The 72,089-nt window shown below is 49.8% G+C and overlaps 1 long non-coding RNA gene across 1 annotated transcript; it reads left to right on the top strand.

Annotated features, from left to right (window-relative positions):
* Positions 1–40,603: 40,603 nt before the first annotated feature.
* On the top strand, positions 40,604–50,526 carry LOC137426521 (uncharacterized). Its single transcript, XR_013623683.1, has 4 exons — positions 40,604–40,678; positions 44,258–44,440; positions 47,239–47,360; positions 50,017–50,526. It is a non-coding gene; the product is annotated as an uncharacterized LOC137426521 (long non-coding RNA).
* Positions 50,527–72,089: the final 21,563 nt, after the last annotated feature.

The following is a 72,089-nucleotide window of genomic DNA, read 5'->3' as shown; positions in this document are numbered from 1 at the left end:
GTCGTTGGAGGTATTGACTTCTATAGGGTTGGTTTTCTAAGGCTTATATCAAAATATTAACTTATATCAAATGTCTTTTAAGATGAAAGCGCGATGACGTCACCACGTCACGCGGCACGAATGGGTCCATTGTGCACGCTTTCGTTTTATTTCCAAATTAAAATCTGTTTTCACTTTTGCCGTAAAAATGACATCAGTGCATCGAATGTGGTATCTTATTTGGTGAAATTCGGTCGATTTGAAGTGGTGAAAATAAAATGTGATCGTGGAAAATCGTAGCGAGGGGCCATTTTGAATCGGTTTTCGATTATTGCACCGGATTATTGCACCCTCCCATCACCCTCCCTCATCACCCTCCCCCATCACCCTCCCATCACCCTCCCATCACCCTCATCACCCTGCCCCATCACCCTGCCATCACCCTCCCATCACCCTGCCATCACCCTCCCATCACCCTCCCATCACCCTCCCATCACCCTCCCATCACCCTGCCATCACACTCCCACCACCCTCTCGTTGGAGGTATTGACTTATATAGGGTTAGTTTTCTAAGGCTGTAGGCCGCACCTCATTTTGTCGAATAAAGTGGTATTCGGGTGGTTCCGGTATTTGGGACCGCAGGGACGGAAAGTGCAGGTACGGGGTGCTTGGCACTCCCCAGCCGGCCCGCTCTGAAGGTTCGGATCGGGACACCGGGATTCATTCCGGTCGCCCGGTCGGCCCGGAGGTGGGGGTGCGGGGCCTGTCACGGAACGTCAAAACAAACGGCCTGCCGGGGCCGCCCAAAAGTCGGGCGTGAGGGGCGCGTCCACTAATGGAACGCCTCTCGCTTCCCAGATCGAGGGCCACGTGGTCAGGAGAACCTCGTCCCTTCTGGTTGCCCTGCCGTCCCACCGGGAGTGCTGGCAGGGTGTACTTCAAAGTAAGCTTAAGTGTCAAGTGTTAAGTTCCTCCTTGCCCTCGCAAGGGAAAGGCTAGGGTCAAGCTCTTCCAAATTTCCAAACACTACAAATCGGACGTCTCAAATTAATTAACTAATTTGTAAATACATCTCAGTCGCCCGCGACCTCTCTAGCGCGGGCGTCGAACCAGTTCATTTCCGGGCGACCGGGCCGAGTATCGGCTTGGCCGTGGCCGAAGCCGTTGATTCCGCCGTAGCACGCTAACGCGTAGGCTCGCGCGTCCCCGGTCCGCCGGGGCTCCGCGGGTGTCCTACCATGCCCACGTCGCCATGCTCCCTGAATAAGAGAGTCAGACGTGGTGCCCGGGGACGGAGGTCGCTGTCTAAACATGGTAGCGCTAGGCCAGTGGGACCGCCAGGACCCACGTGCACTCACAAGTTGTTCTGCGCGTGGGCGGCAGTATCAGACTGGGGCGCCCAAACGCTCCCCGGCTAAAGTTCATCCTGAAAGCGCCCACATTGTGCGGACAAACCAAGTCAAGGGCCACGTGGTCAGGAGAACCTCGTCCCTTCCGGTCACACTGTGCCTATCGGCCGGCCTCGAAGACCGAAATTGTCACGGTGTCACCCGAAGGGTGGTTTTCTAAGGTTTTCTAAGGTTTTCTAAGTGGTTTCTAAGGTTTTCTAAGGTAGTGGTTTTCTAAGGCTGTAGGCCGCACCTCATTTTGTCAAAATAAAGTGGTGTTCGGGTGGTTCCGGTATTTGGGACCGCAGGGATGGAAAGTGCAGGTACGGGGTGCTTGGCACTCCCCAGCCGGCCCGCTCTGAAGGTTCGGATCGGGACACCGGGATTCATTCCGGTCGCCCGGTCGGCCCGGAGGTGGGGGTGCGGGGCCTGTCACGGAACGTCAAAACAAACGGCCTGCCGGGGCCGCCCAAAAGTCGGGCGTGAGGGGCGCGTCCACTAATGGAACGCCTCTCGCTTCCCAGATCGAGGGCCACGTGGTCAGGAGAACCTCGTCCCTTCTGGTTGCCCTGCCGTCCCACCGGGAGTGCTGGCAGGGTGTACTTCAAAGTAAGCTTAAGTGTCAAGTGTTAAGTTCCTCCTTGCCCTCGCAAGGGAAAGGCTAGGGTCAAGCTCTTCCAAATTTCCAAACACTACAAATCGGACGTCTCAAATTAATTAACTAATTTGTAAATACATCTCAGTCGCCCGCGACCTCTCTAGCGCGGGCGTCGAACCAGTTCATTTCCGGGCGACCGGGCCGAGTATCGGCTTGGCCGTGGCCGAAGCCGTTGATTCCGCCGTAGCACGCTAACGCGTAGGCTCGCGCGTCCCCGGTCCGCCGGGGCTCCGCGGGTGTCCTACCATGCCCACGTCGCCATGCTCCCTGAATAAGAGAGTCAGACGTGGTGCCCGGGGACGGAGGTCGCTGTCTAAACATGGTAGCGCTAGGCCAGTGGGACCGCCAGGACCCACGTGCACTCACAAGTTGTTCTGCGCGTGGGCGGCAGTATCAGACTGGGGCGCCCAAACGCTCCCCGGCTAAAGTTCATCCTGAAAGCGCCCACATTGTGCGGACAAACCAAGTCAAGGGCCACGTGGTCAGGAGAACCTCGTCCCTTCCGGTCACACTGTGCCTATCGGCCGGCCTCGAAGACCGAAATTGTCACGGTGTCACCCGAAGGGTGGTTTTCTAAGGTTTTCTAAGGTTTTCTAAGTGGTTTCTAAGGTTTTCTAAGGTAGTGGTTTTCTAAGGCTGTAGGCCGCACCTCATTTTGTCAAAATAAAGTGGTGTTCGGGTGGTTCCGGTATTTGGGACCGCAGGGATGGAAAGTGCAGGTACGGGGTGCTTGGCACTCCCCAGCCGGCCCGTTCTGAAGGTTCGGATCGGGACACCGGGATTCATTCCGGTCGCCCGGTCGGCCCGGAGGTGGGGGTGCGGGGCCTGTCACGGAACGTCAAAACAAACGGCCTGCCGGGGCCACCCAAAAGTCGGGCGTGAGGGGCGCGTCCACTAATGGAACGCCTCTCGCTTCCCAGATCGAGGGCCACGTGGTCAGGAGAACCTCGTCCCTTCTGGTTGCCCTGCCGTCCCACCGGGAGCGCTGGCAGGGTGTACTTCAAACTAAGCTTAAGTGTCAAGTGTTAAGTTCCTCCTTGCCCTCGCAAGGGAAAGGCTAGGGTCAAGCTCTTCCAAATTTCCAAACACTAGAAATCGGACGTCTCAAATTAATTAACTAATTTGTTAATACATCTCAGTCGCCCGCGACCTCTCTAGCGCGGGCGTCGAACCAGTTCATTTCCGGGCGACCGGGCCGAGTATCGGCTCGGCCGTGGCCGAAGCCGTTGATTCCGCCGTAGCACGCTAACGCGTAGGCTCGCGCGTCCCCGGTCCACCGGGGCTCCGCGGGTGTCCTACCGTGCCCACGTCGCCATGCTCCCTGAATAAGAGAGTCAGACGTGGTGCCCGGGGACGGAGGTCGCTGTCTAAACATGGTAGCGCTAGGCCAGTGGGACCGCCGGGACCCACGTGCACTCACAAGTTGTTCTGCGCGTGGGCGGCAGTATCAGACCGGGGCGCCCAAACGCTCCCCGGCTAAAGTTCATCCTGAAAGCGCCCACATTGTGCGGACGAACCAAGTCAAGGGCCACGTGGTCAGGAGAACCTCGTCCCTTCCGGTCACACTGTGCCTATCGGCCGGCCTCGAAGACCGAAATTGTGACGGTGTCACCCGAAAAATCATGCAGCGAAAATGAATGAACTCATTCATTTCGTCATCTAAACAGTGACGCGCATGAATGGATGAACGAGATCCTCACTGTCCCTATCTACTATCCAGCGAACCCACAGCCAAGGGAACGGGCTTGGCGGAATCAGTGGGGAAAGAAAACCCTTTTGAGCTTGACTCTAGCCCGACTCTGTGAAGGGACTTGAGAGGCCGCAGGCACTCAATAGGGCTGGACCCGTGAAATTTCGGGGATTTTTGGTAAAATTACCTCAGGGTAAAGTTACATAGGAAAACACCGTGTTAAATTTCCGTCGCCGAAGGACTCTATTTCTTATTGCGAAATTCTCTAAGACTTCGCCTCTAGGAGTTATTGAAAATATTAACTTATATAAAAATTAGTTTTCTAAGACTGAAGCGCAGTGATGTCATCACGCCCTTAGTTTTCTAAGACTGAAGCGCAGTGACGTCATCACGCCCCCGCCATGAGTGTCGAAGGTCTTTCGAAGAAGAAGAGCTCGGAGTTGGACTGGACACGAGGCGGAGCGGACGCCATTTGGAAGAGCTGAGAGGACTCAGTCGTGATAGGGTGAGCCTGAGTGAGTATATCAAGACAAGAACAAGATCTAGAAGGAGGTATGTACGGTGGGATTCATATAATATATTGTTTAGTTATCGTCGATGAGGAATTTGGGGTCGGAATGGGTGGTCGGCCTGGGTGACTTGGTCTCGACTAGATGCTAGGCCGCACCTCATTTTGTTAAATAAAGTGGTCACAAAATATTTTTTGATGGTTTTAATGCTTATCATTAGATGCATAACGTTCGTAGTGAGGTATAGATATATGGATTGACATCGGATGGCATGGGATTTGGGATTTAGGAACTCCGGGGTTTTTTCATTAGGAATATATGCGATTTGCTCTTGGAGGCCCTCGAGAGTGAACGGGGACTCGGATCTTAATTCTGTTTTCAGATTTTGCAGTCGCTAGATTAGCTTAACACTCAATAGAACGGGACCCGCGGAATTTCGGGGATTTTTGGTGGAATTACCTCGGGGTAAAGTTACATAGGAAAGCCCCATGTTAAATTTTCGTTGCCGAAGGACTTTATTTTTTGCGAAATTCATCCTGACTTCGCCTCTAGGAGGATACAGGGGTATCTGTGGATAACGGGAACCTTTATTTGGCGAAATTCGGACTGATATTGACCGAGTTATTCAAAATATTAACTTATATCAAATAAATCTTTTGAGGTGAAAGCGCGATGACGTCACCACGTCACGCGGCACGAATGCGCGCCTGTATCGTTGGAGGTATTGACTTATATAGGGTTGGTTTTCTAAGGCTTATATCAGAATATTAACTTATATCAAATGGGTCTTTTGAGGTGAAAGTGTGATGACGTCACCACGTCACGCGGCACGAATGCGCGCCTGTGTCGTTGGAGGTACTGACTTCTATAGGGTTGGTTTTCTAAGGCTTATATCAAAAGATTAACTTATATCAAATAAGTCTTTTAAGGTGGAAATGCGATGACGTCACCGTGTCACGAGGCACGAATGATTCCATTGTGCACGCTTTCGTTTTATTTCCAAATTAAAATCTGTTTTCACTTTTGCCGTAAAAATGACATCAGTGCAGCGAGTGTGGTATCTTATTTGGTGAAATTCGGTCGATTTGAAGTGGTGAAAATAAAATGCCATCACCCTGCCAGCACCCTCCCATCACCCTGCCATCACCCTGCCATCACCCTCCCATCACCCTGCCATCACCCTCCCATCACCCTGCCATCACCCTCCCATCACCCTCCCATCACCATTTATTGGACCATTTGACTTCTTTAGGGTTGGTTTTCTAAGGCTTATATCAAAATATCAAGTTATATCAAATAAATCTTTTAAGGTGAAAGCGTGATGACGTCACCACGTCACGCGGCACGAATGCGCGCCTGTGTCGTTGGAGGTATTGACTTATATAGGGTTGGTTTTCTAAGGCTGTAGGCCGCACCTCATTTTGTCGAATAAAGTGGTATTCGGGTGGTTCCGGTATTTGGGACCGCAGGGACGGAAAGTGCAGGTACGGGGTGCTTGGCACTCCCCAGCCGGCCCGCTCTGAAGGTTCAGATCGGGACACCGGGATTCATTCCGGTCGCCCGGTCGGCCCGGAGGTGGGGGCGCGGGGCCTGTCACGGAACGTCAAAACAAACGGCCTGCCGGGGCTGCCCAAAAGTCGGGCGTGAGGGGCGCGTCCACTAATGGAACGCCTCTCGATTCCCAGATCGAGGGCCACGTGGTCAGGAGAACCTCGTCCCTTCTGGTTGCCCTGCCATCCCACCGGGAGCGCTGGCAGGGTGTACTTCAAACTAAGCTTAAGTGTTAAGTGTTAAGTTCCTCCTTGCCCTCGCAAGGGAAAGGCTAGGGTCAAGCTCTTCCAAATTTCCAAACACTAGAAATCGGACGTCTCAAATTAATTAACGAATTTGTTAATACATCTCAGTCGCCCGCGACCTCTCTAGCGCGGGCGTCGAACCAGTTCATTTCCGGGCGACCGGGCCGAGTATCGGCTCGGCCGTGGCCGAAGCCGTTGATTCCGCCGTAGCACGCTAACGCGTAGGCTCGCGCGTCCCCGGTCCGCCGGGGCTCCGCGGGTGTCCTACCGTGCCCACGTCGCCATGCTCCCTGAATAAGAGAGTCAGACGTGGTGCCCGGGGACGGAGGTCGCTGTCTAAACATGGTAGCTCTAGGCCAGTGGGACCGCCGGGACCCACGTGCACTCACAAGTTGTTCTGCGCGTGGGCGGCAGTATCAGACCGGGGCGCCCAAACGCTACCCGGCTAAAGTTCATCCTGAAAGCGCCCACATTGTGCGGACGAACCAAGTCAAGGGCCACGTGGTCAGGAGAACCTCGTCCCTTCCGGTCACACTGTGCCTATCGGCCGGCCTCGAAGACCGAAATTGTGACGGTGTCACCCGAAAAATCATGCAGCGAAAATGAATGAACTCATTCATTTCGTCATCTAAACAGTGACGCGCATGAATGGATGAACGAGATCCTCACTGTCCCTATCTACTATCCAGCGAACCCACAGCCAAGGGAACGGGCTTGGCGGAATCAGTGGGGAAAGAAAACCCTTTTGAGCTTGACTCTAGCCCGACTCTGTGAAGGGACTTGAGAGGCCGCAGGCACTCAATAGGGCTGGACCCGTGAAATTTCGGGGATTTTTGGTAAAATTACCTCAGGGTAAAGTTACATAGGAAAACACCGTGTTAAATTTCCGTCGCCGAAGGACTCTATTTCTTATTGCGAAATTCTCTAAGACTTCGCCTCTAAGAGTTATTGAAAATATTAACTTATATAAAAATTAGTTTTCTAAGACTGAAGCGCAGTGACGTCACCACGCCCTTAGTTTTCTAAGACTGAAGCGCAGTGACGTCATCACGCCCCCGCCATGAGTGTCGAAGGTCTTTCGAAGAAGAAGAGCTCGGAGTTGGACTGGACACGAGGCGGAGCGGACGCCATTTGGAAGAGCTGAGAGGACTCAGTCGTGATAGGGTGAGCCTGAGTGAGTATATCAAGACAAGAACAAGATTTAGAAGGAGGTATGTACGGTGCGATTCATATAATATATTGTTTAGTTATCGTCGATGAGGAATTTGGGGTCGGAATGGGTGGTCGGCCTGGGTGACTTGGTCTCGACTAGATGCTAGGCCGCACCTCATTTTGTTAAATAAAGTGGTCACAAAATATTTTTTGATGGTTGTAATGCTTATCATTAGATGCATAACGTTCGTAGTGAGGTATAGATATATGGATTGACATCGGATGGCATGGGATTTGGGATTTAGGAACTCCGGGGTTTTTTCATTAGGAATATATGCGATTTGCTCTTGGAGGCCCTCGAGAGTGAACGGGGACTCGGATCTTAATTCTGTTTTCAGATTTTGCAGTCGCTAGATTAGCTTAACACTCAATAGAATGGGACCCGCGAATTTTCGGGGATTTTTGGTGGAATTACCTCGGGGTAAAGTTACATAGGAAAGCCCCATGTTAAATTTTCGTTGCCGAAGGACTTTATTTTTTGCGAAATTCATCCTGACTTCGCCTCTAGGAGGATACAGGGGTATCTGTGGATAACGGGAACCTTTATTTGGCGAAATTCGGACTGATATTGACCGAGTTATTCAAAATATTAACTTATATCAAATAAATCTTTTGAGGTGAAAGCGCGATGACGTCACCACGTCACGCGGCACGAATGCGCGCCTGTATCGTTGGAGGTATTGACTTATATAGGGTTGGTTTTCTAAGGCTTATATCAGAATATTAACTTATATCAAATGGGTATTTTGAGGTGAAAGTGTGATGACGTCACCACGTCACGCGGCACGAATGCGCGCCTGTGTCGATGGAGGTACTGACTTCTATAGGGAGGCCCCATCACCCTCCCCCATCACCCTCCCCCATCACCCTGCCATCACCCTCCCATCACCCTGCCATCACCCTCCCATCACCCTCCCATCACCCTCCCATCACCCTTTATTGGACCATTTGACTTCTATAGGGTTGGTTTTCTAAGGCTTATATCAAGATATTAACTTATATCAAATAAGTCTTTTAAGGTGAAAGCGCGATGACGTCACGCGGCACGAATGCGCGCCTGTATCGTTGGAGGTATTGACTTATATAGGGCTGGTTTTCTAAGGCTGTAGGCCGCACCTCATTTTGTCAAAATAAAGTGGTATTCGGGTGGTTCCGGTATTTGGGACCGCAGGGACGGAAAGTGCAGGTACGGGGTGCTTGGCACTCCCCAGCCGGCCCGCTCTGAAGGTTCGGATCGGGACACCGGGATTCATTCCGGTCGCCCGGTCGGCCCGGAGGTGGGGGTGCGGGGCCTGTCACGGAACGTCAAAACAAACGGCCTGCCGGGGCCGCCCAAAAGTCGGGCGTGATGGGTGCGTCCACTAATGGAACGCCTCTCGCTTCCCAGATCGAGGGCCACGTGGTCAGGAGAACCTCGTCCCTTCTGGTTGCCCTGCCGTCCCACCGGGAGCGCTGGCAGGGTGTACTTCAAACTAAGCTTAAGTGTCAAGTGTTAAGTTCCTCCTTGCCCTCGCAAGGGAAAGGCTAGGGTCAAGCTCTTCCAAATTTCCAAACACTAGAAATCGGACGTCTCAAATTAATTAACTAATTTGTTAATACATCTCAGTCGCCCGCGACCTCTCTAGCGCGGGCGTCGAACCAGTTCATTTCCGGGCGACCGGGCCGAGTATCGGCTCGGCCGTGGCCGAAGCCGTTGATTCCGCCGTAGCACGCTAACGCGTAGGCTCGCGCGTCCCCGGTCCGCCGGGGCTCCGCGGGTGTCCTACCGTGCCCACGTCGCCATGCTCCCTGAATAAGAGAGTCAGACGTGGTGCCCGGGGACGGCGGTCGCTGTCTAAACATGGTAGCGCTAGGCCAGTGGGACCGCCGGGACCCACGTGCACTCACAAGTTGTTCTGCGCGTGGGCGGCAGTATCAGACTTGGGAGCCCAAACGCTCCCCGGCTAAAGTTCATCCTGAAAGCGCCCACATTGTGCGGACAAACCAAGTCAAGGGCCACGTGGTCAGGAGAACCTCGTCCCTTCCGGTCACACTGTGCCTATCGGCCGGCCTCGAAGACCGAAATTGTGACGGTGTCACCCGAAAAATCATGCAGCGAAAATGAATGAACTCATTCATTTCGTCATCTAAACAGTGATGTGCATGAATGGATGAACGAGATCCTCACTGTCCCTATCTACTATCCAGCGAACCCACAGCCAAGGGAACGGGCTTGGCGGAATCAGTGGGGAAAGAAAACCCTTTTGAGCTTGACTCTAGCCCGACTCTGTGGGGGGACTTGAGTGGCCGCAGGCACTCAATAGCGCTGGACCTGTGAAATTTCGGGGATTTTTGGTAAAATTACCTCAGGGTAAAGTTACATAGGAAAACGCCGGGTTAAATTTCCGTCGCCGAAGGACTTTATTTTTATTACGAATTTCATCCCGACTTCGCCTCTAGGAGTTATTGAAAATATTAACTTAGATAAAAATTAGTTTTCTAAGACTGAAGCACAGTGATGTCATCACGCCCTTAGTTTTCTAAGACTGAAGCGCAGTGACATCATCACGCCCCCGCCATGAGTGTCGAAGGTCTTTCGAAGAAGAAGAGCTCGGAGTTGGACTCGACACGAGGCGGAGCGGACGCCACTTGGAAGAGCTGAGAGGACTCAGCCGTGATAGGGTGAGCCTGAGTGAGTATATCAAGACAAGAACAAGATCTAGAAGGAGGTATGTACGGTGCGATTCATTTAATATATTGTTTAGTTATCGTCGATGAGGAATTTGGGGTCGGAATGGGTGGTCGGCCTGGGTGACTTGGTCTCGACTAGATGCTAGGCCGCACCTCATTTTGTTAAATAAAGTGGTCACAAAATATTTTTTTATGGTTTTAATGCTTATCATTAGATGCATAACGTTCGTAGTGAGGTATAGATATATGGATTGACATCGGATGGCATGGGATTTGGGATTTAGGAAGTCCGGGGGTTTTTTTTTTTTTTTTTTTTTTTCATTAGGAATATATGCGATTTGCTCTTGGAGGCCCTCGAGAGTGAACGGGGACTCGGATCTTAATTCTGTTTTCAGATTTTGCAGTCGCTAGATTAGCTTAACACTCAATAGAACGGGACCCGCGAAATTTCGGGGATTTTTGGTGGAATTACCTCAGGGTAAAGTTACATAGGAAAGCCCCATGTTAAATTTTCGTTGCCGAAGGACTTTATTTTTTGCGAAATTCATCCTGACTTCGCCTCTAGGAGGATACAGGGGTATCTATGGATAACGGGAACCTTTATTTGGCGAAATTCGGACTGATATTGACCGAGTTATTCAAAATATTAACTTATATCAAACTAGAACGGGCACTCGGTAGAGCGCATACCTTCGCCGCAGCTACTGTTCTGTACTTGGCATGGGAGTGTAGGGAACAGAACAGTGAACAGTTTGGTGCTGATTTCATGCAAATCGGATAAGAATTGACCGAGTTATGACAAAAAAAAAATACGATTTTGACCTTTTCGTGACCTTGACCTTGACCTTTGACCCGATTGCTCCCAAAATCTAATCAAATGTGTCCCGTATAATAACCAATCATCCCACCAAATTTCATGCAATTCGGTTGAATACTTTTTGAGTTATGCGAATAACATACACACACACACACACACACACACACACACACAGACATACAAATAAATACACAGCGATCAAAACATAACCTTCCGCTTTTGCGAAGGTAATAAATCTTTTGAGGTGAAAGCGCGATGACGTCACCACGTCACGCGGCACGAATGCGTACCTGTATCGTTGGAGGTATTGACTTATATAGGGTTGGTTTTCTAAGGCTTATATCAGAATATTAACTTATATCAAATGGGTCTTTTGAGGTGAAAGTGTGATGACGTCATCACGTCACGCGGCACGAATGCGCGCCTGTGTCGTTGGAGGTACTGACTTCTATAGGGAGGCCCCATCACCCTCCCCCATCACCCTCCCCCATCACCCTGCCATCACCCTCCCATCACCCTCCCATCACCCTCCCATCACCCTCCCATCACCCTTTATTGGACCATTTGACTTCTATAGGGTTGGTTTTCTAAGGCTTATATCAAGATATTAACTTATATCAAATAAGTCTTTTAAGGTGAAAGCGCGATGACGTCACGCGGCATGAATGCGCGCCTGTATCGTTGGAGGTATTGACTTATATAGGGCTGGTTTTCTAAGGCTGTAGGCCGCACCTCATTTTGTCAAAATAAAGTGGTATTCGGGTGGTTCCGGTATTTGGGACCGCAGGGACGGAAAGTGCAGGTACGGCGTGCTTGGCACTCCCCAGCCGGCCCGCTCTGAAGGTTCGGATCGGGACACCGGGATTCATTCCGGTCGCCCGGTTGGCCCGGAGGTGGGGGTGCGGGGCCTGTCACGGAACGTCAAAACAAACGGCCTGCCGGGGCCGCCCAAAAGTCGGGCGTGAGGGGCGCGTCCACTAATGGAACGCCTCTCGCTTCCCAGATTGAGGGCCACGTGGTCAGGAGAACCTTGTCCCTTCTGGTTGCCCTGCCATCCCACCGGGAGCGCTGGCAGGGTGTACTTCAAACTAAGCTTAAGTGTCAAGTGTTAAGTTCCTCCTTGCCCTCGCAAGGGAAAGGCTAGGGTCAAGCTCTTCCAAATTTCCAAACACTAGAAATCGGACGTCTCAAATTAATTAACTAATTTGTTAATACATCTCAGTCGCCCGCGACCTCTCTAGCGCTGGCGTCGAACCAGTTCATTTCCGGGCGACAGGGCCGAGTATCGGCTCGGCCGTGGCCGAGGCCGTTGATTCCGCCGTAGCACGCTAACGCGTAGGCTCGCGCGTCCCCGGTCCGCCGGGGCTCCGCGGGTGTCCTAACGTGCCCACGTCGCCATGCTCCCTGAATAAGAGAGTCAGACGTGGTGCCCGGGGACGAAGGTCGCTGTCTAAACATGGTAGCGCTAGGCCAGTGGGACCGCCGGGACCCACGTGCACTCACAGGTTGTTCTGCGCGTGGGCGGCAGTATCAGACTGGGGCGCCCAAACGCTCCCCGGCTAAAGTTCATCCTGAAAGCGCCCACATTGTGCGGACAAACCAAGTCAAGGGCCACATGGTCAGGAGAACCTCGTCCCTTCCGGTCACACTGTGCCTATCGGCCGGCCTCGAAGACCGAAATTGTGACGGTGTCACCCAAAGGGTGGTTTTCTAAGGTTTTCTAAGGTTTTCTAAGTGGTTTGTAAGGTTTTCTAAGGTAGTGGTTTTCTAAGGCTGTAGGCCGCACCTCATTTTGTCAAAATAAAGTGGTATTCGGGTGGTTCCGGTATTTGGGACCGCAGGGACGGAAAGTGCAGGTACGGGGTGCTTGGCACTCCCCAGCCGGCCCGCTCTGAAGGTTCGGATCGGGACACCGGGATTCATTCCGGTCGCCCGGTCGGCCCGGAGGTGGGGGTGCGGGGCCTGTCACGGAACGTCAAAACAAACGGCCTGCCAGGGCCGCCCAAAAGTCGGGCGTGAGGGGCGCGTCCACTAATGGAACGCCTCTCGCTTCCCAGATCGAGGGCCACGTGGTCAGGAGAACCTCGTCCCTTCTGGTTGCCCTGCCATCCCACCGGGAGCGCTGGCAGGGTGTACTTCCAACTAAGCTTAAGTGTCAAGTGTTACGTTCCTCCTTGCCCTCGCAAGGGAAAGGCTAGGGTCAAGCTCTTCCAAATTTCCAAACACTAGAAATGGGACGTCTCAAATTAATTAACTAATTTGTTAATACATCTCAGTCGCCCGCGACCTCTCTAGCGCGGGCGTCGAACCAGTTCATTTCCGGGCGACCGGGCCGAGTATCGGCTCGGCCGTGGCCGAAGCCGTTGATTCCGCCGTAGCACGCTAACGCGTAGGCTCGCGCGTCCCCGGTCCGCCGGGGCTCCGCGGGTGTCCTACCATGCCCACGTCGCCATGCTCCCCGAATAAGAGAGTCAGACGTGGTGCCCGGGGACGGAGGTCGCTGTCTAAACATGGTAGCGCTAGGCCAGTGGGACCGCCGGGACCCACGTGCACTCACAAGTTGTTCTGCGCGTGGGCGGCAGTATCAGACCGGGGCGCCCAAATGCTCCCCGGCTAAAGTTCATCCTGAAAGCGCCTACATTGTGCGGACAAACCAAGTCAAGGGCCACGTGGTCAGGAGAACCTCGTCCCCTCCGGTCACACTTTGCCTATCGGCCGGCCTCGAAGACCGAAATTGTGACGGTGTCACCCGCCGTGGGCACTGGCAGAGTGTACTTCAAACTAAGCTTAAGTGTCAAGTGTTAAGTTCCTCCTTGCCCTCACAAGGGAAAGGCTAGGGTCAAGCTCTTCCAAATTTCCAAACACTAGAAATCAGACGTCTCAAATTAATTAACTAATTTGTTAATACATCTCAGTCGCCCGCGACCTCTCTAGCGCGGGCGTCGAACCAGTTCATTTCCGGGTGACCGGGCCGATTATAGGCCCGGCCGTGGCCGAAGCCGTTGATTCCGCCGTAGCACGCTAACGCGTAGGCTCGCGCGTCCCCGGTCCGCCGGGGCTCCGCGGGTGTCCTACCGTGCCCGGCACTGCTGATCTCTCAAACTTCCGGGAGTAGGTGCCGGTGCCCGGGGACGGAGTTCGCTGTCTAAACATGGTAGCGTTTCCCTTAGCGTACAAATCGGGGCCCTTATGGACAAAATGAGGGACGAAGCAAAGGCTAATAGTGAGCGATTGGGGGAAAAAATGGGAGAAATGGGGGAACGGCTAGAAGCTAAATTTGAGGGGTTAGACAACGGGATAAAAGAGGTAAAGAAGGGGTTAACGGGGGTGGAAAATAGAATGGCTGCCCAGGAGAATCAGTTACAGGGGGTGAAAAATGGGTTAATGGGGTTAGAAAATAGGATGGAAGACAAATTGCGGGAGATAGGGGAGCAATCCGCCCGGGAAATCGAACAGATGGGGAACCAAATAGAGGAGGTGAAAATCGGGTTAGAAAGTAAACTGGATGCTCAGAGGGATGAATTGGGACAGATGAGGGTAGCATCTACAAAAGAGAGGGAGGAGATGAAAGAGGAGATACGACGAGGTGTAGGTGATGAGGTTTCGGGGCTACGCGAGGAGGTAAAGCGAGGTGAGAAGCGTATAGAGAAAGAGGTGAGAAATGGAACGGCGAGGTTACAAGGGGGAATAGAAGATCTGACGGAGGAGGTGGAACAGCTGACAGAGGGACAGACGGAGTTAGTGGAGCAGGTTCAAAGGAACACTGCAGTACTAGGAGGGTTAAAGGCGACACAAAAAGAAATTAAAAATGACTTAATAGCGACACAGAGACAATGTCAGATAGTACGTGAGGGACTGACAATGAGGTTGGACGAGGTGACAGAGGTAATGGAGACAAAGGACCGGCAGGTGAGGATGCACATAGAGACGGTCACGGTAGACTTAGAGGACGAACTTGAGGAGACGCACCGGGAAATAAAAGAGGTGAAGCAAAAATTAGAGGAAGTGGAAGAAGAGGTGAGTGAAATTAAGAAGGGACGGGCAGAAACTAAGAGGGAGATAAAGGAGGAAGTAATGGAATATGTACAAGGTCGGTGCTCAACTCATGATGTGCTGCTCACTAACCAAATAAAAAGTTTGCAGGTGGCAGAAGAGGTGCGACGACGAGGTACCAAGGTGAGTGGCGATATAATCGGAAATGTACATGATGTGAGGAAAGCTTCAGTCGGCTTGGGGGTTGATGTGGACCCGGGTGTTCGTGAGAGGCCGTTGGTGAAGTGTGCGACAGGTCTGGTGTGCGAAAAACGAGGTGTGCGAGAATGTCCGACCATGGGGTGTGTGAGGGAAAAGTGCACGCCAAGGAGTGAGTGTGCTGTCGAGAGTGAGTCGGTCGTAGCGCGTGTGCGAGGGAGCACATGGAAGCGCGTAGTGAGGAGTGTTACAGAGGATGTAACGGGAGAGTGTGCCGTCAAGAGTGAGTTGGTCGAAGTGCGAGGAGGTACATGGAAGCGCGGTGTGGTAAGTGTTACGGAGGAAGTAACGAAAGAGTGTGCGCAAGAGGATGCGCGAGAAAGGTGTGTAACGGACAGGTGCATGAGGAAAGAGTGCGCTGTCAGGAGTAAGGGTGAGTGCGCGACCGAGAGTGGAAGTGAGAGTAGTGAGAGTGGCACGGAGCGTGAGTTAGTTGTGACAGGTGAGCGAGGATGTACACCTGGCATGGAAGGATGCACACCTGGAATGGTAGAGATTGTGTGGGAATGCACACTTGAGTTGGTCGTGAGGCACGTGGTTGGGTGTGCGAGTGAGAGCACACCTGTGATTGTCACAGAGGAGGTGACCGAGAAGGGGGCGCGAAGAGGTGTGTTGGTGAGGTGTGCGAGCGACGAATGTGTGCCAAGGTGTTCGGTGGTCAGGTGTGTGACCAAGTCTGTGAGCGGAATGAGTGTACCGAGGTGTGTAAGGAAAGGTACGAGGAGCATGGGGACGGCTGGATGTATGAGCAAGAAAGGGGTAGCGTATGCGTGTAAGCATGCAGGTGAGGCATCGACGGTAACCGGGTTAGCGGTTAGAGCGACTTATAGCCGAATCGGGCCCTCGGTGCGTGCCGGGCTTCGCGTGCCGCGAGAACCAGCGGGGGTCCGAAGCACGGCGGGTTCGAAAGGACCGCCGTACGTGATCCACGCTGGGCCGCGTTTCGAACGGTCACGTCCGTGCTCCACTAGGCGGAGCGGGCATCCCGATAGGGAGGGTCGTCATGGCGACCCCCTTTTGTGGAGACGTTCCGGCAGGTCGAGATCGGGCAATTGGATGGCTCCGCGCCGATGTGGTGCGTGGGATCTCGGCACGGGTAAGCCCCCGTCCCTGCACCGAGTGCCGGACGCATCCAGCCGCCGGCACCAAAGAACCCGCATTCATTGCTCGGCTGTACGAAGCCGAGCTTTCGAAGTGAATTGGCGCACCGAGAGGATCTAATAAGTAGACGGGTAATGAGGTTAGTGTTTTGGACCCAAAATTAGAAAAAGGCAAAATTTAATGATTGGCAAAGGATTGGCAGAGTGATGATTGGTAATGGTACAGTGATTGGCAGATGATTGGCAAAATTTTTGATTGGCTGAAATTAGGTGAGCAAAATTGATAGTGGGACCTCCCCGATGTGGTGGGATGGGCAATCCACCATCCCCCACAGAAGGGGGGGCAAAGGAGCACTAGCTTATGGGGTGCATGGCAGTGAAAACTAGCCCGGGTGCGTTAGGATATTGTGTGTAGGGCCCTAGAAGATGACATTAGGTAACGTTAAGATTAGTTAGTGACAAGGATACCTGTAGTGGGGACGCAGGTAGTTTAGTGTGGATGATAATGACGTGGGAGCGCAATAGTTTAAAGGGGCGACTGGCAAGCGCAAGTTTCAGAGGGGAGTAGTTAGCTGAGATGATGCCGTGTGTGTGAGGATTGAACAGGTGTGATTGAACAGGTGTGATTGCACAGGTGTGCAACTGAACAGGTGTGTGGAGCAGTGTTTGAGTGATGGTGATGGTGATGTGTATTGTGCTGACCGAATGGTCCAGGAAGAGGAGGAGGGTGCAGGTGGCACCAGGTGTGAGTGCACAGGTGTGCAACAACAGGTGTATGTGGTTGTGTGGAATAAATGGTATGGGATATATGGCGTATTGGAATGGATGGTCGTGGAGTGAGCATGGTGGAAACAATGGAGTGGAGTGGATGGTGCGAAGGTGTGAATGGGGGAAGAGTGGACCCCCATCACGAATACCCGGGGCGGGTAGTGTAAGTGTTAGGTAGAGGGTACAGGTAAATTGTGGTTGGATATTGGCATCTGTGGTGCGGTTGAGAGAATGGTATTTGGATGGGTGCATTAGTGTTGTGGAAATGGCTGGGCGTGTAGCCTGTTAGTGTGTGTAGTTGGTTTGGGCACTCCACCACTGTGAGGATGTCGGCCAGGTGAGGCCGCAGGTGGGCTCTGGGAGCCGGTAGTTGTGGATGGGGCCCGAGGATCCAGAGGACGGACCCGGGTAGCCCAGTGCCAGAGGGCACCAAGGGGTGACAGAGCCAGGAGGGGCCTTCCCCAGTTAGATAGGTTAGGGTGAGGAGCAGGTAAGCTCGGGAGGCAACTGCAGTGGTGGAGGTGTGCAGGTGGGTAGACCTGCTGGGAGAGCTACACGTCACAGCCCAGAAATTGTGCAAGGGCACCGGGAGATGAATCGGGGGAGTGAGACCCCAAATTGAGAAGCACCACAGTTTGGTCAATGGGAATTTGGTTTTTAGAACCCATAGTGTAAGTGGCCAATGGATTGGCAGGGAGAGACCCCGGGTAGTGTAAAGTGTGTTAAAGTCATTTAGAGGATAGTTAGGAAGAAGGATCTCCTCGCACCATCTGCATCCACTCACCTGAGGTGACAGGTACTCCACACCATGCCATGTTTTGATTATTTTTTATGTGCAAATGTTTTGAATTGTGAGATGCATCATGACGTGGGTGTGACATTGTGCTTGATGTTCCATCTCTTCCTCCTTATGAGGATTGATGATGAATTGGGTGATGGCAAATTTTGAAGTAGAGGGATTGGAGACGAATTTGGTGTAGAAGGGAAAGATGGGGAAGACGAGACGTAGTGACGAATTTGTAAAGGTGTAAATTGTTGTAAATATGGGGAAAGGGCAAGGGTAGTGTAGGTGACAGGGGGGGGTGACGTACGGTAGGGACCAGTTTTTCTCACTTCGCTCTCCGTACGCACTTCACCCTGCATTGCCTTTATTGACGTGTACCCTTGTGACCTTACCCCTCGCTCATTTGTCTTCCCCCCTTTTGTCTCCCACTTGAGGACCTGTGCGCCATTGGGCGCCGAGGGGAGCGTGCGTGAGGTGGCCATTGTGCGCACGAGATTCTCAGAACCAGCATGCATTGCGTTGATGTACCACTTTATGGACCGCTGTTCTGCGGCCAAGTACCACTTGATGGACCCCAGGTTCTGGGGCAGGGCACCTCTGTTGGAGACCGGCCATAGTGGCCAGGGAATCTTGCTTGCGGACCTCGGTAAGGTGGCACCTATGCCAAACAGGTGGACCACCCTTAGTTGGCCCCTGAGGCCCTAAATAAAAATGAACACAAGTTGTGCTTTTTATTATTTCCAAGTAGGCTGCATGAAGCCAGAAGACGTCGGGAAGAACATCGGCCCAGCAGAAAAAGAGAAGACCACCACCAGTTGTTTTGTTGTGTTTATTATGAACAGTGGTGACTGTGCACCGAGTGGTGCTTTTGGTGCTTTTGGGTGCTTTGGTGGTATTGGTACTGGTGCATCGATGCAATGCGTGCTGTCTCCTCCCTCCCAACAGGAATTTCTTTTTCTTGTTCCCTAAAAAGAAAATAAAACACAGGTCCTGGGTTGCGTTGTAAATAAGAAATAACGTCACTGTAAATAATGCTCCCCACCGTAAATGTATAGTTTGAGAACAATTCCGTAATTCGGTTAGCTGTGGGCTTGAGTCTGTTAGACAGGGTGCAATGCAATAGGGGGACATACTTATTTGTGTTTTAAAATTGTCACACTCAGGGTCAGGTTAAAAGTAGAGGGAACTACACCTACGGGTCACACTAAATTAAAGTTGTAGGCCCGGGGACAGACCTGAAGAAAGGAGGGTGCAGTGTAACGAATTTGGAAAGTGTAAAGAATGTGAGAACTGGTTTGCTGTGTTTTAACTGACCCTCGTAGAGTAAATAAGATCGAAAGACGTCCCCCTAGTTAATTCCATGAACCTACAGACAGGCCACGATATATCTTTTTAAATAGCTTATTTCCTTATTCTATGTAGGCTAAATATGTGTTTCCCACTAGATTGACTTTGCATTGTATCAAACGAAATAAGCGTAGGCCCCTTTCAATTTCCCCAATCATCTCCGCTCTCCAAAGTTCCTTTCAAAAGCGGTGCGAGTGGTGTTCAATCCCGCAAGCCGCCATTGCCCATGTGCTAATCTCGGAGAAGAGGGGGGTAAGAGCCGCCAACTCACGGGCGTGGCACGTCGTCATGATCAAAGGGGGAATCGGACAACCCTAACAGCCAACCAGCACCGCGGTGAGCGACCCGGTAGGCGTGCCCTCGCAGCCGGCGGCTTGATTCCGACCCGAGTAATAAAAGCGACTGGAAGGGACTGCTTCGGCAGATGAGAGGAGAGATGAGCTGTGAGATGAGCTGTGAGCTGTGAGATGAGAGATGAGAGACGCTCCAAACCAAAAAGGAGAGGTACTTGGAGATGAAACAAGCTTTTGAGAGACGTGCTGAGAGGAGGGAGACGGCTCCACCAGAAAGAGAGGAGCAGGTGTGACCGAGCCAGCGCATGACGTCCACAGCATCAGCAGCGTCGATGCGACCGAGGGTTTTCCCGCCAAAAACGTGAAGAATTGGGAGCTGCTACCTCCAGCCCTGCCGGTTGCAGGGACCTGACCTTGCCTCCCTCTCCAGCAACCCACCTCCGCCATTCCTGCCTGCAATTTCCCCCATGTAAGTGTGAACGTCGTCTGTCCTAATCGTTGTCCTGGGGTTAAGTAAACTGCATAGATAAGCTAACGATTCACTGTGTGACTGCTTCTTCCATCCATTGCTTGTAAATAACTTTAATCGCTCCTTCTTTTTGCTTGTGTGTATAATAAATCCTGTTATTCCTCCGTACTCTGTCTTCTTCTCTCTTCCTCTTTACATTCGGTCGCTTTAGAGGTTTCCCGATTGAATACCTGTGGCGCGATTGGTCAACGTTGGGGGAGTCGGGCTAATCGGGGATCCTGTAACGGTCGCGGTTGACCATCCGCTCGGCCCAAAGTAACATCTTGTCCGCGACCCGTAACAATATATATATACAAAGGTGGGCGGTCCGCTTCGAAAGTCCGCTTATACGCTTATCCGCTGCAGTGGACTAACGTTTTCGAAGCGGATAAGCGAATCGGAACAACCCCCGGAAACCGAAGCGGATAAGCGTAAGCGGACTACCGAAAAATTAAAGCGCATCGCGATTCGCCAAATCAGCTGTTAGCCTGAGCCGTTACTCTAGAATTGTGAATATTTATTTAAGTGAATAATAAGTGAAAACTGAATATTTTATTGGACGCTAGAGCGGCAATAATGTCAAGATGGAGAGATTTCTGACTCTCCAGCCCAGCGGCAGTGCCAGGGACAGGCACACGAGCGACGCAAACCAGCAGTCCCAGCACAGCGACATCCACAACCCGGCGGTCAACATGATGGGGGACGTGGAGGACAGTCAGGAGATCTGCGCCCTGACCCCTCAGCTCGCGCGCAGCGAGAGCAGGATGTCGCTGGACTGATCGAGTCGGCTGAGATCAACGTGACGGCAGGTTAGTTCTTATATTATTATTATATTTTATCGCAACGAGTTGAAAATTAATAAGTGCTTCTTTCTTCTTATATTATATTATTATTAAATGATTAAAAAATCCTTGCCGGTCTAATGATTCATTTGAAATGAATTAAAATCAGTTGAATGACATTTAATTTTTCAATTTACAAATCTGAAATTATTTGACATTTGTTTTATAACTTTTCTTTTACTTCAGGTTCAGCCACCTCTTCGTGGACATGACCTTTTGATGGCCACGGCGCTGCACCCCCAGCACAAGCTCGCCACGGTCAGGGCCATCTGCAGGAGGCAGAACAACGACGCCATCTGCGACCTGGTGAGGGACAAGCTCATCAGGGACCTGCTCGCCATGGAGGAGGGGCAGCAGGAGGAGAACCTCGAGGAGAAGATCAGGGAAGAGGTCAACAACTGGTCGAGGAAGCCGCTGAGGGGGAACCCGGGGCTCTCGCCCAATCTCTTCCCGCTCGAGTTCCGTGATGCTTGGGTAACTCTATTTCTCAGGCATAACAAGCCGCTCCTGAGCTCTGCCTCGGTCGAGCGCGTGTTCAGCTACGGGTCGGACATCCTCAGGCCTAAGAGGTCGGCCCTGGCTGCACCGAACTTCGAGGCCCTCGTCTTCATGAAAGGCAACCTCCAAATCCTCAAGAAGGCCCACGAGGTGGAGGAGGAAGACGAGGACTAGTCAACAGACTGCTAGTCTGTTGACTAGTAGATTCTCTTGTCAAAGAAAGGACGGGCAAATTGATTTTTCTTTAATGTAACTTGCATATATTAAAATTATATTTAAATTAACTGTAGAGTAGAGTAGAGTCGAGTGGAAAACTTTATTTCAATAAATTTAGAATAAATTTTATTTAAATAAAAATGTATATTTTTGATCTTAAAAGCTTTGTTTGTCTTTGTAGTTGTTAGAAATGGCTATTTAGGCTTAAAAAGCATTAAATTCCCTTTAGAAACGTCAAAAATCGCTTTAAAAACGTCGAAGCGCTTTTAAAAAATCGAATCGAAGCGGATAAGCGGATAACCGGTAAGCGGACTAAGCTTTTCGGCCGCTGAAGCGGATAAGCGGTAAGCGGACTTAAAATTTTCCGAATCGCGCCCACCTTTATATATATATATACAGTCACGTGAAAAAGTAAGTACACCCCATGTAAAGTTTTGAATTTTCAACATATTTCAACATACAGCTATTTGATCTTCTTTTTTTTTTTTTTTTTTTTTTTTTTTTGGTATACAAGATCGAGGCTCGTGAAAGAGCGAACATTAATCACACAGAAAGACAAACAGACAAACCGACACATAAAACAAATAACATCGGGAGCGGTAGACAAGATGGGGAGAGAGGGGGAAGGACACAAACACAACATTTGAGAGCAGGGACCATGAGACATCGAGAGATCTGTGGGAGGGAGAGGGCTTTGGGGGGAGGTATGGGAAGGGGGGGGGGTGGGAGATGTATAAAACATATGGACACTGCCAGGACTTCCAGGAAAGAAGTTGGAATTTCAAACAAGGTGGATCTGGGGTGAATTAGTGGGGGTAGAAAAGATCAAGATTTTGGATGGGGGAAGATAAGAGATGGTGGTGAACAGCTGTTTTAAAGACCTGGAGGGAGGAGTGGGATTGAAGGGAGTGTGGGAGTTTGTTCCAGAGGCGAGAGAAAAGAGGAATGAAAGAGTGAAGGTGAGCAGAGAGCCGAGATTTCGGCAGTTTAACCATAAGAGGGTTGCTGGCAGATCTTGTGCGACCTGTAGGAATATTTGGGGGACAGAGCACAGAGAGAGCTGGGGGAGCAAGGCCGGAGAGGAGTCGGTAGAAGACAGAAAGACCACCTACCTGCCTGCGGTGAGTGAGTGAAAGGCCCTCAGAGATAGCTTCATCGCGGGAGATTCCAATGATTCTGAAAGCTTTGGATTCAACAGCGTGAAGCCGAGCTAGGTGTGAGGCAGGGGCACCAGCCCATAGGGGAGAACAGTATTCCATTGAGCTGCGGATGAAAGCCTTGTATGTGGTGAGGAGCTCAGGTGTGCCGAGGAAGGACTTCGCACGACGGAGGATGCCCAGTCGGCGACTGGCTTTGGAGGCCAGCTTGGAAATGTGGTTTTCCCAAGAAAGATCATGGCAGATAGTGAGACCCAAAAGCTTGAGCGACAGAACTTCTTGGAGAGGATTGTTGAGAAAGTAGATGGGAGGGTTGTACAGTCGATCTTTTCGGAGAGACATAGTAAGAGTGTGAGATTTGTCAGGATTGAAAGACATGTTCCACTTGTTTGACCAGTCTGTGATTTTGTCCAGGTCTTCAGAGAGTGAGGAGGCTGCAGACTGCCGATCTGAGGGAAGAGGAATGGAGCGGCAGAGAGTGGAGTCATCAGCTAAGAGATAGAGAGGATTTTCCAGAGAGTCGGAGAGATCATTGATAAAGACCAGAAAAAGCACAGGGCCCAGCACACTGCCTTGGGGAACTCCAGCCTGAACAGGAAGGGGAGATGAGAGAAATCCATTCAGGGCCACACGTTGACTACGACCAGAGAGGAAGTCCGCAAGCCATGCATGGAGATTTCCATGGATACCATAGGAGGAGAGTTTGGTGAGCAGAGCTGGGTGCCAGACCGTATCGAAGGCACGTGATATGTCAAGGGAGACAGCTCTGATTTCCTGTTTGGCATTGAGGACCTCCATCCATTGTTGAGACAGCAGAAGCAGCATGTCCAGAGTCGAGTGACCTGGTCTGAAACCAAATTGATGATCAGAGATCAAGCCATTGGTATTGGTATTTGGTATTTGGTTGGTATTTCAACAATATTGATAGATAAAGGTGATATAATATAACAAATATCATGAAACATTTACATTTTGTAGTCGATTGTATAATTTCAATAAACATAAATGCAAATTTAGCATGTGGAAAAAGTAAGTACACCCCTACATTTATCACTACTTCAAATACCTAAAATTAGAATCAGGTGCACCAGCCCAGGTGCAAATGATTAGAACATCATCAGAGAGGATCTTAGAGGAACCTGTCTTATTTAAACCTCAGACATTTAGTTTGGTTTGCTCTTTGTTGTTGAAGTGTGCGGCGTCACCATGCCTCGATCAAAAGAGCTCTCTGAGGCCTTCAGAAAGAAGGTTATAGATGCCTACAAGGCTGCGAATGGATTTAAAAAGATCTCCAAACAATTGGAAATCAATCATTCGACTTTCCGGAAGATCATCTACAAGTGGAGAAGATTCCAAACAACTGCCAACTTGTTCAGGCCAGGCCGCCCCAGAAAGTTCAGCCCGAGAGCAGACCGCAAGCTGCTGAAAGAAGTCTCTAAGAACCCCATAATGTCATCACGGGACCTACAGGTAGCTCTTGCCACTGTTGATGTCAAAGTGCACGAGTCTACCATTAGAAAGAGGCTGCACAAATTTGATCTACATGGGAGGTGTGCCATGAGGAAACATTTGCTGTCCAGAAAGAACATCAGGGCAAGACTAAAGTTTGCCAATGAACACCTAAGCAAAGACCGGCACTTCTGGAACAATGTGCTCTGGACAGATGAGTCAAAGGTAGAGCTATTTGGCCACAGTACCAGAAGACATTTTTGGCAAAAACCAAAGACAGCATTTGACCACAAGAACCTGATACCAACTGTAAAGCATGGTGGTGGAAATATTATGGTTTGGGGCAGCTTTGCTGCATCAGGGCCTGGGAAGCTCACCCTCATAGAATCCACGATGAATTCTTCATTGTACCAGAGGGTGCTTGAGGATAATGTGAGGCCATCTGTCGGAAAGTTGAAGCTCAACCGAAAGGTGGACCTTGCAACATGACAATGACCCTAAACATACCAGTAAATCCACCAAGGCATGGCTGAAAAGAAAGAAATGGAGGGTTCTGGAATGGCCAAGTCAAAGACCGGATCTAAATCCCATCGAGATGTTGTGTGGGGATTTGAAACGAGCTGTGCATGCAAGAAACCCCTCAAACATCGCACAGCTGAAAGAATTCTGCATGGAGGAGTGGGCAAAAATTTCTCCCAGTTGATGTCAGAGACTGGTAGACAGTTATAAGAAATGCTTATTTGAGGTTGTTTCTGCCAAAGGGGGGCAATACCACCTATTAGAGCCAAGGGTGTACTTACTTTTTCCACATGCGAAATTTGCATTTATGTTTATTTAAAATTATACAATGGACTGCAAAATGTAAATGTTTCATGATATTTGTTATATTATATCACCTTTATCTATCAATATTGCTGAAATGAAGATCAAATAGCTGTATGTTGAAATATGTTGAAAAAGTCAAAACTTTACATGGGGTGTACTTACTTTTTCACGTGACTGTATATATATTTACGGTTTTGCACGACCCCGTTCCCTTACCAAGGGGAGATTAAGCCCCTTGTTCTCCTTGGGGCTTTGCAACCGTGAGACTTGAGTCGCCACTTCCGGTCAGACGCGGGACAGGGTTTCGGGACACTTTTCGCACGTACCTAGGTACCCACGCCACCGCGGACGCGGGGATCAAGTCTCGCACGAACCACGCGTAATTTGAGTACGCCCGAGCGGATTGCGTACCACGTGGTCCGTGCAGTTACCTTGGTATTGGAGCCCGATCAGAGCGATATAATTCGTACCATGCTTAGTCAATGATGGAGAGACAAAAGCGATCGAATCAAAGAAATAACAGGTTTAATTATTATTATTTACAATGTACACTGGTAGAAGGAGCAGAGACACAGGGCAGTCTTATAACAGTCTTAACTTATCCGCCCAGACAATGGGCCCATTCACACTCACAGGGGGATGAAGGAGGAATTGTCATGCGCTGAACGTGCCGGCTTTGGTCGTCCAGGAACAGCTCACCCGGCATGGCCCTCTGGCGGTCACCGTACGTTCCCCGGCGACGACAGGCAGGCAGGCGGGAAGGATCCTCGCGGCGCGTGTATTGGCAAAGCAGGCAGGCGGAAGGAAATATTCGCGCGTCTCTGGCCCGGCACGGCTGTCTTTCACAGTGCGATTAATACAACTGCGCACTTTCACTCTCAAAATATATTAAAAGTTCAGACAAACAAAATATATAAAAAGAGGGAGCGGAAGACAAGAGAAGGGGAAGCACACAAACACTTGAGGGCACACAACATTTAAGAGCAGGGAGATGTGTGGGAGGTAGAGGGCTTGGGGGGAGGAGGCGTGGGAAAGGGGGGGGGGGGGTGGGAGAAGTATAAAACACAAGGACACCAAGGACTTCCAGGACAGAAGTTGGTATTTCAAAAAAGTGGAATTGGGGTGAGATTAGTGGGGGTAGTTTTTTTTTGTATACTGAATCGAGGCTCGTGAAAGAGCTGACATTTACTTCACAAACAATGACATTGCTTCATCAGAACAGTTGTCTGTGGAACTTACTTCTGGTTCACAAGATTCATTCACAAAGCCTGTTGTTCATCCCTCCTCAGTGAAGTTTTCTCTGAGACTTGATTCTGCTTCTGGAGGTTCCTCCACTACTAACATGTCTTCTGCTGACTGATCATGATGCATTGTCTCATCAGCACCTAACAATTCCTCTGCATTTGACTGGGTTCTGCAATGTTCTTGTCGTTCACGATCTACTTCATTGACGTTTCGTGCAGGTCGAGACAGGTTTGGCAGTGTAAGGTTGAATACGTCTGCAAGCAGAAGAATCAAGAATATCGAGAACCTCCATCCTCGATCAAGAACAGATTCTAGTGTGATGCCAGTACAAAACACACAAATATATTATAGAAACATACGTCGAACACTGATAAAACTGGGCACTCAATTAGTCAGTGTACGATATGTGGAAAACACGGGCCATAATGGTCACATTCGGCAGCCATTTATAAATTTGGCGGCCATTTTCAAAAAAGGAAAATGCTCACACAAAGGTATTGCCTTTCAGAATTGGACTCTGATCCGCTGCAGATCTAAAATATGCAGTCCTACTCATTAAACAGGGGAATGATATGTTGCTATTATGGTTTTTCTATTATTTATGTCCATTTGGCAGCCATTTTGTTTTTTCCTTATTTCCCCCGGCTGGATCTTTCCAGACTTTTAATAATAATAATAATAATAATAATAATTCATTTATTTTGTATAGCGCTTTTCAAGTAGCCCAAAGGTGCTTTGACAGAGTGGAAAACATAATGCATAACAATACATGAAAACAACAATTGCAAAAAGACAAGAATCAATAGGGAAATATTTAAAGCAAAAGGAGGGAGAAGGAGAAGAGATAGTCAGGGGTTAAATGCTGTGGGTTGAATGTTGAATGCAGTGTTGAACAGGTGGGTCTTTAGTGATGTTTTGAATGTGGTGAGTGAGGAGGAGTCTCTGATGGTGTGAGGTAGTGAGTTCCAGAGGGCGGGAGCAGCGATGGAGAAGGCCCTGTCCCCCCAGGATCTGAATTTGGTCCGGATGGGGGGGGGGGGTCAGGAGGTTGGTACCAGCAGAGCGGAGGTTGCGGGTGGGAGTGTGTCTGGAGAGGAGGTCAGCCAGGTAGGATGGGGCCAGGTTATGGAGGGCTTTGTATGTCAAGAGGAGGATTTTGTACTGGATTCTCTGGGGGATGGGGAGCCAGTATGTTTATACAGAGACCTTATAGAAATGCATTGTGCAAGAATCAATTCTGTTGCAATTTTTTTACCTTTCCTGCATATTGGGGCTAACATGCTGCTTGTACTGCGCTCACGAAGCGAAAAGCGGGGTTGAGCATTCAGTTACATACGAACGGGTCTGGATTTCAGTAAAGTAAAGTGTGTGCCGTGTCTGCATTTTAGAAATTCATATTCTCGGCAACTGTTGGTCGATTGACATGAAATTTTCACCATAGGAGGGCCTCCTCCTGTAGGCTATTTTAGTGAATATTATGACGTCATAGCTCACGTGGTACAGGCGCCATCTTGGAAAAAACGAAAAACGGTGCACCACCATATCTCCAAAACCGCTCCATGGAAAAAATTGAAACGTGGCTCATTGTAAATAACTCCATATGGGGAATAGGCGTTGTTAACGATGACGTAATTGGTGCCATAATTATGACGTCATAATTCGACAGGCACAATGCTTAGTCTGCTCAGTTTGAAATGTATTGAGCATGATCTACTCAACAATTATTTAGAGAATATAAATTTATGATGTCATCGCTCACGTGGTTTGGCAGCCATATTGGATCAAAAAAAAAGTAACGTTCAAAAACAGAAGAGTTGGCTCACACCAAGTTGACGGCGCAGGGTAAGTATTCTATGAATACCATCTAGTTCATTATGGTGCTCGACTATGCGATGCGAACCGAATTGACGGAGGAAGATGGTGTCACACTGCAACGCCGCATGAGCAGAAGACACCCTGCTCAGAAACTATCTGACCTCGACTATGCTGATGACATCGCTGTATCTGCTGATTCACGACAAGATGCACAGCACATCCTATAAAGAATCGAAGATATAGCCAGAAAAGTCGGTCTTCTTATCAACGCCTCAAAAACAAAGTACATGCACATACTTCGTCGACCGAATGAACAACGAACTCTCAGGGCAGCAAATGATGAAGTGCTCGGGATAGTTCAAGATTTCAAATACCTTGGCTCATACACGAACACTGCCTATGACGTCAGCTGCCACATTGGACAGTTGTGGGCAGCAGCAAACAAGCTTGAGAAAGTATGGTGCGCCCCGCTGCAACGAAGCACCAAAATCCGGCTATGTAAAGCTACAGTTGAAACAATCTTACTGTATGGGTGTGAGTCGTGTACGCTGACTAGTAGCATGACACGTAAAATCGATGGCAACGACACCAAGCTCCTCCATAAAACACTCAACATCCGTTGGCAAGGCCACGTCACAAACATTGAACTATTTGGTAATTTGCCCAAAATTTTTGATGTTGTGAGGAAGAGACGTTTGAGATTGGCGGGTCATGTCCTCCGGCACGAAGAAGAAGCAGCAAAAAGCGTCCTGCTTTGGAAGCTATCAGAAAGGAGAGTTGGTCGGCCGAACCTGACGTTGATTAATATTGTCTGCAGCGACACTGGGCCGCATACGGACAAGCTGAAATCCGTCGCAGCTGATAGAGCTGTTTGGGCAAATCTGACAAAGTAACTTTGTTCTTTGGTGCTCTGGTTTATTTTTGGTGTTTTGTTTGTGATTGTCTGATCAACATTATGTATATACAAGTAGTAGTAGTAGATATGAAAATCCTATTCAAATTTCAAGTCAATCGGATGAAAATTCATGATTTTAAAATTTTTGGAAAAGTGGTTGACCTTTGGCCTATGGTGACCTTGTGATCCTACATATTGATCCCATATATTGATCTGGTTTGTGCAAACCCCAGGTGATAAAATCCTATATTTTGATAGCAAAATAGTTGGTAGTTGAATTCAGTTAGCTGATATGAAAATCCTATTCAAATTTCAAGTCAATTGGATGATAATTGAGGATTTTAGAAATTCGAAAAAAGTGGTTGACCTTTGGCCTATGGTGACCTTGTGATCCTACATATTGATCCCATATATTGATCTGGTTTGTGCAAACCCCAGGTGATAAAATCCTATATTTTGATCACAAAATAGTTGGTAGTTGAATTCAGTTAGCTGATATGAAAATCCTATTCAAATTTCGAGTCAATCAGAAGAAAATTGAGGATTTTAGAAATTTGATAAAATGGTTGACCTTTGGCCTATGTTGACCTTGTGACCTATGTTGATCTCAAAAATAGTTGGTGGTTGAATTCAGTTTGCTGATATGAAAATCCTATTCAAATTTCAAGTGAATCGGATGGAAATTGAGGATTTTTGAAATTTGAAATTGTTGTTCACCTTTGGCCGATGTTGACCATTTGGCTTACGCTGATCTCAAACATAGTTGATGGTTGAATTCAGTTAGCTGATATGAAAATTCTTTTCAAATTTCAAGTCAATCGGATGAAAATTGAGGAAAAAAATACATATATATTGTTGTGGTTTTGGAAATAAAAGCAACCCCCCTTTTTAGTTGCACCACAACATGTCGCCTCGCTTTAGCCAGTTATTTCTTATTAAATGTTAAGTATAGTCTCCTTCCCAGTGTTAGTATGCGTTGAGGCAGGTAATTAAGGGTAGGCCTCATTGGGCCTGGAATGCCATGTGCTGGGCCTAGCACTAGTCGAGGAGGCCCGAGGGAGGAGCCGGAGGGAGTGGCTGGCAAGTAGCAAACAGCCAATGGAGCTAAAGGGGAGTGGCCAGCAGCAGGCAGCCAATAAGAACTATGGGGAGTGACTGATGAGGGGCTATCACGACACGTGACCCCTGGTGGCCAGTGGAGGCCCTTGGAACATTCTGGTGGGACTCCGGGGGGGGGGGGGCTATAAAACCCGGCCCGGACCCCCAGTCTCTCTCTCTGTCCTGGGATTCTGAAGCTCTCAGCGCTCCCTGCCCCCGCTCTCTCTAGCCCAGGACTCTGAATGAGAAACGCTCTCTGCTGCCCTGTCCTCCCTGGCTCTGATCTCTCTTTTGCCCTCGCTCTCTTGGGAAATGCGCTCGCAGGATGATCTCTCTCGTGGCCCTGCACTCCAACTATCTCCCTGCACGTGCGCGGTTGCCTCGCTGACTTCGGGACACGCTGCGGAGATTCCCGTACGTGCACGGCTGAAGCCGACATCCCTGCTGTGAACATCCTCGAGGGGAGACGCCCAACGAGCCGTTCGGGGCGAACTGCACTGAGCGGCCACGCTTTGAGCGCGTCCTCTCCTTCCTACCTTTCCCCGAGTGAGTCAGAGGGCCCTTGTCTGGGACCTAAGTAAGAACGGTTAAGTTTCTCTCCTGTGTCTCTTTTCGCTCACCGTTGTACATTTGTTAATAAACCTGTGTTGTTTCTAACTTGGCCGTTTATGTCTTTTCACCATTGGCCTCGCATTGCACGAGATAAAACCGCTCGATGGGATTCATAGTAGTTAACGGCACGAGTTACGTGACACGCAAACCGCTTGGGCATATCAGACCAGCGTGACTCGTGTGAGGTCCAGCCCCCGTCGTCACGGCAGCATGTGTATCGAAGGTACTCGGGTATTTGACCGGAAACACTTCCACGCGCTCGCTGCGGGTTTGGCAGCTGGAATTGCTCAGCAATCCGCCCCCACGAGTGTAAAGTTGGTAGCGGCCTCGTGGACTCGAAGATCGAGGGGGAGAAGGGCTTAATCCCCCCTCAGTACGTCGACGGGCTCGAGATCCGCAACAAATTGGTGTCAGGAGTGGGATTTTTGGACCTGGAGTGCGCTTCACGTACTCGAAATTACGAGCGTACGAAATTTAGTTTTAAAACCAAATTTACGTGAGTACGTGCAATGGCTGGTCAAGACGACCAAATGCCGGTGGGTGTAAGAAATGAAGAAGAACTAATGGCCCAGGACCAGCAGGAAGAGTTGGTAGTGGTGGAAGCTGAAGAGAGTGTGGCAGTAGGTGAGGAAAATGGCGGTGCCTCGCACGTGGCAGCGGAAGCCAAGCCAGCTGTGCAGGCGGGTTTTGATATGCAATTATTCATGACTCAAATCACGGCATACATGGAAAAGATGAGTGAGAAATCCACCAGGGAAATGAACAAAATGGGTGGTCGAATGGCTAATCGGATGGACACCATGGGGGAGGAGATTGGGCGTAGGATGAGCAAGGAGGTCGCGGTGGTACGCGACGAGGTGAAGTGGTACGAGGAACGCATGGAGAGCGGGATAAAAGTGGAGCACGACCAAACTGACTGGGGCAATGAGAGTAGGAACGGGGGAGGTAGAGAAGCCGAAGATCGTCGAATTGGAATGGGAAAATTTTGGGGGCGCCGACGAAGGTTGAATTGGAAGAGAAAATTTTGGGGGCGCCGACGATTGTCGAGTTAGAACAGATAATTGGGGTTGAAGAGACAGGAGAGACAGGGAATGAATCGTGGGAGGAGGTGATGGAATGTGTGCAAGGTCTGTATTCGCACCGTGATGCCGTGCTTGCTAACCCAATAAAAAGTTTGCAGGTGCTGGTGGAGAAGCAGGAGAAGGAGAGCCCCAAGGTGAGTAAAAATGGCGGGAATGTGTTTGGTGTGAACGGGTGCTCGGCGAGCTTGGGAGAGAGGCGAGACCCGGGCGTTCGCGAAGGGCCCATTATGCGGTGTACGAGTAGTAGTGGTATGGAGTGTGTGGAGAGAGAGTGCGTACCGGAGTGCGAGGAGTGGGAGTGTGCACTGGAGTGTGAGAAAGAGTGCACACCAGAGTGTGTGGAAAGAGAGTGTGCACCGGAGTGCAAGAGAGTGCACACCGGAGTGTGTAAAAGAAGAGTGTGCACCGGCATGTGCGATGACTGAGTGTGTAAGAGAAGAGCGTGCCCCAGAGTGTGCGATAACGGAGTGTGTGTGGGGGGCGCGTGTGCGCCTGGGTGTGCGAGTGTGGAGTGGGTCGCGAGGTGTGAGGACGCGGCCTGGGCTTCGACACCGACCGGGGTAGAGCTTAGCGGGACGAGTAGCGTACGCGAGCCCCCGGTGAGTTGCGTGCCGCGGGGACTGGAGAGAATTGGTGCTGCGTCGGTCTCGCAAGGACTCTCTGCCCCCACTCTCTCTAGCCCAGGACTCTGAACGAGAAACTCTCTCTGCTGCCCTGTCCTCCTTGGCTCTGATCTCTCTTTTTCCCTCGCTGGATGGGGACAGGTTGGATGGGGACCGTTGGTGGACAGCCATTTTCAGGTCTCTCCAGAGATGTTCGATTGGGTTCAAGTCAGGGCTCTGGCTGGGCCACTCAAGGACCTTCACAGAGTTGTCCCTAAGCCACTCCTGCGTTGTCTTGGCTGTGTGCTTAGGGTCATTATCCTGTTGGAAGGTGAACCTTCGGCCCAGTCTGAGGTCCTGAGCGCTCTGTTTCAGGTTTTCATTAAGGATATCTCTGTACTTTGCTCCATTCATTGTTCCCTCAACCCTGACCAGTCCCCCAGTCCGTGCTGCTGAAAAACACCCCCACAGCATAATGCTGCCACCACCATGCTTCACCGTCAGGATGTTATTGGTCAGGTGATGAGCGGTGCCTTGTTTCCTCCAGACATGACGCTTAGAATTGAGGCCAAACAGTTCTATCTTGGTTTCATCAGACCACAGAATCTTGTTTGTCAGTCTATCCTTCCTCTCACCTAGCTCGTCTTCACGCTGTTGAAACCAAAAGCTTTCGGAATCATTGGAATCTCCCTGATGAAGCCGATTCCGAGGGCCTTTCACTTACTCACCGCAGGCAGGTTTGGTGGTCTTTCTGTCTTTTACCGACTCCTCTATGGCCTTGCTCCCCCAGCTCTCTCTGTGCTCTGTGCCCCAAATATTCCTGCAGGACGCACAAGATCTGCCAGCAACCCTCTTATGGTTAAACTGCCAAAATCAAGACTCTCTGCTCACCTTCACTCCTTCATTCCACTTTTCTCCCACCTCTGGAACAAACTCCCTCGCTCTATTCAATCCCACTCCTCCCTCCAGGTCTTTAAAACAGCTGATCACCACCATCTCTTATCTTCCCCCATCCAAAACCTTGATATTTTCTACCCCCGTTAATTCACCCCAGATCCACTTTTTTGAAATCCCAACTTCTTTCCTGAAATTCCTCGATGTGTTGCTTTGCTTTGTACCGTGTACCCCTCCCTCCTCCCCCAGCCCTCCCCCTTCCACAGATCCACCGACGTCCCTGCTCTCTTCTGTTGTTGTGCTTGTGCGCTTCCCTCTCTCTCCCCATCTTGTCTCCTGCTCCCTTTATCTTATGTTTTATGTGTCTGTGCATGTTTTCATGTTCAATGTGTTTGCTCTTACACGAGCCTAGACTTAGTATGCAAAATAATGACTTCACATGATGGAGGATGCCCAGTCCACCACTGAATAGCATCCCCATAGCATGATGCTGCCACCACCATGCTTCACGGTAGGGATGATGGGAGATGTGTGATGAGCTGTGTTCGGTTTCCAGGTGTGCTGCCATGTGCCTTTTTCTCAGGAGTGGTTTCCGTCTGGCCACTCTCCCATAAAGCTTAGATTAGTGAAGTGCTGCAGAGACTTGTCCTTTTGGCAGGTTCTCCCATCTCAGACAAGGAACTCTGCAGTTCAATCACAGTGGTCATAGGGTTCTTGGTCACCTTCCTGACCAAGGTTCTTTCCCAGTTGCTCTATTTGGTCGGTCGGCCAGCTCTCGGAAGAGTCAGGCTAATTCCATATTCTTTCCATTTCCTGATGATGGAGCTCACATGTGCTCTTGAGAACTTTCAACACTCTAGAAATTGTTTTATAACCTTCGCCAGATCTATGCCTCCTTACAATTCTATCTTGGAGTTCGATGGACTTCATGGTGGAGTTTCTTCTCTGACATTCAATCTTCTTCTTCTTCTTTTAGGTTTCATGGCGTTTTCAGAGCTGTGAGGCTCTATACACGCCACGCGCCTGAACATCACCCGTCTTGCAAAAAAAAGAATATTGTGGCGGACACGAAAGCACTGACGTGGTGACATCACCCCGCACACCAAGTGGGGATGGGCCACGCCAGGGAGAGAGGCGTGGCCTCACGATATACACGGGGTGCGCAGCCCTGAGCAGCTTAGTGCTGCAGTTTGAGTACTTTGAATAAAGACTCTTTTATGAAACGCGTTGTCCGCTTGCTCCTTGTGTAAGCATTAGCGCGCACAGCATCGCGCTTTATATGGTGACCTCGATGTTGGATCTGCCGTAGCGATCCTTCCGAACACGACGCCATTGCAATGGCAAACGACAAGGCAATGGCGATTAAACTTCCCGAATTTTGGGAGGCCCAGGCCGAAGTCTGGTTCGTTCAAGCCGAAGCCCAATTTCAGCTTCGGCGCCTCACCAACGACGACATGCGCTACTGCCACGTCGTCGCCTCCCTCGGGCCCGGCACGGCCGCGCGAGTTGTGTCCGTCCTTCGCCACCCACCGGACGGCCACAAGTACGAGGCACTCAAGCGGCTACTCCTAGCCACGTTCGGCCTCACGGACGACGCACAGGCCGACCGCCTCCTGGATCTCCCCGAGCTCGGCGACACGCACCCGTCGGTCCGAATGGACCACATGCTGTCACTGTTGGGTGACGAAGCCCCCGGTTCTCTATTCCGGGCGCTTTTCCGTCGCCAACTTCCAGCGCAGGTTCGCCTCGCGTTGGCCGGGACCGGGCTAACGGAACCCCGAGCATTGGCAGCCGAGGCGGACAGGTACTTCGCGGCTTCGGATACGCGGGCGAGAGTCGGCGCGGCCGTCACGGACCTCGAGGCTGATGCTGCTGATGATGCTGATCCACAGCATCAGCTTACACAGCATACGCAGCATGCTGATACGCCCCTCGTGACCGCCGCCACGCCCCGCCCACCGCCGCGGCGAAAACCGCCAACTCCACCGAACTGGCGGAGCCAGCCTCACTCCTCCAGCTCCACCACCTGGTGCTGGTTCCACGCCAAGTTTGGCCACGAGGCTCGGCAATGTCATCCGCCATGCTCCTTCAACAGGTCGGGAAACGCCCGGGCCGGCGCTCATCAGCCTGCTGTTCATAACGGACACCTTATCCGGGCGCCGTTACCTGTGCGACATGGGAGCACAGGTGAGTGTGTTTCCCGCCGGCACGTCACACAAGCACGCCGCGGGCGGGGGCCCCGTGCTGCTTGCCGTGAACGGGACGCCCATCCGTACGTACGGAAAACGCTGCCTCTCTCTGCGGTTCGGAGGGCAGGTTTTCCGATGGACGTTCGTCACCGCCGACGTGCCCATGGCACTGCTTGGCGCGGACTTCCTGTGCGCTAATGGGCTCCTGGTCGACAAAAAGCGCAGACGTCTTGTCCAGGCCGAGACGTTCAGCTCGCTCGCTTGTGCGCTGCCCAGCTCGTCGAGCAGCTCAACGAGCTGCTTGCCAAGCGGCTTGCCGAACGGTTCGGTTCCGGCCACGTTGATCTGTATGCTTCCGGCAGCAGACGCATTCACCCGCCTCCTCGCCGGCTTCCCGGCCCTCACGCGGCCCACCTTCTCGGCGGGGGCCGTCAAGCACGGGGTGGCCCATCACATCCCCACCGTCAGGCCACCGGTCTATGCCCGGGCACGCCGCCTCGAGCCGACGAAGCTGGCGGTGGCAAAAGCGGCGTTTGCTACCCTGGAGCGACTCGGCATCGTTCGGCGCTCAGAGAGCGCTTCGGCGTCGCCGCTGCACATCGTGCCGAAGCCCGGCGGGGGATGGCGACCGTGCGGGGACTATCGCCGTCTCAATGACGCCACCACTCCCGACCGCTACCCCGTCCCCCACATTCAGGACTTTTCCGCCCGTTTGGCGGGCATGTCCCACTTCTCGAAGGTGGACCTCATACGTGGCTACCATCAGGTCCCCGTCAGGCCGGAGGACGTCCCGAAGACGGTGGTCATCACGCCATTCGGACTCTTCGAGTTCCTGTGGATGCCCTTCGGTCTGAAGAATGCGGCTCAGGCGTTCCAGCGACTGATGGACAGCGTTCTGCGCGACTTGGATTTTGTCTACGTCTACCTGGACGATATCCTCATCGCCAGCGCGTCCCGTGAAGAGCACCTACGCCACCTCGGCACGCTCTTCGAACGCCTGGGCCAGCATGGCCTGATTGTGAACCCCGCAAAGTGCCGGTTCGGCGCCGCCGTAATCGATTTTCTGGGGCACCGTGTCACCAAGCACGGAGCCGTCCCCCTGCCGGCCAAGGTGGAGGTGGTGAAGGGGTTTCCGCGCCCCCGCACGATCAGAGGGCTGCAGGAGTTCCTGGGCATGGTGAACTTTTACCATCGGTTCCTGCCCCGTATCGCCCAGCTCCTGCGCCCCCTGCACGAAGCTCTCCGAGGTAAGCCGGGCAAAGGCGACGTTACCTGGACCGAGCAGATGGACACGGCGTTCACGGGCGCGAAGCTCGCCTTGGCTAACGCCACCATGCTCGCGCACCCGGCGCCCGATGCACCGATCACTCTTACCACCGACGCCTCGGACTACGCGGTGGGCGCGGTGCACGAGCAATGGGTGCGTGGAGCTTGGCAACCGCTGGCGTTCTTTAGCCGGCAGCTTCGCCCGCCCGAACGCCATTACAGTACCTTCGACCCTGAGTTGCTCGGGCTTCACTTGGCGGTCAGGCACTTCCGCCATCTGCTTGAGGGCCGTGCGTTCACGGCCTTCGTCGACCACAAGCCGCTGATCTTCACGATGGGCAAGGTCACCGAGCCGTGGTCGGCCCGGCAGCAGCGTCACCTCTCGGCCGTGTCCGAGTACACGACGGACATCCGGTACATCGCGGGGAAGGACAACCCGGTGGCGGATTGCCTTTCCCGGGCCGTCGCCCACGCAGTCCACCTCGGCATCGACTATGCCCGGATGGCAGCGGACCAGGCCGCTGACCCCGACGTCCAGGCCTTGCGGACCGCCGTCACGGGCCTCCACGTCCCCGAGGTGCCGTTCGACGGCGCGGGCGCGGCCCTCTTGTGCGACGTCTCCCTCGGGCGTCCTCGCCCCATCGTGCCCGCGGGCTGGCAGCGCCAGGTGTTTGACGCCATCCACGGCCTGTCCCACCCGGGCGCGAGGGCCTCCCAAAGGTTGATCGCTGACAAGTTCGTCTGGCATGGCCTTCGGAAGGCCGTCCGTGGCTGGGCCAGGACGTGCCTCGCGTGCCAGCGCGCCAAGGTGCACCGGCACACCCAGGCCCCATTGGCCCCGTTCACGGTGCCGGAACGCCGGTTTGACCATGTCCACGTGGACCTGGTGGGACCTCTGCCCCCCTCGCGGGGTTTCACGCACGTCCTCACCATGGTGGACCGCACCACCCGGTGGCCGGAGGCCGTGCCCTTGGCGTCGACGACGGCGGCGGATGTCGCGCAGGCTTTCATCGCCGCCTGGGTCGCCCGGTTCGGCGCCCCCTCAGACATCTCGTCCGACCGCGGCCCCCAGTTCACCTCGGAGCTCTGGGGGGCGGTCGCGCAGGGGCTCGGGGTCCGGCTGCACTGAACCACGGCCTACCACCCCCAGGCTAACGGCCTGTGTGAGCGATTTCACCGCTCGTTGAAGGCCGCGCTCCGGGCCACCCTCCGCGACGGCGGCTGGGTCGACAGGCTCCCCTGGGTCCTGCTGGGCCTCCGGACGGCGCCCAAGGAGGACCTGCGCGCATCCGCGGCGGAGTTGGTCTTCGGGCAACCGCTGCGGGTGCCGGGCGAGTTCCTCCCCGACTCCACGGCACCATGGTCCGTGGCACAGCAGCGCTCCGCTCTGCAAGAGACCGCCCAGAGGTTCGCCCCGGTGCCAACGGCATGCCACAGGCACCCACCAATGCACGTCGCCCCGGAGCTTCGCACGGCGGAGTACGTCTTTGTCCGCCACGATGCCCACCGGACACCACTGCGGCCCCCGTACGACGGGCCTTTCCGCGTGCTGGAGACCGGGGCGAAGCACTTCACCCTGGACATCGGCGGTACTCCTGACCACGCTTCTGTAGACCGCCTCAAGCCGGCCCACCTCGACGTGGACCATCCACCGCCAGTGGCCCGACCCCCACGCCGGGGCCGCCCCCCTGCGGGCGGACCCCCGGCACCGCCCAGCCCCGCCGCCACGCCGCCCCTCGGTCCTGCAGCCGGAGGCATCCCAGATGGCATCCCTGCATCCCAGACGCCGCCAGTCGCCAGGGGGCGCTTCGGCCGGGTTATCCGTTTGCCCCGCAAACTGACCCTTCAGGTGCGCAGGGATTCTGGGGGGGCGCGTGTGGCGGACACGAAAGCACTGACGTGGTGACCTCACCCTGCACACCAAGTGGGGATGGGCCACGCCAGGGAGAGAGGCGTGACCTCACGATATACACGGGGCGCGCAGCCCTGAGCAGCTTTGTGCTGCAGTTTGAGTACTTTGAATAAAGACTCTTTTATGAACCGCGTTGTCCGCTTGCTCCTTGCGTAAGCATTAGCGCGCGCAGCATCGCGCTTTAATATATTGAAATGGACGCCGATGGGACATCCATAATATAACTATATAGGTCTCCCACACGCTTTCAAAAAGTTTCGGATCGCCTTGCACAAACGAGGATGCTTCTGGTTTAAATAATCAAAAATGACGGGCAGGTCAGACCCACCGACCCCTCCTCTCCAACAATTTTAAAAAGGAGCAACCTCGGTCCTTCGTATTGGCGGCATCCCAGAAATACGTGGGATAAATCTTCGGGTTCCCTCCAGGAGGCGCAAGTCCCGGAAGGGTGACACCCTATCACGTGAAGATACGAATTAAGGCGACAGTGCCCAAGTCTGAGCCTGGAGAGAGCCACCTGGTCTCTGCGGGACAACTGGGGTAGCTGAAAAGTAGGGGGGGGGGGGATCACGTCGGGGTTCACCATGACCACATTCACAATTTCAGACGGTCCCAAAGGGATTGGGGGACACATTCGGATGTGATCGCACACGTGGCTGCAAGATCGAGGGCCTCGTTCCCTCCGATGCCCACATGAGCGGGGATCCAGCACCACATGAGCGGGGATCCAGCACCACATGAGCGGGGATCCAGCACCACATGAGCGGGGATCCAGCACCACATGAGCGGGGATCCAGCACCACATGAGCGGGGATCCAGCACCACATGAGCGGGGATCCAGCACCACAGGAGCGGGGATCCAGCACCACATGAGCGGGGATCCAGCACCACATGAGCGGGGATCCAGCACCACAATAGCGGGGATCCAGCACCACATGAGCGGGGATCCAGCACCACATGAGCGGGGATCCAGCACCACATGAGCGGCGGGGATCCAGCACCACATGAGCGGGGATCCAGCACCACATGAGCGGGGATCCAGCACCACATGAGCGGCGGGGATCCAGCACCACATGAGCGGGGATCCAGCACCACATGAGCGGGGATCCAGCACCACATGAGCGTCGGGGATCCAGCACCACATGAGCGGGGATCCAGCACCACATGAGCGGGGATCCAGCACCACATGAGCGGCGGGGATCCAGCACCACATGAGCGGGGATCCAGCACCACATGAGTGGGGATCCAGCACCACATGAGCGGCGGGGATCCAGCACCACATGAGCGGCGGGGATCCAGCACCACGAGCGGCGGGGATCCAGCACCACGAGCGGCGGGGATCCAGCACCACATGAGCGGCGGGGATCCAGCACCACGAGCGGCGGGGATCCAGCACCACATGAGCGGCGGGGATCCAGCACCACATGAGCGGGGATCCAGCACAGATTGACCACAGATCCGCTCCAACTAGCAATGTTGATCAGGTGCAGTACTTCGAGCACCAGGTCAAATCTGCATCCCTCCTTTAGAGACTCCAGAACCTTAAGTGCAGAGAGGGAATCAGAAAAGATCACGGCACTGAGAGGGTTGAATTCGATTTGCCATTCCAGAGCAAATACGATAGCAAAGAGTTCCGCTGTGAAGACGGAGAGATGATCAGATCACCTCTTAGCCTTTGTCACATGAACATCACTGACATACAATGTCAACTGTGGGACCTTGTACAGAAAGGTGTGTTTCTTTATAAATCATGGCCAATCAATTGAATTGGCCACAGGTGGACTCCAGTCAAGTTGTAGAGACATCTCAAGGATGATCAAAGGAAATGGGATGTACCTGAGCCCCCCAAGCCCTCTCCCTCCCACACATCTCCCTACTCTCAAATGTTGTGTTTGTGTGCTTCCCCTTCTCTCCCCATCTTGTCTTCCGCGCCCTCTTTTTATATATTTTGTTTGTCTGGTTGATTTGTTTGTGAAATAAATGTTAGCTCTTTCACGAGCCTCGATTCAGCATACAAAAAAAAAAAAAAAAAAAAAAAAAAACAACAACAACAAAAAACAACAATGTTTCACTCACTGAATGTTTCACTCACTGAATGTTTCACTCACTGAATGTTTCGCTCCCTGATTGTGACCAATGCAAGAACCAACAGCAGGTAAACAAAGGGTGAACTCCCTTTACCGATATCATTAAACTACGCCCATTTTCGATGAAACGTTTGCTTGTGACGTGACATTTATATACGGCAACACCTGTTGTCATGAAACCTGGAGTACCGGCGTACCTTCCGCTTGCTTTTCACGTAATACAGGTGAGGATTTGTAAGATTTAATTTGAAGTCAAGACGTCTGATTAACAATTAGCATTCGTAAATACAACAGAAATTATTAATTATAGACAAAAGCTTTTGGCCTTGTGACCTGCTGAATCGTAATTGTAAAATCGTTTAGAATACCGAGAGCAACTCGTACCTGACTCGGTGGTGTAATGGTTCGAGCGTCTACTCTATGGGTGGGATGTCGGCCGTTGGAATCCCGACCAAGTCATACCAAAGACTTAAAAAGTGCATCTATGGTAGGTAGTACGTGTGGTATATATGGACATGCAAACGTTCCCATTTTACTGTGAGTTTTTCCGTGACTATTACCGTTTTCTGGGTCATCAAGTCGCCCGACGTCACGGTCATGCATCAAGGTGAATTTTGATAGGTAACTAGAACGGCACTCGGTATGGAGAGCGCACACCTCTGCCAGGCTCAACACTTTACGTTTTGTATTCCACTTATAGGCCGGATCTGGATTCGGACCTGAACCAAAATCGAATCGATTCGTTCTTGTCACACACTCAATCGATCCACCAAGTTGGGTCCGAATCCGTCCATGACTTTTTGAGATATTTTGTTCACAGACAGACAGACAAACAGGCAGAGACACAAACAGCCAAACAGACAGACAGACAGGGGTAGACAGGCAGACAGGGGTGAAAACATAACCTCCATCCACTTTCGATGGCGCAGGTAATGAATGGATGACAATGGAATTTGTACAGGTGCAGTAATTGCAACGTGCTGATTCCTTCCGTTGTTCAGCATTTAAAAACGATCGCCCATGTCCATGGATTTTGGACAAACAACCATTAGTTGGTAATAATGACGCAGGCTTTGATGGTCTAAATGGGCTACTCGATGGTACAATGGCTGACAGGTGTGTACACTCACCTCTGAGCTGTCGAGCCAAGGTTCGAATCCTGACATGTTGGCGTTTCACAGGCAGGGTAATTCATCAATGTGTGTGACGTCCCTCGGATGAACGTTAAACCGGGAGTCCCATCTGTCGGCATTAGTCGGTGTCCTTCGCGAAGGGTCGGCGAGCTATCGCCGGCATCCTGAACAAACTAAAAATGCCTGCGCTAAATACTGTGGGGGAGGCAATGGCAAACCACGAATGTCACAAATGTCTGGACCTCTTCTCTGAGATTTTGGAGAATCCTTTGTTGTAGGCCTTGATATCTCAAAAGCTTTTGACAGAGTTTGGCATCGGGGTCTGATATCCTAGCTCCCTCTTTCGGCTTTCCTCCTTCACTCTGCTCTCTCATATCGAGCTTTCTCTCCGACCGCTCTATCTCTGTAATTGTCCATGGCTCAACATCTCCCTCCTTCCCTATCAACAGCGGTGTTCCTCAGGGTTCTGTTCTGTCTCCAACACTCTTCCTTCTTTTTATCAATGACCTTCTTTCTTCTACAAATAACCAAATGCACTCATATGCTGATGATTCAACGTTGCATTCCTCCATGTTTTTCCCATCTGCCCCATCTTCCCTCAATCGATCTGCATCTCGTTTTATCACAACAACCTCTTTAAATTCGGATTTGGACAAGATTTCCCAGTGGGGCAAATGTAATCAGGTTAAATTTAATGCTTCTAAAACTCAATTTCTTCCCATACGTCTCTCCAAAACTCCTCTCAACTCTCCAATCTCCTTTGAAAGTTCCACAATTACACCATGTGATATAATAAACCTACTAGGTATTACCCTAACTTCAAATCTATCCTGGAATCCACACATTACACAAATAGCTAAATCTGCCTCGAAGAAACTGGGAGTCCTGTTCAGATGTCGAAGATTCTTCTCCTCTCAACAGTTGCTTCAACTATATAAAGGATTGATTCGTCCTTGTATAGAGATCTGCTCTCACATCTGGGGAGGTTATAGTTCCACATACTTACTGGACAGAATTGAATCCAAAGTAATTCGACTTATCAACTCTCCCAATTAAATGTGACCTGAAAACCTGACACGCTCAAATTACGCTGAAAATTACGCTCAAACACGCTCAAATTACGTTGCTCAAAAAGACTAACCCTTGATTATGGTACATTAGAATCAGGATGCCCTCCTCTTGCGTCGAAGTTCATTGTGACGGCGAGATAACTCGTATTATTACCTCCGCCACTTAAGGTGGATGGAGGTTATGTTTTCACCCCTATCTGTCTGTCTGCTTGTCTGTCTGTTTGTTTGTCTGTCTGTGGACAAGATATCTCAAAAAGTTGTCGAGTGATTCGGACGAAATTTGGCAGAGATATAGAGTATGGTGCAAGGATGAAATGATTAGATTTTGGTGAAGATCCGGATTCGGATCCGGCTAGTATAATTTTTTTTAATGATTCTTCACCATTGGGAGAAAGGGCCAAAATCGATTCATAGCAGGATATCTCAAAAAGTTGTGGACGGATTTGGACGAAACCTGGTGGACATGTTGGGTGTCTGACACGGACTACCAGATTCGATTTTGGTGAAGATCTGAATATGGATTCAGAAACAAGAATTATTTAATTTTCAAGGGAATCTTCACCATTGAGTGAAAGAGCTAAAACCGATACATGGCAGAATATCTCAGAAAGTTATGGACAGATTTGGACAAAACGTGGTGCACAGGTTGTGTGTGTGACAACAACGAATCGATTCGACTTTGATGAAGATCTGAATATGGATCCAGTTACAAGAATTATTTAATTTTTAAGTGATCCTTCACGATTGAGAGATCGGACGAAAAACGATATATAACATGATAATTAAAAAAGTTGTGGACGAGTTATGAAAAAACTTGGTGGACGAGTTGGTTAGATGACAAGACCAAGCCGATTAGATTTTGGTTCAGGTCCGAATCCAGATCCGGCCTATCAGTGGGATACAAAACATAAACTGTTCAGCCTGGTGGAGGTACGCGCTCTACTGAGTGCCGTTCTAGTTATTATTACCCTGCGCTCGCGAAGCGAAAAGCGAGGTTAAGCATTCCTTTACGTACGTATGATTGACAAGAGATTTTCACCATAGTAGGGCCTCCTCCTGTAGAATATTTTAATGAATATTATGACGTCATAGGTCACGTGGTACAGGCGCCATCTTGGGAAAATGTCGCACCTCTAAATCTCTGAAACCACTCTATGGAAAAATTTGAAACATGGCTCATTGTAAATTACTCCATATGTGGAATAGATGTTGTTAACGATGACGTCATTGGTGCCATATTTATGACGTCATTATTCGACAGGGACAACGCTTAGTCTGATCAATTTGAAATTGATTGAGCATGATCTATGCAACAATTATTTAGAGAATATAAATTTATGATGTCATCAATCACGTGGTCTGGCAGCCATATTGGATCAAAAAAAAGAAACGTTCAAAAACGGAAGAGTTAGTTCACACCAAGTTGACTGTGCAGGGTAAGTGTTCTATGAATACCATCTAGTTTTGATGATGATTTTATTATGACTATTACAACTTAAATCATCTTTTTCCAATGCCTGTGTAGTTTTGAAGCCATTTATCCATAAACCAATACCAATGTATTTAAAGCATCTTTTTATTCTCCACCTTATGTTTATAGATTCCAGTGAAACATTTTTATGAAAGAATATGACACCTGGACAAACCGGTTTGAGAGTTCCTGATGAGACTTCTAGAGCTGGAAATCTCATGTCGATGAGGGTCATTATCCTGCTTGTGATCTGCAGTGCATTGTGTTTCACCTACGGTCTGTTCACACCTTTATCGTCCTCTCCGAATATAAGTAAGAGATGCTTGCAGTGGCGCTCATCACTATTTAAAAGTAGGGGGGACCTTATCTGGAAATTTATTTCGAAGTGGCTATGAGAAGATGATTATGTTTTTTGTCATTTTCATGAATTTGATAAAATCGCATAAATAGTTACCAATTTTAAATCTGATATCAAACTTCAAATTGAATTGATGATATATCAGGAAGTCGGAAGACGAGTGATGTAGGCATTTTACAGGCATTTTAAGGCCATTTTCCCTGCAAGAGCGGGGGTTAGCCTTGCGGTCCCCATGACGATGTTCTCCATTTTGCCCTATTTTCGGCATCTCCCCTTGTTAACCCCCTTGCCCGCATTTCTTCTTCGACCACCTTCAGCCAAGTCTTTCTCGGCCTTCCCCGTCCTCTACTTCCTTCTATATTCATTCCCATCACTCTTTTCAACCAGTCACTTTCATCCTTCCTCAACACATGACCAAACCATCTCAACCTGTTTCTCTTCACAGCATCCATCACAGGCTCTATTCCCATCATCTTTCGCAATTCATCATTTGTCTTCCTCTCTCTCAACGATACTCCACACATCCACCGAACCATTCGCATTTCCACCCTTTCCAGCCTTCGTTGCTGCTCTACGTTCATTACCCATGTCTCACTCCCATAAATCATAACACTTCTCACACATGCAGCATGCACCTTTCCCTTCAGCTTCAATGACACTCCCCTCCTCGTCAGCACGCCACTCAGTTCCCGAAACTTCTTCCATGCACATCTCACTCGAGCAACCGTTGCTGAGTCTGATCCACATTCTCCATTCAGCATGTCTCCAAGGTAACAAAATGTTTTCACACCTTCCAGCTTCACGCCGTCTCCAAGATCCAACTCAACATTTCCTCCATCTGCAGCTCCCTCTGTGCACACCTTACACTTGAATGTAGCTGCCACACTGGTTAATGACCCTCTCAAACCACTACATTTTTGATGAACCCACTCAGCGCACATTGTTCATTGAATGGAATTCACTCCAACACCCTTCCTGCACACAGCACACGGCCACGTCCCAGTTTTTTCCACCTCACCACATGCTTTACCACTTGCCATCACCTTCGTTTTTCCGATATTCACCTTCAGACCTTTTGTCTCCATACACTCCTTCCACTTGTTCATCTTCTCCTTCAGTCCATCCATACTTTCTGCAATCAACACCAGATCATCTGCATACAACAACTCCCACGGCAAACCCTCCTTTACATTCTGAGCCAGCACCTCCATCACAGCTACAAATAGTAGTGGACTTAGTACCGACCCCTGATGCACTCCCACCTTCACCTCAAACTCACCACTGTTCCCGTCCTTCGTCCTTACAGCTATGCGCGCTCTTTTGTACATTTTTTTTTTCTTCTTTTTTTGTATACTGAATCGAGGCTCGTGAAAGAGCTAACATTTATTTCACAAACAAATCAACCAAACAAAATATACAAAAAGAGGGAGCGGAAGACAAGATGGGGAGAGAAGGGGAAGCACACAACCACAACATTTGAGAGCAGGGAGAAGTGTGGGAGAGAGAGGGCTTGGGGGCAGGAGGCGTGGGAAGGGGAGGGGGGGGGGAGGGGTATAAAACACAAGGGGACCATCACTGCTCTGATCAACCATTCCTCCACTCCTAACTTCCTCAATGCCCATGTCAATACTTTGCGTGGAACCCTATCGAATGCTTTCTCCATATCAACAAACCCAAAAAACAACTTCTTCCTCTTCTCCATATACTTCTCCTGCAACTGCCTCACGATAAAAAACGCGTCTGTCGTTCCTCTTCCTGGCATAAATCCAAACTGCATTTCGTCAATCTTCACTTTCTTCCTTATCCTCCTCTCCAACACCCTTTCCAATACCTTCATTCCATGCTTCAATAACTTTATCGCTCGATACGAGCCACACTCCAGAGGGTCACCTTTCCCCTTGTATAGAGGGACGAAGGCACTCAGTTCCCAATCCACTGGAATGCGGCCTTCTTTCACCACCAGATTACAGATCTCTGTCATTCTCTTCACACCCCAATTTCCCGCTGCCTTCAACATATCTCCCACAACTCCCGTCGACCCACCCGCTTTTCTACTCTTCATTGCTTTTATTGCTTCCTCAACTTCCTTCTCGGTTATCTTCTCTGCCGGTCCGAAAACTGGGTTACTCTCTATGTTGCCATCCCATTCATTCTCTGCAATCAACAGTATTTCCATATATCTCTTCCATCTTCCTTTAATTCCATCTGAGTCCACAACGATTTGTCCCACTTCATCCTTCAAGCAACTCACCCCCATCACATCACACCTCTCTTTCGCTTCTGCTTTGCAATCCTGAATACCGCTCTCTGACCCTTTTCCGTATCCAAGCGTTCTCCGAACATTTTCCTACATCCCTCCTGCGCCTTTGCTACCTCTTTCTTTGCAGCCTTCTTGGCTGCCTTATAACTTTCATGCTCTGCCTTTTCTGCCCCCATACCCTTCGCCTTCTGCCACTCCTTGAACTTCTTCCTCTTCTCGTCAATCTTCTTTCCAACTTAATCATCCCACCACCATGTTTCCGAGTGCCTCGGTGGTCCTTTTGTCCATCCACATACCTCACCAACGGCTCCCAACAGACTATCTTTCATTGACATCCAACCACTTTCAAGCTCAACCACATCATCCTCCACCATACTCAGCCTCTCTTTTAATGCTTCCCTCACTGTCACCTCTTTCAACCTCCACACCTTCATTCTCAGTTGGTACTTCACCCGCCGAGTTCTCCTCGTACCTTTCACCCTTATGTCGCAGACAACCAAGTGGTGCTGTGAAACAGCCTCCTCCCCCGGGATCACATTTGTGTCACGGAGGTGCCCCCTATCTCGCCTACACACCAGCAGGTAGTCAACGGTTGTCGTCGACCCACCTGACATGTACGTAACAAGCTTATTATCCTCTTTCTGGAACTGAGTATTACAAATCAACAAATCAGATGTAGGGATGACACAATTCTTCACAAAAGAAAATCTACCAAGATGCAAACTCGTTAACTTATGAAAGTACCGACCAGTCAGTCTGTGGAGGATTTCGCATCAAATAACACTTATTAACCCTTTGTGTGCTGCGTCATTTTTTTCAAAGTGTTCATTTAACCCTTGGATGCAGTGATTGGGCCTCAGAGGCCCACACGGTTTTTTTTGTTGCAAAAACTATGCTGTACAATATATATATTTTTGGAATGAGCCTCATTTTCACCAACTTTGATGTTGTTACACAAAATTCAGTGACATTAAAAAAAAAAAATCATTCAGGCTCGGGGGGAAATCTTCATTCTTCACTTAAAACCTGGAAATCTGACAAGAATGCAGGCCTGGGGCCTCGAGGCCCCGCATATATGTTGTTGTACTACTATGCTATATCATTATTTTCTTGATATGAGCCTCATTTTATGCTCCTATAACTTGGTTGCAAATAATTCAGTGACAAAAATATATAAATTTCATTCAGGTTAGTGGGAACATTTGTGTGGCCTCCGAGGCCCAATGGCTGCATTGGTGTAGGTTTTTTGACAGTTGCGGACATATACATTCCAAATAAAAAGATTAGTGAATCATATTTTTTGAGCAAATACTCGTCCATGAGCCTCAACTTTTTAGAGAAAAAAAATTGAAAAACCAAGAACCAAAAAAAATTAGTAAAAAAGAAAAAAAAGAAAAAAGATTCATTACTTGTATGGGATTCTTCCAACTAATAGGATCAATGATTCGCATTTTCTGAGCAAATACACATCCATGAGCATCGACTTGGATTGAAAAAGGATATGAAAGAAAAAAAATCTATAAAAAATATAAATTAAAAAAAACATTACACGAATACATCCGTTGGGCCTCCGAGGCCCAATGGCTGCGTTTATGTAGGATTTTTGACGCCTGCATCTAAGAGTTAAAAATCATATATTTTTTGTCGTTAAAAAAAAAAGTTTCATCTTGTCTCAAATCTGAGAGAAGCAAGCAAATGGTTAAACATTTGGACAGCTTCACTGATATAAATAATTGACAGAACAAAAATAACCTGTTTGTAATTCTTCTTTTCAGAGTAACTCAAAATTGCGTTAATCTCAGCACCTTGTTCAAACGCGAATCGACTGCATTTTAGAGTGGGAAGGTCCATGAGACCTCAAATTGTCATACTTTGAAACAATTACACGAAAAGCAGGTGTAACTTCATATTTACAAATTGCGCAATGAAGCATCAAGAGGGGTGGGCGGGACAACGACTGTCAATCAGCCTGATGGGAGCGGGACAGCAAGATACATTTGACATATGTATTATTTATAATTATGCCAACTCCTGTCCCATCAGAAAACCAGTTGGACACCTTGGAGACCAGATAGGAACAATGAATGGAGCCATATACAGACATACAGTACCTAAGAAGACTCAAAGCTGTAATCGAAGCCAAAGACGCTTCTATGAAGTATTTACTCAGGGTTGAATACCTCATTAACTCCGCCACCAATGGTGGATGGAGGTTGTTTTCACCCCTGTCTGTTTGTTTGTGAACAAAATATCTCAAAAAGTTGTGGACGTATTTGGACGAAACTTGGTGGACAGGTTGTGTGCCCGACAAGGTCTTATTGCTTCGATTTTGGTGAAGATCTGAATATGGATTCGGATATAATAATTATTTAATTTATTAAGTGATTCTTCACCCTTGAGAGAAAGGGCTAAAACCGACATAAAGCAGGATATCTCAAAAAGATATGGATGGATTTGGCCGAAACTTGGTGGACAGGTTGTGTGTGTGTGTGTGACAAGGAAGAATTCCTTCAAATTTGGTGAAGAATTGAAGCCGGATCAGATAAAAAAATTTCAGTGATTCTTCTCCATTGAGAGATAGGGTAAAAACGATATATAGCATGATATCTCAGAGATACAGACGGATTCAGACGAAACCTTGTGGACAAGTTGTCTATATGACAAGGACAAGTTGATTTGATTTTGTTCAAGATCAGAATGTGGATCCGGATCAAAAGTTTTGAATTTTTTACAATGATTCTTCATCGTTGTGCGATAGGGTTAAAAACTATACATAGCAGGATATCTCAAAAATTTATGGATGGATTTGGACGAAACTTGTTGGATAGGTTGTGTGTGTGACAAGAGAGAATCAATTCAATTTCGGTGAAGATTCGGATCCGGCTAAACCAAGCCCATTCTTCTGTTACGACGTGTGGTGAGGCAAGCGTAGCGACCTGAGCCAAGCTTATATATATATAAGCGGATTAGGATGTTAATTTTACCGAGCGGAGGTATAACCGCGGCCGAACAGTTCTTCCCCGATTCACCCGATTTACCCAAACGTTGGCCGTATCGCGCCACCGCTATTCAATCAGGGAAAAGACAAAGACGACGGATGTGAAGAAAAGGAATAAGAAGACGAGAAAAGGGCTGAAAATACTACTAAATTTATTTACTATTTACAGGCTCAAAATAACCAAGGAGAAGGAAAGATAAGAAAATAATATACAGAAGCTTTTAGAGACACAGGGAAAATACTAGCTTATACTGACTTCATTATCTACCCAGGACAGAACAAACAAAGACGACTCACACGGGGAATGATGATAGGAATTGGCTGGAAGGAGGTGTGTGGCTGGAGGGGGAGGACGGCACGGAGCTGGCTGGAGCTTGATCCCGCACGGGACGTCGGGCTGGACCTCGACGGCCGCTGATGCCACCGAGCCTGTCTTGTGCGCGGGATCACGGGTCGGAGCTGCTTGGTGGAGCCGACGCGCTGGTGGGGGGTTTGGCGTGACGGGTTCTCTCCTCTCTCTTTCTTGGTCCAACCACTCTTTCTCCACCGACAACTCAACGCAACCACTCAACGCAACCACTGACCACCCCTGATGACCAACTCAGCTCTGACCAAAACCACACAACTCAGCTCTTGTCATGGACCTCTCTACGTGCTCAGCTCAGCCTTTTAGCTCATCTCTTGGACTCATCTCTTGTCTCAGTAAAAGCGCATCTCATAAAAGCTCATCTGCTGACGACCCAGCTCTTGTCTCCTGTGGGGGCGTCCCGCCGCGGGTTATACAGGCCCCTCCCCTCAACCTTTTCAAACCTCCCCCAAACGTTCTCTCTCCGCCCTCTCAAGCCAAACCCCTTGTTCATGGTTGGTCGAGTGGGGCTGGCTCACTCCTCCCCTCTCTGACGAGGTGCGGACCCGCCTTTCTTCCCCAACCCTGCCTCGTGGCCAATGGTGGTTGAAGAAAACCGCCCAAAATGCAGTTGGCCATTGAAATGAAATGAAAGGGGATCTACTCTTATTTCACTTGGTGCAATGGAGTATTTAAATTAATGGGAGACACAGCCTTACCCTAAGACACATAATAAGGAAATAAACTACTGAACAGGGGTATTATCGGGTCCTGCAATGTGGTGTTTCATGGAATAACTACCGAGACGCCCTTTGACCTTTACACTACGGAGGTATTTACAAGGGTCATGACATTTACAAAGGGTGATCTTTACAACAATTTACACTTCAACAACAACAACAAAAAAACCATTCTCATATCCACAACACTGCACCCTCCTCCTCTTAGACACGTCCCGGGCCTACAACTTAAATTTAGTGTGACACGTAGGTGTAGTTCCCTCTACTTTTAACCTGACCCTGAGTGCGACAGTTTTAAAACATAAATAAATGTGTCCCGCTGCTCCATTGCACCCTGCCTAACAGACTTACGCCCACAGGTAACCGAATTGCGGAATGGTCTTCAAACTACACACTGACGGTGGGGAGCATTATTTACAATTGACGCTACTTTTATTTACAAAACGTAACCCAGGACCTGTAATTGTTCTTTCTGGGGGGGGAGACAGTCTGCTCTGCATCGACGCACCATGAAAACACCCAAAAACGCACCAATACACCCCCAAGCACCAATCGGTGCAGTCATCACTGTTCATCAATGTTCATGAATAAAAATAAAATCAACAACCCCTAACCCTGCAGGTGATCTCTTGCTCTTCAGCTCCCTCTGCTGGCTATTATTATTTCTTCCAGTTGTTGTCATTTTCCTTTGCTGGCGGCCTATTTGTATTAAAACGAAATGCACCCAACGTGTCCATTTTTATTTATTTTATTTATGGCCCACAGGGCCGACTACGTGTGGTTCACCTGTGGGGCATCGGTGCCCTGTGGCCAAGGTCCGCCAGCAAGATTTCGGGCCTTCATGGCCGGTTCCAGCAGAGGGGCCATGCCCCAACCCATGGGGTCCATAAGTGGTGCTCGGCCACAGATATGTGGTCCATCATGTGGTGCATCGATGCAGACAGCTGGTTCTGGGAGTTCCGGGAGCACAATGGCGGACTCACGCACGCTCCCCTCGGCGCCCAATGGCGCACAGGTCATGTGGGAGACAAAAGGGGGAAGACAAATGAGTGAGGGGTAAGGTCACAAGGGTACACATCAATAAGGCAATGCAAGGCGAAATGCGTATGGAGGGCGAAGTGAGAAAGCTCGTCCCTACCGTACGTCACCCCCCTGTCCCCTACACTACCCTTGCCCTTACCCCATATGTACAAAATCTACACATTACAAATTCGTCGCTACTGTCACGTCTCCCCATATTTCCCATACGAAATTCGTCTCCACAATCCCTCTAGCCAAAACTTGCCATCACTCAAATTCATCATCAACCCTCACAAGGAGGGAGAGATGGAACATAAAGCACAATGTCACACCCACGTCATGATGCGTCTCACAATCCAAAATATTTGCACATAAAAAATAATCAAAACATGGTATGGTGTGGAGGTACGTCATCTCAGGTGAGTGGATGCAGATGGTGCGAGGAGACTTCAATCCTAACTATCTTCTAAATGACTTTAACACACTTTACACTACCCGGGGTCTTTCCCTGCCAATCCATTGGTCAACTTACACGATGGGTTCTAAAAACCAATTCCCATTGACCAAACTGTGGTGCTTCTCAATTTGGGGTCTCACTCCCCCGATTCATCTCCCGGTGCCCTTGCACAATTTCTGGGCTGTGACGTGTAGCTCTCCCAGCAGGTCTACCCACCTGCACACCTCCACCACTGTAGTTGCCACCCGAGCTTACCTGCTCCTTACCTAACCTATCTAACTGGGGAAGGCCCCTCCTGGCTCTGTCACCCCTTGGTGCCCTCTGGCACTGGGCTACCCGGGTCCGTCCTCCGGATCCTCGGGCCCCATCCACAACTACCGGCTCCCAGAGCCCACCTGCGGCCTCACCTGGCCGACATCCTCACAGTGGTGGAGTGCCCAAACCAACTACACACACTAACAGGCTACACGCCCAGCCATTTCCACAACACTAATGCACCCATCCAAACATCATTCTTTCACCCGCACCACAGATGCCAATATCCAACCACAATTTACCTGTACCCTCTACCTAACACTTACACTACCCGCCCCAGGTATTCGTGATGGGGGTCCACTCTTCCCCCATTCACACCTTCGCACCATCCACTCCACTCCTTAGTTTCCACCATACTCACTCCACGACCATCCATTCCAATACTCCATATATTCCACACTCCATGTATTTCACACAACTGTTGGTGCACACCTGTGCACTCACACCTGGTGCCACCTGCACCCTCCTCCTCTTCCTGGACCAGTTGGTCAACACAACACACATCACCATCACCATCACTCAAACACTGCTCCATACACCTGTTCAGTTGCACACCTGTGCAATCACACCTGGTCACCATACACTTTTCACAATACACTTCTAAATACACCTCCAACACTCACACGGCATCATCTGAACTACCTGTTGCCCTGCTAACTTAGTGCTCCCCGTCTTCCCTTTAAACTAAGCACATACCACGTCATTATCATCCACTAATCTACCTGCGTCCCCACTACAGGTATCCTTGTCACTAACTAATCTTAACGTTACCTAATGTCATCTTCGCTAGATCCCTACACACGATATATCCTAACCCACCCGGGCTAGTTTTCACTGCCATACACCCCATAAAACTAGTGCTCCTTTGCCCCCCCTGTGAGGGATGGTGGATTGGCCATCCCATCACATGGGGCATCTCTTACTATAAATTTTGCTCGTCCAATTTCCACAAATCAAAAATTTTCCAATTCCTGCCAATTCTATTCACTTTTCTAAATTTCGGATCAAAACACTATCAGTATCATCACCATCATCACAGTCCGCTATATCCTAGCCTCGGTGCGTCATGACTTCATTAAACTCGGCTTCGCAAAGCATGAATGCGCGCCTGTATCGTTGGAGGTATTGACTTATATAGGGCTGGTTTTCTAAGGCTGTAGGCCGCACCTCATTTTGTCAAAATAAAGTGGTATTCGGGTGGTTCCGGTATTTGGGACCGCAGGGACGGAAAGTGCAGGTACGGCGTGCTTGGCACTCCCCAGCCGGCCCGCTCTGAAGGTTCGGATCGGGACACCGGGATTCATTCCGGTCGCCCGGTTGGCCCGGAGGTGGGGGTGCGGGGCCTGTCACGGAACGTCAAAACAAACGGCCTGCCGGGGCCGCCCAAAAGTCGGGCGTGAGGGGCGCGTCCACTAATGGAACGCCTCTCGCTTCCCAGATTGAGGGCCACGTGGTCAGGAGAACCTTGTCCCTTCTGGTTGCCCTGCCATCCCACCGGGAGCGCTGGCAGGGTGTACTTCAAACTAAGCTTAAGTGTCAAGTGTTAAGTTCCTCCTTGCCCTCGCAAGGGAAAGGCTAGGGTCAAGCTCTTCCAAATTTCCAAACACTAGAAATCGGACGTCTCAAATTAATTAACTAATTTGTTAATACATCTCAGTCGCCCGCGACCTCTCTAGCGCTGGCGTCGAACCAGTTCATTTCCGGGCGACAGGGCCGAGTATCGGCTCGGCCGTGGCCGAGGCCGTTGATTCCGCCGTAGCACGCTAACGCGTAGGCTCGCGCGTCCCCGGTCCGCCGGGGCTCCGCGGGTGTCCTAACGTGCCCACGTCGCCATGCTCCCTGAATAAGAGAGTCAGACGTGGTGCCCGGGGACGAAGGTCGCTGTCTAAACATGGTAGCGCTAGGCCAGTGGGACCGCCGGGACCCACGTGCACTCACAGGTTGTTCTGCGCGTGGGCGGCAGTATCAGACTGGGGCGCCCAAACGCTCCCCGGCTAAAGTTCATCCTGAAAGCGCCCACATTGTGCGGACAAACCAAGTCAAGGGCCACATGGTCAGGAGAACCTCGTCCCTTCCGGTCACACTGTGCCTATCGGCCGGCCTCGAAGACCAAAATTGTGACGGTGTCACCCAAAGGGTGGTTTTCTAAGGTTTTCTAAGGTTTTCTAAGTGGTTTGTAAGGTTTTCTAAGGTAGTGGTTTTCTAAGGCTGTAGGCCGCACCTCATTTTGTCAAAATAAAGTGGTATTCGGGTGGTTCCGGTATTTGGGACCGCAGGGACGGAAAGTGCAGGTACGGGGTGCTTGGCACTCCCCAGCCGGCCCGCTCTGAAGGTTCGGATCGGGACACCGGGATTCATTCCGGTCGCCCGGTCGGCCCGGAGGTGGGGGTGCGGGGCCTGTCACGGAACGTCAAAACAAACGGCCTGCCAGGGCCGCCCAAAAGTCGGGCGTGAGGGGCGCGTCCACTAATGGAACGCCTCTCGCTTCCCAGATCGAGGGCCACGTGGTCAGGAGAACCTCGTCCCTTCTGGTTGCCCTGCCGTCCCACCGGGAGCGCTGGCAGGGTGTACTTCCAACTAAGCTTAAGTGTCAAGTGTTACGTTCCTCCTTGCCCTCGCAAGGGAAAGGCTAGGGTCAAGCTCTTCCAAATTTCCAAACACTAGAAATGGGACGTCTCAAATTAATTAACTAATTTGTTAATACATCTCAGTCGCCCGCGACCTCTCTAGCGCGGGCGTCGAACCAGTTCATTTCCGGGCGACCGGGCCGAGTATCGGCTCGGCCGTGGCCGAAGCCGTTGATTCCGCCGTAGCACGCTAACGCGTAGGCTCGCGCGTCCCCGGTCCGCCGGGGCTCCGCGGGTGTCCTACCATGCCCACGTCGCCATGCTCCCCGAATAAGAGAGTCAGACGTGGTGCCCGGGGACGGAGGTCGCTGTCTAAACATGGTAGCGCTAGGCCAGTGGGACCGCCGGGACCCACGTGCACTCACAAGTTGTTCTGCGCGTGGGCGGCAGTATCAGACCGGGGCGCCCAAATGCTCCCCGGCTAAAGTTCATCCTGAAAGCGCCTACATTGTGCGGACAAACCAAGTCAAGGGCCACGTGGTCAGGAGAACCTCGTCCCCTCCGGTCACACTTTGCCTATCGGCCGGCCTCGAAGACCGAAATTGTGACGGTGTCACCCGCCGTGGGCACTGGCAGAGTGTACTTCAAACTAAGCTTAAGTGTCAAGTGTTAAGTTCCTCCTTGCCCTCACAAGGGAAAGGCTAGGGTCAAGCTCTTCCAAATTTCCAAACACTAGAAATCAGACGTCTCAAATTAATTAACTAATTTGTTAATACATCTCAGTCGCCCGCGACCTCTCTAGCGCGGGCGTCGAACCAGTTCATTTCCGGGTGACCGGGCCGATTATAGGCCCGGCCGTGGCCGAAGCCGTTGATTCCGCCGTAGCACGCTAACGCGTAGGCTCGCGCGTCCCCGGTCCGCCGGGGCTCCGCGGGTGTCCTACCGTGCCCGGCACTGCTGATCTCTCAAACTTCCGGGAGTAGGTGCCGGTGCCCGGGGACGGAGTTCGCTGTCTAAACATGGTAGCGTTTCCCTTAGCGTACAAATCGGGGCCCTTATGGACAAAATGAGGGACGAAGCAAAGGCTAATAGTGAGCGATTGGGGGAAAAAATGGGAGAAATGGGGGAACGGCTAGAAGCTAAATTTGAGGGGTTAGACAACGGGATAAAAGAGGTAAAGAAGGGGTTAACGGGGGTGGAAAATAGAATGGCTGCCCAGGAGAATCAGTTACAGGGGGTGAAAAATGGGTTAATGGGGTTAGAAAATAGGATGGAAGACAAATTGCGGGAGATAGGGGAGCAATCCGCCCGGGAAATCGAACAGATGGGGAACCAAATAGAGGAGGTGAAAATCGGGTTAGAAAGTAAACTGGATGCTCAGAGGGATGAATTGGGACAGATGAGGGTAGCATCTACAAAAGAGAGGGAGGAGATGAAAGAGGAGATACGACGAGGTGTAGGTGATGAGGTTTCGGGGCTACGCGAGGAGGTAAAGCGAGGTGAGAAGCGTATAGAGAAAGAGGTGAGAAATGGAACGGCGAGGTTACAAGGGGGAATAGAAGATCTGACGGAGGAGGTGGAACAGCTGACAGAGGGACAGACGGAGTTAGTGGAGCAGGTTCAAAGGAACACTGCAGTACTAGGAGGGTTAAAGGCGACACAAAAAGAAATTAAAAATGACTTAATAGCGACACAGAGACAATGTCAGATAGTACGTGAGGGACTGACAATGAGGTTGGACGAGGTGACAGAGGTAATGGAGACAAAGGACCGGCAGGTGAGGATGCACATAGAGACGGTCACGGTAGACTTAGAGGACGAACTTGAGGAGACGCACCGGGAAATAAAAGAGGTGAAGCAAAAATTAGAGGAAGTGGAAGAAGAGGTGAGTGAAATTAAGAAGGGACGGGCAGAAACTAAGAGGGAGATAAAGGAGGAAGTAATGGAATATGTACAAGGTCGGTGCTCAACTCATGATGTGCTACTCACTAACCAAATAAAAAGTTTGCAGGTGGCAGAAGAGGTGCGACGACGAGGTACCAAGGTGAGTGGCGATATAATCGGAAATGTACATGATGTGAGGAAAGCTTCAGTCGGCTTGGGGGTTGATGTGGACCCGGGTGTTCGTGAGAGGCCGTTGGTGAAGTGTGCGACAGGTCTGGTGTGCGAAAAACGAGGTGTGCGAGAATGTCCGACCATGGGGTGTGTGAGGGAAAAGTGCACGCCAAGGAGTGAGTGTGCTGTCGAGAGTGAGTCGGTCGTAGCGCGTGTGCGAGGGAGCACATGGAAGCGCGTAGTGAGGAGTGTTACAGAGGATGTAACGGGAGAGTGTGCCGTCAAGAGTGAGTTGGTCGAAGTGCGAGGAGGTACATGGAAGCGCGGTGTGGTAAGTGTTACGGAGGAAGTAACGAAAGAGTGTGCGCAAGAGGATGCGCGAGAAAGGTGTGTAACGGACAGGTGCATGAGGAAAGAGTGCGCTGTCAGGAGTAAGGGTGAGTGCGCGACCGAGAGTGGAAGTGAGAGTAGTGAGAGTGGCACGGAGCGTGAGTTAGTTGTGACAGGTGAGCGAGGATGTACACCTGGCATGGAAGGATGCACACCTGGAATGGTAGAGATTGTGTGGGAATGCACACTTGAGTTGGTCGTGAGGCACGTGGTTGGGTGTGCGAGTGAGAGCACACCTGTGATTGTCACAGAGGAGGTGACCGAGAAGGGGGCGCGAAGAGGTGTGTTGGTGAGGTGTGCGAGCGACGAATGTGTGCCAAGGTGTTCGGTGGTCAGGTGTGTGACCAAGTCTGTGAGCGGAATGAGTGTACCGAGGTGTGTAAGGAAAGGTACGAGGAGCATGGGGACGGCTGGATGTATGAGCAAGAAAGGGGTAGCGTATGCGTGTAAGCATGCAGGTGAGGCATCGACGGTAACCGGGTTAGCGGTTAGAGCGACTTATAGCCGAATCGGGCCCTCGGTGCGTGCCGGGCTTCGCGTGCCGCGAGAACCAGCGGGGGTCCGAAGCACGGCGGGTTCGAAAGGACCGCCGTACGTGATCCACGCTGGGCCGCGTTTCGAACGGTCACGTCCGTGCTCCACTAGGCGGAGCGGGCATCCCGATAGGGAGGGTCGTCATGGCGACCCCCTTTTGTGGAGACGTTCCGGCAGGTCGAGATCGGGCAATTGGATGGCTCCGCGCCGAGGTGGTGCGTGGGATCTCGGCACGGGTAAGCCCCCGTCCCTGCACCGAGTGCCGGACGCATCCAGCCGCCGGCACCAAAGAACCCGCATTCATTGCTCGGCTGTACGAAGCCGAGCTTTCGAAGTGAATTGGCGCACCGAGAGGATCTAATAAGTAGACGGGTAATGAGGTTAGTGTTTTGGACCCAAAATTAGAAAAAGGCAAAATTTAATGATTGGCAAAGGATTGGCAGAGTGATGATTGGTAATGGTACAGTGATTGGCAGATGATTGGCAAAATTTTTGATTGGCTGAAATTAGGTGAGCAAAATTGATAGTGGGACCTCCCCGATGTGGTGGGATGGGCAATCCACCATCCCCCACAGAAGGGGGGGCAAAGGAGCACTAGCTTATGGGGTGCATGGCAGTGAAAACTAGCCCGGGTGCGTTAGGATATTGTGTGTAGGGCCCTAGAAGATGACATTAGGTAACGTTAAGATTAGTTAGTGACAAGGATACCTGTAGTGGGGACGCAGGTAGTTTAGTGTGGATGATAATGACGTGGGAGCGCAATAGTTTAAAGGGGCGACTGGCAAGCGCAAGTTTCAGAGGGGAGTAGTTAGCTGAGATGATGCCGTGTGTGTGAGGATTGAACAGGTGTGATTGAACAGGTGTGATTGCACAGGTGTGCAACTGAACAGGTGTGTGGAGCAGTGTTTGAGTGATGGTGATGGTGATGTGTATTGTGCTGACCGAATGGTCCAGGAAGAGGAGGAGGGTGCAGGTGGCACCAGGTGTGAGTGCACAGGTGTGCAACAACAGGTGTATGTGGTTGTGTGGAATAAATGGTATGGGATATATGGCGTATTGGAATGGATGGTCGTGGAGTGAGCATGGTGGAAACAATGGAGTGGAGTGGATGGTGCGAAGGTGTGAATGGGGGAAGAGTGGACCCCCATCACGAATACCCGGGGCGGGTAGTGTAAGTGTTAGGTAGAGGGTACAGGTAAATTGTGGTTGGATATTGGCATCTGTGGTGCGGTTGAGAGAATGGTATTTGGATGGGTGCATTAGTGTTGTGGAAATGGCTGGGCGTGTAGCCTGTTAGTGTGTGTAGTTGGTTTGGGCACTCCACCACTGTGAGGATGTCGGCCAGGTGAGGCCGCAGGTGGGCTCTGGGAGCCGGTAGTTGTGGATGGGGCCCGAGGATCCAGAGGACGGACCCGGGTAGCCCAGTGCCAGAGGGCACCAAGGGGTGACAGAGCCAGGAGGGGCCTTCCCCAGTTAGATAGGTTAGGGTGAGGAGCAGGTAAGCTCGGGAGGCAACTGCAGTGGTGGAGGTGTGCAGGTGGGTAGACCTGCTGGGAGAGCTACACGTCACAGCCCAGAAATTGTGCAAGGGCACCGGGAGATGAATCGGGGGAGTGAGACCCCAAATTGAGAAGCACCACAGTTTGGTCAATGGGAATTTGGTTTTTAGAACCCATAGTGTAAGTGGCCAATGGATTGGCAGGGAGAGACCCCGGGTAGTGTAAAGTGTGTTAAAGTCATTTAGAGGATAGTTAGGAAGAAGGATCTCCTCGCACCATCTGCATCCACTCACCTGAGGTGACAGGTACTCCACACCATGCCATGTTTTGATTATTTTTTATGTGCAAATGTTTTGAATTGTGAGATGCATCATGACGTGGGTGTGACATTGTGCTTGATGTTCCATCTCTTCCTCCTTATGAGGATTGATGATGAATTGGGTGATGGCAAATTTTGAAGTAGAGGGATTGGAGACGAATTTGGTGTAGAAGGGAAAGATGGGGAAGACGAGACGTAGTGACGAATTTGTAAAGGTGTAAATTGTTGTAAATATGGGGAAAGGGCAAGGGTAGTGTAGGTGACAGGGGGGGGTGACGTACGGTAGGGACCAGTTTTTCTCACTTCGCTCTCCGTACGCACTTCACCCTGCATTGCCTTTATTGACGTGTACCCTTGTGACCTTACCCCTCGCTCATTTGTCTTCCCCCCTTTTGTCTCCCACTTGAGGACCTGTGCGCCATTGGGCGCCGAGGGGAGCGTGCGTGAGGTGGCCATTGTGCGCACGAGATTCTCAGAACCAGCATGCATTGCGTTGATGTACCACTTTATGGACCGCTGTTCTGCGGCCAAGTACCACTTGATGGACCCCAGGTTCTGGGGCAGGGCACCTCTGTTGGAGACCGGCCATAGTGGCCAGGGAATCTTGCTTGCGGACCTCGGTAAGGTGGCACCTATGCCAAACAGGTGGACCACCCTTAGTTGGCCCCTGAGGCCCTAAATAAAAATGAACACAAGTTGTGCTTTTTATTATTTCCAAGTAGGCTGCATGAAGCCAGAAGACGTCGGGAAGAACATCGGCCCAGCAGAAAAAGAGAAGACCACCACCAGTTGTTTTGTTGTGTTTATTATGAACAGTGGTGACTGTGCACCGAGTGGTGCTTTTGGTGCTTTTGGGTGCTTTGGTGGTATTGGTACTGGTGCATCGATGCAATGCGTGCTGTCTCCTCCCTCCCAACAGGAATTTCTTTTTCTTGTTCCCTAAAAAGAAAATAAAACACAGGTCCTGGGTTGCGTTGTAAATAAGAAATAACGTCACTGTAAATAATGCTCCCCACCGTAAATGTATAGTTTGAGAACAATTCCGTAATTCGGTTAGCTGTGGGCTTGAGTCTGTTAGACAGGGTGCAATGCAATAGGGGGACATACTTATTTGTGTTTTAAAATTGTCACACTCAGGGTCAGGTTAAAAGTAGAGGGAACTACACCTACGGGTCACACTAAATTAAAGTTGTAGGCCCGGGGACAGACCTGAAGAAAGGAGGGTGCAGTGTAACGAATTTGGAAAGTGTAAAGAATGTGAGAACTGGTTTGCTGTGTTTTAACTGACCCTCGTAGAGTAAATAAGATCGAAAGACGTCCCCCTAGTTAATTCCATGAACCTACAGACAGGCCACGATATATCTTTTTAAATAGCTTATTTCCTTATTCTATGTAGGCTAAATATGTGTTTCCCACTAGATTGACTTTGCATTGTATCAAACGAAATAAGCGTAGGCCCCTTTCAATTTCCCCAATCATCTCCGCTCTCCAAAGTTCCTTTCAAAAGCGGTGCGAGTGGTGTTCAATCCCGCAAGCCGCCATTGCCCATGTGCTAATCTCGGAGAAGAGGGGGGTAAGAGCCGCCAACTCACGGGCGTGGCACGTCGTCATGATCAAAGGGGGAATCGGACAACCCTAACAGCCAACCAGCACCGCGGTGAGCGACCCGGTAGGCGTGCCCTCGCAGCCGGCGGCTTGATTCCGACCCGAGTAATAAAAGCGACTGGAAGGGACTGCTTCGGCAGATGAGAGGAGAGATGAGCTGTGAGATGAGCTGTGAGCTGTGAGATGAGAGATGAGAGACGCTCCAAACCAAAAAGGAGAGGTACTTGGAGATGAAACAAGCTTTTGAGAGACGTGCTGAGAGGAGGGAGACGGCTCCACCAGAAAGAGAGGAGCAGGTGTGACCGAGCCAGCGCATGACGTCCACAGCATCAGCAGCGTCGATGCGACCGAGGGTTTTCCCGCCAAAAACGCGAAGAATTGGGAGCTGCTACCTCCAGCCCTGCCGGTTGCAGGGACCTGACCTTGCCTCCCTCTCCAGCAACCCACCTCCGCCATTCCTGCCTGCAATTTCCCCCATGTAAGTGTGAACGTCGTCTGTCCTAATCGTTGTCCTGGGGTTAAGTAAACTGCATAGATAAGCTAACGATTCACTGTGTGACTGCTTCTTCCATCCATTGCTTGTAAATAACTTTAATCGCTCCTTCTTTTTGCTTGTGTGTATAATAAATCCTGTTATTCCTCCGTACTCTGTCTTCTTCTCTCTTCCTCTTTACATTCGGTCGCTTTAGAGGTTTCCCGATTGAATACCTGTGGCGCGATTGGTCAACGTTGGGGGAGTCGGGCTAATCGGGGATCCTGTAACGGTCGCGGTTGACCATCCGCTCGGCCCAAAGTAACATCTTGTCCGCGACCCGTAACAATATATATATACAAAGGTGGGCGGTCCGCTTCGAAAGTCCGCTTATACGCTTATCCGCTGCAGTGGACTAACGTTTTCGAAGCGGATAAGCGAATCGGAACAACCCCCGGAAACCGAAGCGGATAAGCGTAAGCGGACTACCGAAAAATTAAAGCGCATCGCGATTCGCCAAATCAGCTGTTAGCCTGAGCCGTTACTCTAGAATTGTGAATATTTATTTAAGTGAATAATAAGTGAAAACTGAATATTTTATTGGACGCTAGAGCGGCAATAATGTCAAGATGGAGAGATTTCTGACTCTCCAGCCCAGCGGCAGTGCCAGGGACAGGCACACGAGCGACGCAAACCAGCAGTCCCAGCACAGCGACATCCACAACCCGGCGGTCAACATGATGGGGGACGTGGAGGACAGTCAGGAGATCTGCGCCCTGACCCCTCAGCTCGCGCGCAGCGAGAGCAGGATGTCGCTGGACTGATCGAGTCGGCTGAGATCAACGTGACGGCAGGTTAGTTCTTATATTATTATTATATTTTATCGCAACGAGTTGAAAATTAATAAGTGCTTCTTTCTTCTTATATTATATTATTATTAAATGATTAAAAAATCCTTGCCGGTCTAATGATTCATTTGAAATGAATTAAAATCAGTTGAATGACATTTAATTTTTCAATTTACAAATCTGAAATTATTTGACATTTGTTTTATAACTTTTCTTTTACTTCAGGTTCAGCCACCTCTTCGTGGACATGACCTTTTGATGGCCACGGCGCTGCACCCCCAGCACAAGCTCGCCACGGTCAGGGCCATCTGCAGGAGGCAGAACAACGACGCCATCTGCGACCTGGTGAGGGACAAGCTCATCAGGGACCTGCTCGCCATGGAGGAGGGGCAGCAGGAGGAGAACCTCGAGGAGAAGATCAGGGAAGAGGTCAACAACTGGTCGAGGAAGCCGCTGAGGGGGAACCCGGGGCTCTCGCCCAATCTCTTCCCGCTCGAGTTCCGTGATGCTTGGGTAACTCTATTTCTCAGGCATAACAAGCCGCTCCTGAGCTCTGCCTCGGTCGAGCGCGTGTTCAGCTACGGGTCGGACATCCTCAGGCCTAAGAGGTCGGCCCTGGCTGCACCGAACTTCGAGGCCCTCGTCTTCATGAAAGGCAACCTCCAAATCCTCAAGAAGGCCCACGAGGTGGAGGAGGAAGACGAGGACTAGTCAACAGACTGCTAGTCTGTTGACTAGTAGATTCTCTTGTCAAAGAAAGGACGGGCAAATTGATTTTTCTTTAATGTAACTTGCATATATTAAAATTATATTTAAATTAACTGTAGAGTAGAGTAGAGTCGAGTGGAAAACTTTATTTCAATAAATTTAGAATAAATTTTATTTAAATAAAAATGTATATTTTTGATCTTAAAAGCTTTGTTTGTCTTTGTAGTTGTTAGAAATGGCTATTTAGGCTTAAAAAGCATTAAATTCCCTTTAGAAACGTCAAAAATCGCTTTAAAAACGTCGAAGCGCTTTTAAAAAATCGAATCGAAGCGGATAAGCGGATAACCGGTAAGCGGACTAAGCTTTTCGGCCGCTGAAGCGGATAAGCGGTAAGCGGACTTAAAATTTTCCGAATCGCGCCCACCTTTATATATATATATACAGTCACGTGAAAAAGTAAGTACACCCCATGTAAAGTTTTGAATTTTCAACATATTTCAACATACAGCTATTTGATCTTCTTTTTTTTTTTTTTTTTTTTTTTTTTTTGGTATACAAGATCGAGGCTCGTGAAAGAGCGAACATTAATCACACAGAAAGACAAACAGACAAACCGACACATAAAACAAATAACATCGGGAGCGGTAGACAAGATGGGGAGAGAGGGGGAAGGACACAAACACAACATTTGAGAGCAGGGACCATGAGACATCGAGAGATCTGTGGGAGGGAGAGGGCTTTGGGGGGAGGTATGGGAAGGGGGGGGGGTGGGAGATGTATAAAACATATGGACACTGCCAGGACTTCCAGGAAAGAAGTTGGAATTTCAAACAAGGTGGATCTGGGGTGAATTAGTGGGGGTAGAAAAGATCAAGATTTTGGATGGGGGAAGATAAGAGATGGTGGTGAACAGCTGTTTTAAAGACCTGGAGGGAGGAGTGGGATTGAAGGGAGTGTGGGAGTTTGTTCCAGAGGCGAGAGAAAAGAGGAATGAAAGAGTGAAGGTGAGCAGAGAGCCGAGATTTCGGCAGTTTAACCATAAGAGGGTTGCTGGCAGATCTTGTGCGACCTGTAGGAATATTTGGGGGACAGAGCACAGAGAGAGCTGGGGGAGCAAGGCCGGAGAGGAGTCGGTAGAAGACAGAAAGACCACCTACCTGCCTGCGGTGAGTGAGTGAAAGGCCCTCAGAGATAGCTTCATCGCGGGAGATTCCAATGATTCTGAAAGCTTTGGATTCAACAGCGTGAAGCCGAGCTAGGTGTGAGGCAGGGGCACCAGCCCATAGGGGAGAACAGTATTCCATTGAGCTGCGGATGAAAGCCTTGTATGTGGTGAGGAGCTCAGGTGTGCCGAGGAAGGACTTCGCACGACGGAGGATGCCCAGTCGGCGACTGGCTTTGGAGGCCAGCTTGGAAATGTGGTTTTCCCAAGAAAGATCATGGCAGATAGTGAGACCCAAAAGCTTGAGCGACAGAACTTCTTGGAGAGGATTGTTGAGAAAGTAGATGGGAGGGTTGTACAGTCGATCTTTTCGGAGAGACATAGTAAGAGTGTGAGATTTGTCAGGATTGAAAGACATGTTCCACTTGTTTGACCAGTCTGTGATTTTGTCCAGGTCTTCAGAGAGTGAGGAGGCTGCAGACTGCCGATCTGAGGGAAGAGGAATGGAGCGGCAGAGAGTGGAGTCATCAGCTAAGAGATAGAGAGGATTTTCCAGAGAGTCGGAGAGATCATTGATAAAGACCAGAAAAAGCACAGGGCCCAGCACACTGCCTTGGGGAACTCCAGCCTGAACAGGAAGGGGAGATGAGAGAAATCCATTCAGGGCCACACGTTGACTACGACCAGAGAGGAAGTCCGCAAGCCATGCATGGAGATTTCCATGGATACCATAGGAGGAGAGTTTGGTGAGCAGAGCTGGGTGCCAGACCGTATCGAAGGCACGTGATATGTCAAGGGAGACAGCTCTGATTTCCTGTTTGGCATTGAGGACCTCCATCCATTGTTGAGACAGCAGAAGCAGCATGTCCAGAGTCGAGTGACCTGGTCTGAAACCAAATTGATGATCAGAGATCAAGCCATTGGTATTGGTATTTGGTATTTGGTTGGTATTTCAACAATATTGATAGATAAAGGTGATATAATATAACAAATATCATGAAACATTTACATTTTGTAGTCGATTGTATAATTTCAATAAACATAAATGCAAATTTAGCATGTGGAAAAAGTAAGTACACCCCTACATTTATCACTACTTCAAATACCTAAAATTAGAATCAGGTGCACCAGCCCAGGTGCAAATGATTAGAACATCATCAGAGAGGATCTTAGAGGAACCTGTCTTATTTAAACCTCAGACATTTAGTTTGGTTTGCTCTTTGTTGTTGAAGTGTGCGGCGTCACCATGCCTCGATCAAAAGAGCTCTCTGAGGCCTTCAGAAAGAAGGTTATAGATGCCTACAAGGCTGCGAATGGATTTAAAAAGATCTCCAAACAATTGGAAATCAATCATTCGACTTTCCGGAAGATCATCTACAAGTGGAGAAGATTCCAAACAACTGCCAACTTGTTCAGGCCAGGCCGCCCCAGAAAGTTCAGCCCGAGAGCAGACCGCAAGCTGCTGAAAGAAGTCTCTAAGAACCCCATAATGTCATCACGGGACCTACAGGTAGCTCTTGCCACTGTTGATGTCAAAGTGCACGAGTCTACCATTAGAAAGAGGCTGCACAAATTTGATCTACATGGGAGGTGTGCCATGAGGAAACATTTGCTGTCCAGAAAGAACATCAGGGCAAGACTAAAGTTTGCCAATGAACACCTAAGCAAAGACCGGCACTTCTGGAACAATGTGCTCTGGACAGATGAGTCAAAGGTAGAGCTATTTGGCCACAGTACCAGAAGACATTTTTGGCAAAAACCAAAGACAGCATTTGACCACAAGAACCTGATACCAACTGTAAAGCATGGTGGTGGAAATATTATGGTTTGGGGCAGCTTTGCTGCATCAGGGCCTGGGAAGCTCACCCTCATAGAATCCACGATGAATTCTTCATTGTACCAGAGGGTGCTTGAGGATAATGTGAGGCCATCTGTCGGAAAGTTGAAGCTCAACCGAAAGGTGGACCTTGCAACATGACAATGACCCTAAACATACCAGTAAATCCACCAAGGCATGGCTGAAAAGAAAGAAATGGAGGGTTCTGGAATGGCCAAGTCAAAGACCGGATCTAAATCCCATCGAGATGTTGTGTGGGGATTTGAAACGAGCTGTGCATGCAAGAAACCCCTCAAACATCGCACAGCTGAAAGAATTCTGCATGGAGGAGTGGGCAAAAATTTCTCCCAGTTGATGTCAGAGACTGGTAGACAGTTATAAGAAATGCTTATTTGAGGTTGTTTCTGCCAAAGGGGGGCAATACCACCTATTAGAGCCAAGGGTGTACTTACTTTTTCCACATGCGAAATTTGCATTTATGTTTATTTAAAATTATACAATGGACTGCAAAATGTAAATGTTTCATGATATTTGTTATATTATATCACCTTTATCTATCAATATTGCTGAAATGAAGATCAAATAGCTGTATGTTGAAATATGTTGAAAAAGTCAAAACTTTACATGGGGTGTACTTACTTTTTCACGTGACTGTATATATATTTACGGTTTTGCACGACCCCGTTCCCTTACCAAGGGGAGATTAAGCCCCTTGTTCTCCTTGGGGCTTTGCAACCGTGAGACTTGAGTCGCCACTTCCGGTCAGACGCGGGACAGGGTTTCGGGACACTTTTCGCACGTACCTAGGTACCCACGCCACCGCGGACGCGGGGATCAAGTCTCGCACGAACCACGCGTAATTTGAGTACGCCCGAGCGGATTGCGTACCACGTGGTCCGTGCAGTTACCTTGGTATTGGAGCCCGATCAGAGCGATATAATTCGTACCATGCTTAGTCAATGATGGAGAGACAAAAGCGATCGAATCAAAGAAATAACAGGTTTAATTATTATTATTTACAATGTACACTGGTAGAAGGAGCAGAGACACAGGGCAGTCTTATAACAGTCTTAACTTATCCGCCCAGACAATGGGCCCATTCACACTCACAGGGGGATGAAGGAGGAATTGTCATGCGCTGAACGTGCCGGCTTTGGTCGTCCAGGAACAGCTCACCCGGCATGGCCCTCTGGCGGTCACCGTACGTTCCCCGGCGACGACAGGCAGGCAGGCGGGAAGGATCCTCGCGGCGCGTGTATTGGCAAAGCAGGCAGGCGGAAGGAAATATTCGCGCGTCTCTGGCCCGGCACGGCTGTCTTTCACAGTGCGATTAATACAACTGCGCACTTTCACTCTCAAAATATATTAAAAGTTCAGACAAACAAAATATATAAAAAGAGGGAGCGGAAGACAAGAGAAGGGGAAGCACACAAACACTTGAGGGCACACAACATTTAAGAGCAGGGAGATGTGTGGGAGGTAGAGGGCTTGGGGGGAGGAGGCGTGGGAAAGGGGGGGGGGTGGGAGAAGTATAAAACACAAGGACACCAAGGACTTCCAGGACAGAAGTTGGTATTTCAAAAAAGTGGAATTGGGGTGAGATTAGCGGGGGTAGTTTTTTTTTGTATACTGAATCGAGGCTCGTGAAAGAGCTGACATTTACTTCACAAACAATGACATTGCTTCATCAGAACAGTTGTCTGTGGAACTTACTTCTGGTTCACAAGATTCATTCACAAAGCCTGTTGTTCATCCCTCCTCAGTGAAGTTTTCTCTGAGACTTGATTCTGCTTCTGGAGGTTCCTCCACTACTAACATGTCTTCTGCTGACTGATCATGATGCATTGTCTCATCAGCACCTAACAATTCCTCTGCATTTGACTGGGTTCTGCAATGTTCTTGTCGTTCACGATCTACTTCATTGACGTTTCGTGCAGGTCGAGACAGGTTTGGCAGTGTAAGGTTGAATACGTCTGCAAGCAGAAGAATCAAGAATATCGAGAACCTCCATCCTCGATCAAGAACAGATTCTAGTGTGATGCCAGTACAAAACACACAAATATATTATAGAAACATACGTCGAACACTGATAAAACTGGGCACTCAATTAGTCAGTGTACGATATGTGGAAAACACGGGCCATAATGGTCACATTCGGCAGCCATTTATAAATTTGGCGGCCATTTTCAAAAAAGGAAAATGCTCACACAAAGGTATTGCCTTTCAGAATTGGACTCTGATCCGCTGCAGATCTAAAATATGCAGTCCTACTCATTAAACAGGGGAATGATATGTTGCTATTATGGTTTTTCTATTATTTATGTCCATTTGGCAGCCATTTTGTTTTTTCCTTATTTCCCCCGGCTGGATCTTTCCAGACTTTTAATAATAATAATAATAATAATAATAATTCATTTATTTTGTATAGCGCTTTTCAAGTAGCCCAAAGGTGCTTTGACAGAGTGGAAAACATAATGCATAACAATACATGAAAACAACAATTGCAAAAAGACAAGAATCAATAGGGAAATATTTAAAGCAAAAGGAGGGAGAAGGAGAAGAGATAGTCAGGGGTTAAATGCTGTGGGTTGAATGTTGAATGCAGTGTTGAACAGGTGGGTCTTTAGTGATGTTTTGAATGTGGTGAGTGAGGAGGAGTCTCTGATGGTGTGAGGTAGTGAGTTCCAGAGGGCGGGAGCAGCGATGGAGAAGGCCCTGTCCCCCCAGGATCTGAATTTGGTCCGGATGGGGGGGGGGGGTCAGGAGGTTGGTACCAGCAGAGCGGAGGTTGCGGGTGGGAGTGTGTCTGGAGAGGAGGTCAGCCAGGTAGGATGGGGCCAGGTTATGGAGGGCTTTGTATGTCAAGAGGAGGATTTTGTACTGGATTCTCTGGGGGATGGGGAGCCAGTATGTTTATACAGAGACCTTATAGAAATGCATTGTGCAAGAATCAATTCTGTTGCAATTTTTTTACCTTTCCTGCATATTGGGGCTAACATGCTGCTTGTACTGCGCTCACGAAGCGAAAAGCGGGGTTGAGCATTCAGTTACATACGAACGGGTCTGGATTTCAGTAAAGTAAAGTGTGTGCCGTGTCTGCATTTTAGAAATTCATATTCTCGGCAACTGTTGGTCGATTGACATGAAATTTTCACCATAGGAGGGCCTCCTCCTGTAGGCTATTTTAGTGAATATTATGACGTCATAGCTCACGTGGTACAGGCGCCATCTTGGAAAAAACGAAAAACGGTGCACCACCATATCTCCAAAACCGCTCCATGGAAAAAATTGAAACGTGGCTCATTGTAAATAACTCCATATGGGGAATAGGCGTTGTTAACGATGACGTAATTGGTGCCATAATTATGACGTCATAATTCGACAGGCACAATGCTTAGTCTGCTCAGTTTGAAATGTATTGAGCATGATCTACTCAACAATTATTTAGAGAATATAAATTTATGATGTCATCGCTCACGTGGTTTGGCAGCCATATTGGATCAAAAAAAAAGTAACGTTCAAAAACAGAAGAGTTGGCTCACACCAAGTTGACGGCGCAGGGTAAGTATTCTATGAATACCATCTAGTTCATTATGGTGCTCGACTATGCGATGCGAACCGAATTGACGGAGGAAGATGGTGTCACACTGCAACGCCGCATGAGCAGAAGACACCCTGCTCAGAAACTATCTGACCTCGACTATGCTGATGACATCGCTGTATCTGCTGATTCACGACAAGATGCACAGCACATCCTATAAAGAATCGAAGATATAGCCAGAAAAGTCGGTCTTCTTATCAACGCCTCAAAAACAAAGTACATGCACATACTTCGTCGACCGAATGAACAACGAACTCTCAGGGCAGCAAATGATGAAGTGCTCGGGATAGTTCAAGATTTCAAATACCTTGGCTCATACACGAACACTGCCTATGACGTCAGCTGCCACATTGGACAGTTGTGGGCAGCAGCAAACAAGCTTGAGAAAGTATGGTGCGCCCCGCTGCAACGAAGCACCAAAATCCGGCTATGTAAAGCTACAGTTGAAACAATCTTACTGTATGGGTGTGAGTCGTGTACGCTGACTAGTAGCATGACACGTAAAATCGATGGCAACGACACCAAGCTCCTCCATAAAACACTCAACATCCGTTGGCAAGGCCACGTCACAAACATTGAACTATTTGGTAATTTGCCCAAAATTTTTGATGTTGTGAGGAAGAGAGACGTTTGAGATTGGCGGGTCATGTCCTCCGGCACGAAGAAGAAGCAGCAAAAAGCGTCCTGCTTTGGAAGCTATCAGAAAGGAGAGTTGGTCGGCCGAACCTGACGTTGATTAATATTGTCTGCAGCGACACTGGGCCGCATACGGACAAGCTGAAATCCGTCGCAGCTGATAGAGCTGTTTGGGCAAATCTGACAAAGTAACTTTGTTCTTTGGTGCTCTGGTTTATTTTTGGTGTTTTGTTTGTGATTGTCTGATCAACATTATGTATATACAAGTAGTAGTAGTAGATATGAAAATCCTATTCAAATTTCAAGTCAATCGGATGAAAATTCATGATTTTAAAATTTTTGGAAAAGTGGTTGACCTTTGGCCTATGGTGACCTTGTGATCCTACATATTGATCCCATATATTGATCTGGTTTGTGCAAACCCCAGGTGATAAAATCCTATATTTTGATAGCAAAATAGTTGGTAGTTGAATTCAGTTAGCTGATATGAAAATCCTATTCAAATTTCAAGTCAATTGGATGATAATTGAGGATTTTAGAAATTCGAAAAAAGTGGTTGACCTTTGGCCTATGGTGACCTTGTGATCCTACATATTGATCCCATATATTGATCTGGTTTGTGCAAACCCCAGGTGATAAAATCCTATATTTTGATCACAAAATAGTTGGTAGTTGAATTCAGTTAGCTGATATGAAAATCCTATTCAAATTTCGAGTCAATCAGAAGAAAATTGAGGATTTTAGAAATTTGAAAAAATGGTTGACCTTTGGCCTATGTTGACCTTGTGACCTATGTTGATCTCAAAAATAGTTGGTGGTTGAATTCAGTTTGCTGATATGAAAATCCTATTCAAATTTCAAGTGAATCGGATGGAAATTGAGGATTTTTGAAATTTGAAATTGTTGTTCACCTTTGGCCGATGTTGACCATTTGGCTTACGCTGATCTCAAACATAGTTGATGGTTGAATTCAGTTAGCTGATATGAAAATTCTTTTCAAATTTCAAGTCAATCGGATGAAAATTGAGGAAAAAAATACATATATATTGTTGTGGTTTTGGAAATAAAAGCAACCCCCCTTTTTAGTTGCACCACAACATGTCGCCTCGCTTTAGCCAGTTATTTCTTATTAAATGTTAAGTATAGTCTCCTTCCCAGTGTTAGTATGCGTTGAGGCAGGTAATTAAGGGTAGGCCTCATTGGGCCTGGAATGCCATGTGCTGGGCCTAGCACT

Source organism: Myxine glutinosa, chromosome 5 (assembly GCF_964187855.1).
Source record: "Myxine glutinosa chromosome 5, kmMyxGlut1.1, whole genome shotgun sequence".
In the NCBI taxonomy this organism is placed as follows: Eukaryota; Metazoa; Chordata; class Myxini; order Myxiniformes; family Myxinidae; genus Myxine; species Myxine glutinosa.
The sequence above is the reverse complement of the archived record's forward strand: the minus strand, read 5'-3'. Positions and strand labels throughout refer to the sequence as shown.